Here is a 60,948-nt window from a genome sequence, read left to right as displayed (position 1 = left end):
TTTATTTGGTATATGTAACATTAAGAATTCCCATCAGAATTATTTGATTTACTGTTCTTGATGTTTCAATATAAGACACATTTTCCAAAACTGACTATCACAATTATTACATAATTCTTACCACATATGGTCAAAGTGATAAATTTGTTCCTACCAAATATGTTTCAGTTAATCAATCAAATATTTAATTCTCCAAATTGTAATTTAGAACATTATGTATATTAGCATTAATGTCTTAAAAACATTCTACCTCTTCCAATAAAGTCTTTGAGAACTTCTTTTACTTCTCTGTTTCTTAGTGAATATATGATTGGATTAATAACTGGGGTTACGACTGAATAAAGGAGGGAAATGTATTTGACTCTGTTTAAAGAATAGACTGAAGTGGGCCTGATATATGTGTAGATGACTCCTGAAAAGTAAAAACTAACTACAATAAGATGGGAGGAACAGGTGGAAAATGCTTTCTTCTTCCCTTCAGTGGAACGAATTCTGAAGATGGTCCTTATAATAAATCCATATGATGTTAGAGTCAGTCCACAACTAAAAACAGCAAAAACTACATCTGCCACAAAAGCCATTGTTTCGTTGAAGCTGGTATCTGAGCATGATAACTTCAAAACTGGAGGCACATCACAGAAGAAATGATTGATTATATTGGATTCACAGAAGGACAGCTGTAGGAGAAGCCCAGAGTTAACTGTAGTGTTTGTCAGTCCTAAAACCCATGCTCCAACCGCTATTGCAGCACACAATTCTTTCCTCATGATCAGTGTATATTGCAATGGGTAACAGATAGCAACAAAACGATCAAAAGCCATACTGGTGAGCAACATCAGTTCTGTCACCAGGAACAATATGAAAAAATAGACCTGAATGATGCAGCCATAAAATGTGATGGTATTTCTGTGTGAGAAAAGAGTGTGCAGCAATTTGGGAGTTGTGGTTGTGATGGAGAGTGCATTCACCAAGGAGAGATTGGCAAGGAGGAAATACATTGGAGTGTGAAGTTTCTTAGAAGCGCATATGATAAATATAAGCAGGAAGTTACCCATCAGAGCTGCAACATAGCTAAGTGTGAATAACCAGAATAGAATTCTTTGTATTTCAGGAGACTGTGTTAAGCCTAATAACACAAATTCCCTGATAGCTGAATGGTTCTTTCTTTCAAAGTCTCTGATGTTTATAACCTAAACAAACAAATTGTATCTTGTGAATCAGTTATCATAATACTCCACCAAGCTCTCTCCAAAACCCCACTATTGTATATAACTAAAAGAGAGATTAGCAATGAACATTGAACTTTTATTGAAAGCTATGAAACTTTATAAAATGTTCTAATAATTGGAAAGGTGAACAAAGGAAATATGGATTGTTCCACTTTCAACTACAGCATTTACAAGAAAGGAAAGGGGAAGAAGAAGAAGGGAAGGAAAGCTACGATTTGAGCAATAGAATACATATACAATGGAATACAAATATGTGTGTGTGTGTGTGTTTATGTGTGCGCACGCATGTACATGTACACACACACACACACACACACACACACACACACACACATTCTTTTTCTGCCTTCATTCTCTATCTGCCTCTTACACTATATGAAAAGCAAATTCTTCTACTCACTTATTCATTGCACAATTCTAAACAGATTTTTATAGAATTACTTTGCAAGCCTTACTGAATCTTTACAATATTTCAAAGGGGTAGTTTATTTTTCTAAACAATAAGGCAAAGCTTTGCAACAAGCTACTGCAAACATTTAAAGACAATGATAAGTGATGCATTATTTTCCCCTTTTATCGGAGTAGTCTCCTTTACAGCTTTAAGCAAATCTTCTGGTATACTTATACTGGAAGAAGAGCAGGCATCCAGCCATCTTAAAGTTATTAAAATTATTGGCTGTTTTTGCAAAGTGACATCAAGTTCCAGAAAAAGGTAAATCAGTTGTGATTGTTTCATTCAACACCCAGAGTTGTTGATTGATTCCAGATTTCAAATTACTTAAAAATTTTATAATCATGATCACAACCTCAATAATATTAGTAATATAACAAATGGGATTAAATTTATACAGTAACAACTAATCATACTGATTACAATTGTCTAACTTTAAGTAGGCTCATTATAGACCAAAAGTTAGATTCAAGTGTCATATCCATGTCCAATATTCTTATCACCATTATAGATCACAAAATCATCTCAAAACCATTTCAAGGTATTATAGGAAAAAAATGATTTATACTAAATACTTGCCTTCATGGGTATTGTTTTCTGTCCCCTTGAACGTTGAAGGGTTTTGCTTTGTTTTTGCTTTCTTTTTCTTTTTTCTTTTTGGTTAACTCTGGCAAGGATCAGTTTCTCTTCCTTTCTGCTATCATAATGGCTGTTGACAACTAGTTTGTTCTGATTATAAGCATTACCTGGGAACGAAGCCAGAACTATTAAGTGATATATTGGTATGAAGTGATACCTTTGAGACATCATTAGTTCTTCAAGCTTGCTTCCCAAATATACTTGGTAGTTAGATTTTTAGAATGTAATCTAAATAAATGACAACATGATTGAATGTTTATTTAGCTCAAACTAATTTTAAATAATATAATTCTATTTTTTTAATTTAAGATGGACTGGACTCTGAAAATTAATTAACAGGAGTGAAAAAGAATTTTTCCTCATCATTGTATACAACTATACTATTTGTTGTAGTTGTCATCGTTGTCTTCACCATATCTATGCATTGCTTCATACTTTGTCTGATGGTCTTTGAATATCAAACCTCACTCTTTCTGATGATCTCAGTCCAGGCATATCTTTCTAAATTCAATGTTTTAGGCTTATTTTAAGAACAAGATTACAGTATTATCATTTTCTGATTGATTATGTCTATGTTACATCATGACTTGATTATGATGGCATAACTTTATTTCAAAATTCAACCACAAAATCTCAATATGGTTACAAATCTAGCCATTGAGCTTTCTTGGAAAATTGAAGATTGGAGAGAGATTGGTAATATTCTCATGAAATGCAGTTATGCATTGAAGATTCCAATTATATCAATATAATATTTCAAAATTTAACCCATTTGTAAGGACATATGTGATCTTTTCATATAATAAAGTATCCCTCTGTATTTTCTTTCTCATATGTAAGACCATGCAGAATTTTTAAGTTATTCATTTTTAATTGCTGTTGTTGTTTATTGTTTTAACCATTTAGTCATATCAGATTATTGGCAACATTATAGTCAAGTCCTCTCTATGCTATCCTGTCAAGCACATCTTCTTTCCATTTTTGGATGTTCAACTTTGTATCAGATTTGATGTTAGCAAGCCATCCTGTTCTTTGCTTCTTCTTGTTCCACTTTTCCTAACATCATTACTTCTCCAATGAATTTGCATCCATGAGATGATTAATGTAAAACAGAGGTAGTCTTATGATTTTTGCTTCAAATGATTTTACATTATTTAACACCTGTTAGTTACTCTGGTTGTCTATGGTATATGCAATAATTTAAACCAGCATCACAGTTCAAAGGCATCAATTTTTCTTCGATCAGCCATTTTTAATGTCCAACTCTCACAACCCTGCATCATTATGGGGAAGACTATTGCTAATTGCCATAAAGCATTCTTATAGTAGCAGTTTATTATACAGTTACTGTGGGAATATTAATAATATTCAGGTACGTTCATATTTCTCTCTATGTGTAACAAATACTTAATAATCTTGTAATACTGGGACTATGTTCCACTTATAGCTTGAATAATAAAACATTTTATGTTATAACCTCACTGCTATAATTTGTGCAATGTGTAACTCTTTTGAAAAACTGCCTGTGTTGCCTCTATGCCTTGCTCCGGTCATCACAGTATGTATACCAATGGTGGGTTCCTACTGGTTTGGACCATTTCAGTTGTACCAGTAATAGTTTGGCGGCCTGGATCACTGGAACCAGCAGCAACCCAGAATCCTATGCCCCTGAACCAGTTCTCCTGGCAACACCATAGGCACCACCATCTTGAGAGCCGAGGTGGCGCAGTGGTTAGAGTGCAGTACTGCAGGCCACTTCAGCTGACTGCTATCTGCAGCTCAGCGGTTCACATCTCACCGGCTCAGGGTTGACTCAGCCTTCCATCCTTCCGAGGTGGGTGAAATGAGGACCCAGACTGTGGGGGCAATATGCTGACTGTGTAAACCGCTTAGAGAGGGCTGAAAGCCCTATGAAGCGGTATATAAGTCGAACTGCTATTGCTATTGCTATTGCTATTGCTATCTTGTTTTTTGCTTCTGCGCATGCAGAAACCAAATTCTTTTGACATATGCTCACCAGCATTCTTCAGTCATCTATGCCAGAAATATAAACCTCATGGTGAGGAAGGACTGCAGAATTGGGCAGGGAAGTGAAGCAAAATTTAGATATTTTTTTTCCATAGGTGAAAAGTAATTCCTTGCTTCAGCCCGTTGAGAAAGATGCTAACAAAAATTACTTGCAGATTTCATCCAAAACATTTTATGTTCATAATAAAAAATGAGCATCAGATCTAAAACTATAGTCACATTTCATTGTATACTTTATGAACTAAATCAATTTCTATTAAAATGCTAGCCGGAATAATTTTTATTCTTTTTTTTTTAGTTCTGAGAATGAACCAATTCAGGCCTGCTTCCAGTAAAGACAAGAAGGGAATGGAAAAGTGAAAAGAACAGTGAGGAAGCAGGAGAGAGACCCTTTTCAAGTAATATGTCAGCCAAGCAGGAGGGAGTGGGGAAGGTTGTTTTTTCTCTGGATGGAGAGTGTAATGGGCAAAGTGTTCCTGCCACCAAAGTCTGCAGAATGGGAGGAGGGATGAAGAACAATGCTCAGAATGGGATCTCTTCACATACAGCCTGCCTGCTGAGAATAGTGCCAGTCCACTCACCTCTTCGAACCTAATGGAGCGTGGTCTAGCCAAGGGATGGCAGAAAAAGAAGTGGGGTAGGCAATTTTATTGAGGGTGGGCCACCTGACCAACAATGACCTGTAGGGGAGCCGGTTAGTCTGCTTAGCATTGGGCATTGTGTCTAAAAGGGAGAGGAGGGATAGGTGACCTTTAAGAAGACTCATCTCCAGTGCGGGCAGAGTGTCAGGCTGCTGGATGTCAAGCATGCCTCTTTCAATATCCAAGAAAGGAAAACCTCAACTCCATTTTAATAGAGATAAAGTACTTTTACTAGATATGAATTGAAAACAGCAAAAGGAAAGCAAGATCTGAGCCAGAAAGGCGGGAACATATACATATCAAACGTTTACCCAGCACCCTCCCCCCAATTCCCCAACCCAGTGTCCAGTCTGCAATTCCCTAAGGTGTCATGTGGGGTGCATCTTCAAACAGCCTCATCAAGTTGGTATGTGGAATTGTTGGCCTTGACCAAGTCCAAACATCAGTCATCAGCATGGGCAGAAGATGGTGAGAACAAGACTCCTCCAGTACAATATAATTCCCTTCCCTAATACTATGCACCACCCCGTTCCTATGGCAGCCGATAACAAGCAAGCATAGCAAGCAAAACAGAGGCTGACACTCTCACTGCAAAGGGAATGAAAGGCCTGGAGTACAGGGTTGGGGAGTTATTTTTCTCTCTCTCTCTTAGTTTGGAGAAATATTGCTTCTGCCTCCAAGGTCCTTCTCCCAGGTGCATTACCAGCTTATAAGGCAAAAAAGTTCTAACCATGAGCCTGGAGTGTAGTGGAAAAGGCTGCCTCTCAGAGACTCATCCCTCCCCAATGTCAATTGACTTCAATGTTTTGCAACTCATAGATGCCAAACAAAAATATTGTATATTACCATTCAAAAGAAAAGAAAAGTCCAGCAGAGATAAACATGAAATAAGAATGAAGGTATATAAATGTTTGTGTATATATAAAATTACATATGAAATTTCTGCATACTTTTTACCTTTATCTCAGCTTTCTGAATTCTAATGATTTAGATGTAAATTAAACTTGGTGCAAGGCAGTCCCACTGGCTTTAATATTTGTGATATTATTTGTAATATAGACATGCAGACTTGTTAGCTACATTTTTTCCCCAATATTTGTACTTATACTTAAAAAGGCCCAGATTAATGATCTTCACTGCACCTATAACATATTTGTTAATAGAAATAGAATCATTTTACAACATTGTTTATAGTTTTAATTTCTGAAGTTCACCCATTATTGTTAACCTAAATAAATTGAGAGGTTTTTTTCTTTTTTGTTTATTACAATCCAAATCAATTTGGATTCATTAATTCACTTTCTAATTTGATTTCATAGATACTGAGTTATAAAAGTTATAAAATAGTGCTTTCAAAGTTGTAATCAAGTTTTCTGTTTTGCACATGAATTAAATGAAATGCCATTCAAATATGTTTGGTACTTTAAAGGAAAAGCTGAAAAATGTTTTGTGATAGAAACAGGTAGATTCAGATTTCAAAGCAGTAACAGTTTTTATGCTTCAATAGCAAAGTCTTATACATTCAAAAGACCTTTTGACAGTTTGCTTCATCTCTTTGATGAAATACCCAATATATAAAAGTGAATAAAATATATTATTTTATGGCCATGGGACTCATAGATTGCACATTCAACTATCCATTGTTTGATTTTATTTCTCAATTAGACTTTCAAAGGATTACCAGGAAATTAACTGCAATGTATATATTCTCCAGTGGTGTGTTCCAGATCCCGTTGCAACTGATACGCTGCAATGGGGCCTGGTGTCCACCACGTGCATGCGCATAGCATGTGCACAGTGCGTGCATGCATATTTACTGCCCACAATGCTCCAGCTGCTCAGCGAGCATCATGCAGGCATCGTATGCTCTGTGCGTGTGCACAAAAGCCCCGATCGGCTCAAATACAGTTAAGGAGTGCAGGCAGGTGGGTGGGCCCTCCGGAGCACTGTACTGGAATGATATTTGATGCTCCCAGCAGGCACCGGTACGCCTGTACTGGGTCATACTGGTCATGTCCCACTGCTGATATTCTCCCTCCCCTCTCTCTTATACCCAATAATAACCTTTAATATTAAAAGTGATGGGCTGATTAATCCAATAAGAGACTCAGTAATGTAATTTATCTTTCTAGGTCATTGGAATCAGAGTTGCAGAAATAAACAATTCTGCCATTACAGAGTTTGTCCTTCTGGGTTTCACCAATTCCACTGAACTGCAGATAGTTCTCTTCTGGGTATTTGCATTCATCTATGCTGCAGCCCTAACTGCCAACTTCATCCTCATGTTTACTATATCTACTTACAAGAAACTTCACACACCTATGTATTTTCTCATATTCAATTTGTCCATAGTGAATATATTGTCTATCTCAGTTACAACTCCTCGGTTACTCCAGAGTTTTTTGAGCCATAGCAAAACAATTTCATTTTATGGTTGCATCACACAAGTATTTTTTATTATATGGGCCTTGGGATCAGAGCTGCTCCTTCTCTCATTTATGGCTTTTGATCGCTATGCCGCCATTTGCCATCCTTTGCATTATACTGTTATCATGAGGAAAGAAGTATGTGTTGGTATAGCACTCTTTGTATGGATTGTTGGAATGATAAACTCGGCTGTACAAGCTGGACTTATGCTGCAGCTTTCTTTTTGTGATTCTAATGTCATCAATCATTTCTTCTGTGATATCCCTGCAGTATTAGATCTGGCATGTTCAGACACAAGTAGAAATCATTTTACAACAATGGTTGCAGATGTGGTGTATGGTATTGGTAGTTGTGTGTTGACTCTAGCATCCTATTTTTTTATACTGAGGACCATTGTCAGAATTCGTTCCATAGAAAAGAAAAGGAAGGCATTCTCCACATGTTCCTCGCATCTCTTTGTAGTCAGTTTTTATTTTTCTGCAATCATCTACACATACATCAGGCCTTCTTCAGTCTATTCCCTAGACAAGGATAAACTTGTTTCTCTCATTTATCTGGTAGTAACTCCGGTTGTTAACCCACTCATATATTCTTTGAGAAACAAAGATTTTAAAGAAGCAGTCAAAATGTTTACCGGTAAACTCAAGTTGCTTCCAACGTGAGATTAATTTACAAAATACTCCTACAATTCTGATATTAAAAAAAATTATTGACTCTGTAAACCACTTAGAGAGGAGTGTAAAGCGCTGTGAAGCAGTATATAAATCTAAGTGCTATTGCTATTGCATGATTTTTGTGAATATTGTTACAATTATTGTTACAACAATTGTTAAAATATCTGTACTGTCACTACTATTTAATAAAAATACAAAATAGACTTCTGTATGAATTACATTTATTTAAAATTTACGTAATTTAGGATGGAAGAGCTGTATATTAAAAATAAATAGAATATTAATTTAGTGTCTATTCTACAATCATTAGGTTCGGGGGAACCTTTGAAGTCTTCTAGTCTAATACTTTGTACAAGCCAGAAGCTGACATAGGCATATTTGTCTAATTTTTTCTTGTAAAACCTCCAGTGTTGGGGCATCAATAACTCTGAGAAGCAAATTATTCCACTGCTTAATAGTTTTCACTGTCAGGAAATTCCTGACACTGTCAGGAAATTATTTCCAGGTAGGATCTGCTTCAACTCATTGTTCTAACCTCAAATATTATGGATACCTCTTTCCCCGTGGCAAGCCTTCAAGTATTGGAAAACTGTGATCATGTCTCCCCTCATTCTTTTTTTCCTTGTTAAGCTAAACATACTTAGAACTTTTAGCTGTTATTCATATATATATGAATTTTTGGATATATATATATATATATATATATATATATATATATATATATATATATATATATATATATATATATATATATATATATATATATATATATATATATATATATATATATATATATATATATATATATATATATATATATATATATATATATATATATATATATTTGCTAATGTATTTCTCAACTCCTCCAAGATTTCTTCAATCTTAAATGCATAATTCTATTTGTGTATTTGTTTTTAAAAATACACACCAAGGATGTAAAGACTCCAATTTATACAGAGAATAGGGAGTACCCTTTTTTAAGCCAGGTGCTGATATAAATTTCTAAGACTAAGGACACAGAGTGAAATAGGCAAGGAGGATCATTATCAGATTCCTTTGCATTGAGTCATCTCCTATAAAAGGGAGTATATTCATAATTCTATTCATCTCCTGAGGCAAACAAGATGCTATCTACCAAAGTTCTGATATGTGAAATTCAATCAAATTCAATCAATTTGTAGGATACCTGTGACCATTTAAAATAATAAAATATCTCTCTGTGTTTTTCTTTTCCTATCTAAGGCCATGTGGAATTTTTAAATTATGCATTTTTATAGTAGCTGTTTATTCTACAATCATTGCGGAAATATTGATAGTATTTGGGGGCTTTCATATTTTCTCTTTAGATAATGCTAAATATTGAATAATTGTTTAATGCTAGGATTATGTTCTTCTTACAGCTTGAATAATCAGATATTATTATATCATGAGTTTAGTACTACCATTTGTGGAATGTGTGACTATTTTTAAGTTTTGAAAACCTACAGTTGGAGTAGTTTGTAGCAGCTATACTACCTATTGCATACTGGTCACAATACCAAAATCATCTTATGGACTTTTTGAAAATTTGAATATCTGAGGGGACAAATGGGTGCGCTTTTGGTCTCCTCCATTAAATGCTGTAATCTTGTGAGACTGAGGAAGCACACTTTCTATGTTGTAGCCCCATCCCCTGGATTATTAACCCCCACTCCCCAAGATAAGAACCATGCCATTTCTTCTAGGGCTCAAGAAAACTGTTAAAATCTGCCTTTGGTCCCAAGGCTAAGGTTAATGTATCAAAGTATTACTGTATTTCTGGGACTCCCTTTTTTATAGCACACAGTGTATGCTATTTGAATGATTTGATGTTTAATCTATGTAATAGTTATGTCGGAATGACCTTGAGAGAAAGGAGAAAGAGTGGCAGTTTAGACAACAATCTTGTCTGATAAATGAAATCTAAGTTTGAATGGTCAGGGGAAGAGTGTTTTATGAGGGACCCTCTCTAGATTTGGACAGAGAAAAATTGAAAGAAGAGAGTGGTATTTTTAAATTTACAAGATTCTGTTATTGTAACCTTGCAATATGGGTAATATTAGTACTTATTGTTGACATTTCTTCTCTGGACTAACTGAAAGGGCTAACAAACTGGTTTTAAAAAATATTTATTTATTTATTTATTCATTCATTCATTGCTTTTATATGCCACCCAGAAGTGATTGAATTTGGCCAGTTAATAAATTCAAATAAATGAATGAATCAACATTGGTTAATCTTTTTTTATTTTTTTTTAAAATAATTTTTATTCAACATTGTTTAAACTTTAAAGTTACAATTACACTTTTACAGCTTTCCATTATTGGAATTTTTTTTCTGATTTCAAATTTTCCATTCTAAGACCTATTGTTTTATACATATACCTCCTTATTTCATAGTTACTCATTTATATAACATATACAACATTTACACCTCTGTTAGTATCTAAATATATACTATTTCCTTTTCTTATATTTTCTATGTATTCATTATGCATTAATTTTGTATCTCTTTTCAAGCCAATTATACCACCTATTCCACATCTCGTAATACTCTGTTTCATCTCTATCCCTTAGTTCCATTGTTAATTTATACATTTCCATGCATTCTAGCACCTTTTTTTTCTAATCTCTGCATTTGAGGGGACTTTTTTTGTTTCCAAATTTGGGTAATTGTGGCTGCAATAATAATGTGAAGCATAATATATTGGATTTCTTTACTTTTATTTCCTTTTATTATTCCTAGAAGGAACAGCTCTGGGTTCATATCAAGTTTTGTTCCATTATTTCCTCCAATCATTTTTTAATTTTTTACCAATACTCTCTAGCTTTGGGACATGTCCACTACATGTAGTAGAAGGTCCCTTGTTGATAGTTGCATTTCCAGAAATTTGGAGGTCTATTGGGGCTAATCTCGCTGGAGATAAATGCCACCTATGAAACATTTTGTAGATACTCTCCTTATACGCAGCCAACATTATCAATTTATATTTTTTCCCACAATTTCTCCCAATGCTCCAATTCAATGTTGTACCCAAAATTTTTAGCCCAGACAACCATTGTTTCCTTCACAATTTCCTCCTCCATTTTGAATTTTTAAAGGCAATTATACATTTTAGTAATCATTTTTTCTTCTGTCCCTGTTACTATTTTTTTCAATTGTTGTTGATCATTTTGAAACCTGTATCGTTCCAAATCTTTTTTTATATCTTGTTTGAATCTGTATGTATGGCCATCAGTCTATTTCAATTCTCTGCAATTTTAATTCTTCATTTGATTTTAGTTTCCCTTGCCCATCCAATAACTCTCTGTAGGTCACTAGCCTGTTCAGATCTATTACATTGGGGTAAATCATTGTTTCCATGGTTGATAACCACCTAGGAATTTTTGCATTCTTTTAATTTTCATCCAAATCTCTAATAGGGCATTTCTCACTTGGTGTCCTGAAAATATTTATGGGCTTTGTTCTTACACTCCCAGATAAAGGTGTACCAACCCAGGTATAAATCATGACCCTCTATCATCAATATTTTTATTATTTTGAGCCATGTTACAGCTGCTGCCTGGTAGTAAATTTCCCAATCTGGGAGACAAAACCATCTTTGCATTTTAGAGTCCTGTGGAAGTTTATCCTAGCTTCCCCCACCAACCAAATGAATTTTAAAATTATTTTATTTAATTCTACAAAAAAAATTCCCTAATTTTATTGGTACAGTTTGGAATAAGAATAGAATTTTTGGTAAAATATTCATTTTTATGGTCTCAATTCTTCCAATCAAAGATATTTGTAATTTTGCCCAATTTTCTAAATCTTTTTGTATTTGTTGTAATAGTTTTGAGTAGTTGAACAGATACAGCTACTGGGAGTTTCTTTACTTTTCTTTTTAGGGTTTGAACAAATATTGCTTTATAATTGGAAGCATTCAATTATGGATTAATTTGAAGTCCCCAAGGTGTTTCTCCTAGGTGCAACATCCTTTTATGAGAATAAAGATTTCTAACCTGAAACCTGGTTTATTGTAGAAATAAGAATGCCTACCACAGAACCAGCCTTTTTCATCAGACTTGATGAAATGTGATTGATTTCAATGTTTTGAAGCACATAGATGCCAAACCATAATATCCAAACCTTCCAGCCAACAGAAGATCCAAGTCCAGTAAGAACAAAGAAAAAATAAGAATGCAGGTAAATATCTTCAGTATTATGTGAATTATTAACTGAATTTTACATTGGTGTTCTTAAGTTTTACCTCCACTTTTTACTAGAACTTTGTGGCTCACACAAAGTGTCATATTTTCTATTAGAAATATAACACAGATACATTCTATTAAATGAAAATAAATCAGCAACCTAAATAACTGTGGCTTCTGAACATTCTTAGATTTCACTAAATTTTGAGTTATGTATATAGTTAAAACCACAGAAAATTCCTGGGTTTCATATTAATAATATCTTTTGTCAATATAAAGGAACAAGTAAAGTCAGAAACAGTTTCTCAATCTAAGCAGAATTTACTTAGGTTTTTTTTTAAAAAAAAATCATAATGAGAAGAATATGAAAAAGTAAATTTGATTCTTTCTCTAATCTTATGAGAATTATATCAAATAGAAGGAGGATAATAATTTTGTGAGGAACAAGTTGCAGTTTAAAAAACAGTATTCCATCCAGATTTCATTATACTTTGAATAATCACATTAAAAACACTGGGACTGTATTTAAAGGTAATTAAATATTCTATTGAAAAAGTAGCTCAATCAAAATGAAAAAGGTGCAAATGACAATATGCTGCAAGGATAGTTTTTCCTTGGGTACATAATTCTCCCCAAAACTGGGCATTTTGTGAGGACAAAAAGATAATTTATTAAGGAAGCTAAAGTGTATCAGTTCAATCTTACAATGGTCTCATATCACTGTATCAATTTAATTAACAGAAAAGAAAACATCTGTCTGATTTGCAATGGAAACTATCGTCATAAATATCAATGGCAAATATACAATTAGGTTGTGTGTTGTTTGATTTAGGAACAAACTATATCTCTTGGATGATTGGTCTTTTGCAAAAAATTAATAACATTTATTCAGAAGCATAAAAATACTGCACATAATTTTGGATCTTTGTAGGTCACTGGAATCAGAATTGTTGAAAGAAAAAACCATTCTGCTATTACAGACTTTATCCTACTGGGTCTCACCGATTCCCCAAAAGTACAGATGCTTCTCTTCTGGTTGTTCACATTCATCTATGTTGCAGCTCTAAGTTCCAACTTTCTCCTTATCTTTACCATATCCACTTTCAAAAAATTCCACACACCCATGTATCTCCTCATACTCAATTTATCCTTATTGAATGTATTTTCTATTTCAGTTACAATTCCTAGGTTACTCCAAAGTCTTTTGACCAATAGAAAAATGATTTCATTTTATGGTTGCATCACACAGGTATTTTTCATTATATGGGCCTTGGGGTCAGAAATGCTACTTCTTTCATTTATGGCTTTTGATCGCTACGCTGCCATCTGTCACCCTTTGCATTATACCATTATCATGAGGAAAGAGGTGTGTATTTTCATAGCAACCATTGTATGGATTGCTGGAATGATAAACTCGGCCGTACATGCTGGACTTATGCTGCACGTTTCATTTTGTGATTCCAATGTCATCAATCATTTCTTTTGTGATATCCCTCCAATGTTGAATCTTGCATGCTCAGACACCAGTATAAATCAATTTATGACCATGCTTGCAAATATAGTATTTGGGATTTGTAGCTGTGGGTTGACTCTAACTTCTTATTGTTTTATACTGAGGAGCATCTTCAAGATCCATTCTGCTGAAGGGAAGAAGAAAGCATTCTCCACATGTTCCTCACATCTCATTGTAATCAGTCTTTACTTTACTGCACTAATCTACACATACATCAGGCCCTCTTCAGTGTATTCCCTGGACAAAGACAAGCTTGTGTCTCTCATTTATTTGGTGATAACTCCAGTTATTAACCCAATCATATACTCACTGAGAAATAAAGATTTTAAAGAAAGAATGAAAATTCTCACAGATTATCTAAGGTTGCTTCCAAAACCTTAAAATTCATAGACAAAGTGCTGCTTCACTTTTGATGTGCAGAAAACAATTGCTCTTTATAAATTACATATTGTACTTTGAAACCTCTTATGTAATATAAAATGCATGTAGCAATAGCTATACAATACTGGATTTATTAGTACATTTTTGAAGAAAGAAATCATAAAATTTAATGTAAATAGGATACATTCTTTAGTGTTAGTACTTTAGTATTTAGTGCTTTAAATATGAATGTCTACAATATTTATTTAATTATCATATTCTATATTCAAGATATTCATCATCCATCTGTTAAATATACCATCATATATATTAGGAAAAGATATGTAAAAATAAATTTCCTGTATGTGTCTTGAATTAGTTCAGCATAATATAAATCCAATAAGAGGTTCCTGTTATCTGCTAACTGGTTTTGGAAACTATATTGAAGTTTTCAGCTAAAATTAGACTGAAATGGATATTTTGGTTATTGTTCATTGAAAAATTGATTATTCAGGCATGTACCTAATAATGGAAAATATGTGAAAGAAATGAATAAACACTAAGAAATAAAGAAAGAAATATTTTCTTTCACAATATATGAATTACAATTAAAACATTCAAACTTTGAAATAAACCATGAAAGCTGTTTTTTTGTAAAATTGTGTAATAAACTGTATCCTTCTTGCATTAACCAAATGAGGAAAAATCTGGAGAATTCACAAATTTCTCTTCAAAAGAGAGACAAGGAGCAGGAACTGGGAACAACATTCTTTTCCAGAGGGGTGGCATAGCATGAAAACTACATGGGTAGCATTATCACGAAAGAATAAGGAAAATAGGGAGAAAACATGGAAGAGTTCACAGTGGGATAACCTTCTGTGGGTTTTGTCTCCTATTTGTCAATATAACCATATCTCTGGACCAAATGTGGACCTGCCTATTTCAGAATGTGAGAGAAGCAGAGGGATCAGGAAAAATATCTAAGGAGTATAACAATGGGTAGTGGAAAATACCTCCAGAAATCTATCTCTTCTGGGGAATAATGGCAAACTAAGATGGCTTTACTTTTAGTGGAGCTGGTGAATATGATGATAAATGGAGTAAGCAAAGTTCCATTAATTCCTCTTGAGAAAAGAAGAGCATTTGGGATGACCCAAAGGGCTCCTTATAGCATTCCCTACTATGGGACTGTAAAGTAGTGTCATCAGTGGATTTCAGAGTTCTGGGGATTGGGAGAAACAGCTTGACCCAAGTGATAATTGGAATCTTTCATGAGAATGAGAGATTTGTCAACTTCCTCTCTCAGTCAGTTATACTGGAAATGGATTATAAAATGCCTTTTGGACATTAATAAATTCCAGAAGGACAATTTTATCATACTAGATTAATTTTTCTAACCTACAACAGCACAGCAACCTTTCTATAGATTACTGGGATGCTGATAATACCAGTTGTACTGATGGAAACATAAAAATGACAATCTTACAAACTACAGTATGTTTACTGTTCACAAAAACACTAATTATTGTTGAGAATACATATGATATGGATTTCAAAATCTGGCTAACATGACTTTGAGGGTAAATATTAAACCGAACCTTTCTCTGAGCACAGTTTAATAATTTGATTCTTAAAGAGAACTGTTGTTTCATAATGGGAAACATCCAATTATCAACTCTCTTGAAGTCCCCAAGATCTTTTTTCCAGGTGCAACACTAGTTTATAAGAAGAAAGACTTCTAACCTTGTACCTGGGTACCATGTGAGGTAAAGATGTCTATGACAGTCTTCCCTATTAAACTGATGAAAATTGATCGGCTCCTCTGTTTTGCAACTGATAGATGCCAACCATAATTTTTTGTTTCATCCAACAGAAACATAATTCAGTAAGAACAAAGAGGAAATTAGAATGAAGGTAAATATATTCAACATTATATGTAATATTAACTGAAATTCACATTGATGTCCTTATTAACCTCATTTTTCTCCCATATCTTTACTTGCAATTTTACTAAAATGCTCTGCTTCTAATATTTTGGAAATACTTGAATTAATTATCTTCAGAGTATTATATTCTTTCCACAAATGCCATATTTCTTTGTAGAAACATAATTATATTTCTAAATATTATTCACTCAGCTTCAGATGCCCATATTTTCATCGCATTGACTTTTTTTCCCAAAGGGGCTCACCATGATATATTTCTCATATGTGGGATTTGCAAAGACTATATCAGGAATAGAAAGAGGTTTTGTATGAATGCATGCTCATAGTATAGAACTCCCATCATTGTCTTTCCCTCTTTTCTTATTGTTCAACTACAAAAACATGTTAATGTTCTTTTTTTAATTTCAGGACTTCATCAATCAAAAAGGTCAAACATGCAACACAATTAACTGTGACCAGAACTGTGAATAGCTAAACACATTAACCAGGATGCTACTTCTTTTTCTTACTAATAGCATTTTATTAGTAAGAATAACTAAGAAAAGTCAGTAATATATTTTTTAAGTTCATTATAATCTAAATAAGTTATTGAGGCTTAAAAATGAACAGAATATTAATAGAGATAATAAGTCATTGTATAATCTTTCAAATATTAAATCAATAGAAAACATATATCAATGTTGTAAGCATCAAATTGCAGCATAAATGTATATAATCTAGATTTGATTACATTTAGTACAATTACAAAAAAGTGACTGAATCCAAGAATTAAACATAAATACTACTGATACTAAATAGCATTCCAAATGTATCTAATGCACTATTTCCTGCATACATTGTCCTACCCTTCAGTTAATCAATTTTCCCTAAAGAGCAAGTTAACAGAGGAAATAGGAACAGCTGATGAAAAAATGAATCTAAATTAGGACTCATTAAAGGTCCTGTAATTCAAGTATATTTGACATCTGCACCAGATGTCAAATATACTTGTAATATATACAAAAATGTAATATATACATTTGTATATATTACAATTTGTAATTTGTAATAATTACAAAACTTGTAATATATACAAAAATGCGTAATGTGAAACTGGATAAACCATATTTTTCGGTCTACAAAATGCACCAGAGTATAAAATGAACCAAGGTTTTGAAGAGGTAAATTTTTTAAAAAACATTTTTGCTCTCCCCGGCCCCTAAGAGCATTCTGCAGACTTCCCAAACCCTCTGCACATCCCATTTTTTTGTGAAAAAGGAGCACACAGAAAGTTTGAGAGGCCTGCAAAATGCTCCTAGGGGTTGGGAAGGGCAAATATGTGATGCATGGGGGGATTGGGAGGTAAAAAATGGGCCCATTTGTTGCAAAATGAGGGGTGCAAAGGGTGTAGTGGCTTTAGAGTGCTCCTGGCAGCTGGAAAGGCCAAAAACGAGCAAAAAACAACCCAGTTTTTGCAAAAAAGGGGGGCATCCAGAGTGTCTGGAAGGCCAGTAGAGTGTTCCTAGGGGCTAGAGAGGGCAAAAAATGAGTAGAAAAAGGCTCATTTTTTTTGCAAAAAAAAGTGCCATCTGTGTATCCTTTTTTTGCAAAAAACAGGATGCGCGAGGCAGGGTTTCAGGAGGCCAAAAATACTGTATTCAGTGTATAAGATGCACCCAGATTTTCAACATCTTTTTGGGGGGGAAATAGTGCGTCTTATACTCCAAAAAATACAATAATTACCTAAAGTTCTTCACTATCTGTGTTTGCATGTGTATGAATTTCTGTATATATTTGTTCATACATACATGTTTGATTCCATTAATTTTTAGTTTTTATTTATTTTTATGTTTAATTGTTTTTTTTCTTTCTTTCATTTTTGAAATCTTTCTTACCACTTTTACCTTAAGGATGAAAATGAGAAATTCATGCAGCTGGCTTTGTGTCTATTGCAAGACTAGAATTCACAAACTCCCTATTTCCAGCCCAGTGACTTTCCCCACAACATTATTCTGGATCTTCATTCTCCATTATTTAAATATTAATATCCTTTAAAATTAAAAGTGAAAAGCGGGTTAATTCAAGAAATAATTAATAATATAATATATCTTCCTAGGTCTTTGGACACAGAATGTTTGAAATAAAAAACCATTCTGCCATTACAGAATTTATTTTACTGGGTCTCACTGATTCCCCTCAACTGCAGATGTTTCTCTTCTGTGTGTCCGCCTTCATCTATGCCACAGCTCTAGCTGCTAATATTCTGCTCATGTTTATTATATGCATTGTCAAGAAACTCCACACACCCATGTACTTCCTCGTATTCAATTTGTCCTTAGTGAATATATTGTCTATCTCGGTTATAACTCCTAGATTACTCCACAGCCTTTTGACTAACAGAAAAGCAATTTCAATTCATGGCTGCATCACACAAATATATTTCTTTATATGGATTTTGGGAACAGAATTGTTCATTCTCTCTTTTATGGCTTTTGACCACTATGCTGACATCTGCCACCCTTTGCAATATACCATTATCATGAGGAAAGAAGTATGTGTTGGCATAGCAATCTTTGTATGGATTACTGGAATGCTAAACACTTCAATACAAGCTGTCCTTATGCTGCAGCTTTCTTTTTGTGATTCCAACATCATCAATCATTTCTTCTGTGACATACGTCCAATATTAGATCTTACATGTTCAGACACCACTATCATTCATGTTAGTGCAATCATCTCAGATGTGTTGTTTGGGATTGTTACTTGTGGCTTGACTCTAACATCCTATTTTTTTATACTGAGAACTATCTTCATGATACGTTCAACTGAAGGGAAGAAGAAAGCTTTCTCCACATGTTCCTCACATCTCTTAGTTTTTACTTTTCCTCAGTCATCTACACATATATCAGCCCCCCTTCATCTTCTCTAAACAAGGACAAGTTTATTGCTCTTCTTTATACAGTGGTAACTCCAGTTGTTAATCCACTCATCTATTCTTTGAGGAACAAAGATGTTAAAGATGCACTGGAAATGCTTACTGTAAATCTTAAAATGTTTCCTAGGACTTAAGATTCAGTTACAACATTTTCCTAAAGTTCTAATTTGCAAAGTTTCCTAATATGTTATGGTGTGTGTGTGTGTGTGTGTGTGTGTGTGTGTGTGTGTGTGTTCAGATTGGCCCATTTGAAAAATGCCACATCTCTTATTTGCCATCCTATTTTTTTTTCAACTTTTATTTTCAGAATCTGTTCAGCTGAAGGGAAGAAGAAAGCATTTTCCATGTGTTCTTCACAACTCCTTGTAATCAATTTCTACTTTTTCTCAGTTATCTACACATATATCAGACCTCCCTTCATCTTTTCTAGATAAGGGAATTTATTACTTTCCTTTATTCAGTTGTAACTCCAGTTGCTAATTCAGATAAATTTAAATTTATTTATTTAAATAAATTTATTTTAAATTTAAATTTATTTATTTATTCAGACAGATAAATAAATACATTTGAATCAGTTATGTTTAGAAGAGAATTTAAAAACAATTGGAGCAAGAGAGTGCCATGTTATGACCACTTAGGATGCTTCTTTTCTATCTTTCACTTGTTTAGCTTTGCATTAAGCCTATAACTCATTTTCATGAGTGTCCAGCTCAAAGGTTAGCTATTATATGCAATACATGAGTGAATGAATAAAGCAATCAATCAATAACTCTTTCATGAATTGTCTCAACGTGGATAGTCTATTAAAGGTTACAATGAGTAAGATTATTTTTAAATGGCAGTACAGTAAATAGGCAGTCCTAATAATTTTCCATATTTAATTGCATCTACTACTTAATGAAACAGTTCAAAGAGCTATTTACTGTGTTGTTTATTTGAATATTATTTTTTATTTAAAATATATAACATGAATGAATCTGATCATCTTGATTGATCATGAATTTTCAAAGTAAAATGTTTTAACCCTTTGTATTCATCCATTAATTACCTTTAATATTACAAATGATGGACTGGTTACATCAGTAATAAATTAATAATATATTCACTAGAGTCAAAGTTGTTGAACATTCTGCCATTACAGAGTTTATCCCCTGAGCTGCAGATACTTTTTCTGGATATTTGCATTTATCTATATTGTAGCTGTAACTGCCAACCCCTCTACTTACCATTTAAGTATGATATAAGGTCCACAGAAGTTCATTTGTGACTGAAACTGTAAAAAGTTGTAGCTGAAACAACTGAATTAGGTAGAGCATTCAAGACTTTGACAACTGTATTACAGAAATCATAATTTTTACAGTCAAGTTTAGAACAACTTATATAAGTTTAAATTGGTTGTTAGCATGTATATTATTGTGATTAAAACAAAAAAAGGTCATTTACAGGTAAAACATTATTATGTATAATTTTATATAATCTTTGCCATATCTACTTTCAAGAAACTTCACACACCAATGTATTTCCTCATATTCAATTTGTTCTTAGTAAATATATTATCCATCTCAGTTAAAATTTCTAGATTACTTGAAAGTCTTTGGATGCATAGAAATACAATTGCATTTGATAGCTGCATCACAAAAGGTTTCCCCCCCCCCATTATATGGGCTTTGAGGTTGGAGTTAGTTCTTCTCTCATTTATGGCTTTTGACCACTATGCTGTCATCTGCTACCCTTTGCATTACTTTACACCAGGAGGGGGTTCCTGCCAGTTCTAACCTCTTCTATAGAAGAGGTTTGGTTTGGTTGGTTTGGTTGCATTTATTTATAGGCCGCCCTTTTCCCTGAGGGGACTCAGGGCGGCTAACAACTTATGGGAGGGGAAGACATACAATAACATAAAAATACAATATATAACTAAGATCAAACAACATTCATTCAATATTCGGGCGGGGGCAAACTATGGTCTTTACCCCCAGGCCTGGCGGGATAGCCAGATCTTGAGGGCTGTGCGGAAGGTCTGAAGGGTGGTGAGGGTACGAATCTCCACGGGGAGATCGTTCCAGAGGGTCGGAGCTGCTACAGAAAAGGCTCTCCTCCGCGTAGTTGCCAGCCGACACTGGCTGGCAGATGGCACTCGGAGGAGGCCTAATCTGTGGGATCTTATGGGTCGAGAGGAGGTAATTGGCAGAAGGCGGTCTCCCAAGTACGCAGATCCACTACCATGAAGGGCTTTATAGGTAGTAAGAAGCACCTTGAAGTGCACACGGAGGCCAACAGGTAGCCAGTGCAGCTCGCGGAGGATAGGTGTTATGTGGGCGAACCGAGGTGCACCCACGATCACTCGCGCGGCCGCATTCTGGACTAGCTGAAGCCGCCGAATGCTCCTCAAGGGCAGCCCCATGTAGAGCACATTGCAGTATTCCAGCCTAGAGGTCACGAGGGCGCGAGTGACTGTTGTGAGAGCCTCCACAAATCTACGGTGCCGTTTAGAACTGGTTCCAGTTTCTAATGTTATCAATCATTTCTTCTGTGATATACCTCCAGAATTAGAACTTGCATGTTCAGACAAAAGTAGAAATCATTTTGCAACATGGATAGTTCTGGTTTGACTCTTCCTTCCTATTTTTTATATTGAAGATGATCTTCAAGATCCATTCTATTGGGATCAATTGAAGGGAAGACAAAAGCTTTCTCCACATGTTCCTCTTTGTTATCAGTTTTTACTTTTCTGCAATCATCTACATATACATAAGACTCTCTTCAATCTATTCCCTAGATAAAGACAAGCTTGTGTCACTCATTTATTCAGTAGTAACTCCAGTACTCACTGGAAATTTCAGAATGTTTCCAAGATCTTAGGTTTCATCAATAAAATGCTTCTTTAGTTCTGATGCACAGAGAAACATATATTATTATGAGCTATATTTTATGTCTGGAAGCCTTTTGTACGGTATGAAAATACATGCATCCATAGCAGGGGTGAAATGCTACCAGTTCAGGCAGGTAGTAAAAAGTGCTACTGGTAGTAAAAAAATGTTACCGGATTGGACAAACCCATAGTTTCAACAATTAGCTGTGCAACAATCAGCTGTGCCTCAGAATTTATATTTGCTAGAAAGCAGGAAATCCCTCCCCTCGCTGTTCTATTTACCTTTGCAGACTCAGAAAAGGCTTCTTAATCCTCATTTTTTTTAGCACTGTATGGTAGTACCTGTGATGCGTGTGCATGCAAAGCATGCATGCACACATGAAAGAAACCAGTAGCAGACTGAATAAAGTGACCTGAATAAAGTATGATACTGATTCTGTATTATATGGGTTTAAATAATTTGCACCTACTTGGGACATAAACCACTAGGATGGAGGAAGGATTCAAATGGTTCCATATGGCTGTGATTTCAAAATCATCAGGAACCACTTCTGGGTCTACTGGCTGGGAACTGACCTACACTTGTTTCACTGTCACCGCGGATAACCCATTGATCTATTTTCCTTGCAGCATACAGTTACTGCCTTATTCACAGACCAGGCTTCACATTGGGGCATTCTGGCAGCTTCAGCCAGTGTCCCCTACCAGAACTGCTTGCTGATTTGACTCCCGAGATACTAGTTCTACTCATAGACTGCCTGGAGGCTGGTCCTGTCTCCTCCAGCGAAGTCGCCCACCACTCAGCTAAAGACCAGACTCTGAAACAAGTTTTGAACTGGATGTGGAGTGGGTGGCCCAAGGGACCGGTTGGGCAGAGTTTAAAATGTTTTTTGTTAAAAGGGATGAACAATCCATTGTTAATGGTTGTTTACTGTATGGGGACTGGGTTTTTATTCCAGCCAAGCTGCGAGTTGCAGTATTAGAGGCATTGCACTTAGGGCATTCGGGAATTGTCCAGATGATATCTTTGGCCAGGAGTTGGCCTAACATAGACAAGGAGATTGAGGAATGGATGGCTACCTGCACACCATGCCAGGAACCCAGACCAGCCCCTCCCCCCAGAGGTGCCTGCTAAGGAGTGGGAGTGACCTCAAGTACCATGGTCTATGGTGCACATTGACTTTGCCGGCCCAGTTCAAAGTCATTCATGGTAGTTGTGGATGCATACTTGAAATGGATAGAGGTAGTCCTTATAGACTCCACCATGGCAGAAGCGGTTATCAAGGCCTTTTCTCTACTCCCGGCCTACTCAATGTCTTTGTCTCTGACAATGGGCCCCAATTTATGGCCTTGCAATTTGAGACCTTCCTAGCAGCACAGGGAATCAGGCATACACTGGTCACTCCATTCCATCAAGCCAGTAAAGGGCAGGCAGAGAGAATGGTGTGATCTGCTAAAGAAGCCCTATCCAGGATGTGGCTGGGGGATTGGCAAACATGGGTTGATCAATTTCTATTAATTCAACACATCACACTGAATGCTACCATTGGGAGAAGCCCTTCTGAGCTTCTAATGGGTCATCGGCTAAGGTTGCATTTAGACCAGTTACACCCAAACTACTCTGCCATAATGCCACCTGATTCAAACAGCAAGGTTAGATATTTTAGTGTAGGGGATCGAGTTTACATCCACAACTATGCTGGGGGATTGCACTGAGCCACCAAAAAACCCACCTACCTGCATGACTACGTCATAAGCTGGACAAACCCAACTAAGAGGTCAGGGGTGTTAAGTAGTATGTTAAGCACCTTGAATGCATGTAGTTTCCACCAAGGTCCGTTGCTACCAATGGGAACTCATTTAAATCTGATTGGCCAAAGGCCTTGCCGGAGTCCTATAAAAAGGGTGCTGCCGGACAGGACCTTCACTGGATTGTAGTCACTGAATAAAGAGCTGTTGTTACTGAGCCTGAGTCTGCCTCCTCCGTTCACCCAGTCTAACACTGTCTATTCACTTTCCAGAGCAAAATGAGTTATATTCTATCCAGATTTATTACACAAAAAGTATAGAATGGGGGATCAGTGCAAAGGATCTACCTGCCAAATATCGTGGAAACCATGCAGTGGGGATGAGTAATGGAGAAACCTATCTTCAGTAGTGAGGTGTGCCAGGATGTTAGTCGGAGGGGTGGCACCATTCTAGAAAGTAAGAGCAATGGAAAGGAGAAAGATGCTGGGCACAGGGGGCAATCCTAAGGGAACAGAGAATCTGGAAACATTTTTTTTCTTCCTTCTGGTTTTAGACAAGTATTGCTTAATATCTGGAAGAATTATGGATTCTCTTTAAGTCCCAAAGTGCTCTTCCCAGGTGTAACATTGCTTGATAAGAACATAGATTTTTAAACCAGAACATGCCTATCATAGACTGAACTTTCCCCAGCAGACTGATGAAAGTAATTGGCTCCAATGTTTTGCAGCTGATAGATGCCAAACCTTAATTTTTTATTCCATACAACAGAAAAGCAAAGTCCAGTAAGAGCAAAGAAGAAATAAGAATGGTGGTAAATATCTACAGCATTAAATATAATCTTGATTGAATTTCACATTGATACTCTTATTAACCTCATTTTTCTCTCAGATCTTTACCTACATTTTTTACTAAAATCCTCTGATTCTAATACTTTGAGAATTCATTGCACTGTATTCTCTCACAAATTGTCATATTTTCTAATAGACTATAGAATAGAGTTAGATACATTCTATTAAAAGAGAATAATTCTGCAACTTTCTTTCTAAATTTGATTTATAACATTCAACCACTAAACAGGAAGCAAGAGGTATTCCTCCACCCACAAGTTCTGGGGAAAGAGAAAATGGCACAATTTTCAGGTATCACGGAAAATCTAGATGAAAAGATTCCAAATGCAACTAAAGTTTTCTTGCTTTCACATAAATAGTGAACTAGCTTTTTGCCTAAAGCAAGACTAGAACTTAAGTGCCCCCAATTTTCAGCCCAATGTATTGCTACACAACATCAAATTGAGCCTTTCATCACACATCAATTACCTTTAATATTAAAAGTGTGAGATGTTTACATCAGTAAAAAATAATAATATTATGTATCTTTTTAGGTTACTGGAATCAGAGTAGCTGAAATAAAAAACCATTCTGCTATCACAGAGATTATCCTACTGGGTCTTACTGATTCCCCTAAACTGCAGGTATTTCTCTTCTGGGTGTTTGCCTTCATCTATGCTGCAGCTCTAACAGCCAACATCCTCCTTATCTTTTTCATATCTACTTTCAAGAAACTCCACACACCCATGTACTTCCTCATATTCAATTTGTCCTTACTGAATATATTTTCTGTCTCAGTTACAATTCCTAGGTTACTCCAAAGTCTCTGGACCCATAGAAAAATAATTTCATTTCATGGCTGCATCACACAGATATTTTTCATTATATGGGCATTGGGGTCAGAACTGGTGCTTCTTTCATTTATGGCTTTTGATCGCTATGCTGCCATTTGTCATCCTTTGCATTACACAGTTATTATGAGGAAAGAAGTATGTGTTGGCATTGCAATCTTTGTATGGGTTACTGGAATGATAAATACTGCTGTAAATACTGGCGTTCTCCTGCAACTTTCTTTTTGTGATTCCAATGTTATAAATCATTTCTATTGTGATATCCCTACAGTATTACATCTTTCATGTTCAGACACTAGCATAAATGAATTTATGACAAAGGTTGCAGATGTGGTTTATGGCATATGTACCTGTGGGTTGACTCTAACGTCTTATTTTTTTATAATGAGGACTATTTTCAGGATCCGTTCTACTGAAGGGAAGAAGAAAGCTTTCTCCACATGTTCCTCACATCTCTTTGTAATTAGTTTTTATTTTTCTGCAATCATTTACACATACATGAGACCCTCTTCTGTCTATTTCTTAGATAAGGACAAGCTTGTGTCTCTTATTTATTCAGTGGTAACTCCAGTTATCAATCCACTCATATATTCTTTGAGAAACAAAGATGTTAAAGAAGCAATGAAAATTTTCACTGGCAATCTCAGGGTTCTACCAAGATCTTAAATTTCATCAGTAAAATATTCCTGCTATTATGGTGAGCATTAAGCAATGTTTCTTCATATATTACATATTGTACATAAGAGTCTCTTTGTTGGTATAAAATACAAAATATCATATATTGTAACAAAATTGGATATCAAACATTTTGTTTACGTGATTATTACATTGATATTATTATTTCTTATTTTCAAAAGTACTTCTTAAAACTTTTCTTCCAGGCAACCTAGAAATACAATGAAAACCTGATCATCATAAATTACATGAAAATGTATCTTAAATAAGAATTATTTGATGAAGCATTACTTTAAAACATTCTAGAAATATCTGAAGCTACATTCAGAGTACATATTGAATATTTCTAATTTTGCAATTAGTACTTTTAAAAAAGGGGGGGTTATATAGTAAAATTGGGAGAGGAATTAAAAGCATAAATAAAGGAGAATATTTGTAACTCAGATTGAAAGGAGAAGTTCTTAGTGCTTTCTCAGCATGATTACCCAAACTAGGTAACATCATTAGTGATAGCACTACTAGAATTAGCTAGGTAATATAATCTATGCTAGTGCTGGTGATGTTATCTAAATTGGATAATGAAACATCTGGAAAAAAGCAACCAAGCTCAGAGAATGCCCTGAAATTAAAAGTACTTGATTTGTGGGAAAATCATCAAGTTTGGTTGATTTGGCTCCTCAACTGTTGTTTGTATTTTACATCATGTTGCTTGTGCTGTTTTTAGATATATGGCATCCAATATTTTGCTACATACACTGAATTAAATATCATACTTTCATGTTGTAAAGTTCTGTATTGAAAGCCTTCTTTGTCTAAAAGAGCAATCAGCTTTCTTGTTATAGCAGATCATATTTTTTTTAATTCTTTTGTACTTTGGATTGTTTAGGATTATCCTGAAGTGACACCACAGTGAACGGACAGGGTTAGAAATTTGCATGATTTCTGTAATTGTTGTAACAATTCTTAATATATTTTTGTTGTCATTCTTTAATAAAAAATAACAGTTATAAGACTTTTGATATAATTAATTTTATTTGTAGTTTACAGAACTGGGAGGGTTGATTGTATCTTGAAAATATTTACATAGAAGGAGGGGCCAATGTCATGACAACACAACATGTGGCCTTGACTGTCTGAGACCGCCATTGACACTTTTGCCAGCAGGACCTAAACCGTCCTGGAGAGACAGTGACCAGGAAGACAAAGCCTTGCTGGTCTCAGGGACATCCCAAAGTCCCTGCTTGACCCAAAGGAAGTGCTTCAAGCCGGTGGCAAACAGGTAGCCCCCAGGCTGATGAAGTCAGAGAAGGCTCCGGAAGAAAGGAAGTGAAAGTGAGTCCATCAGGTGAGGGGTTTTTTTACTCTGAGAAAGATCACCCAAAGAAAAAAAAAATTAAAGAAAAAATAGTCCTCTAAGTAAAGAATAAAGTGGCGAATTTAATCCTTATTGGACTGCCTTGGAAAGTTTTTGTTCTTTCTTGTAACGATGTTTTGTGGATTGAAGTGATTGTAACATTTCCTGTTTCTCTGCTTGAAGTGAATGAATTGATTTTTTTCCTTTATTCTTTACTTTCTTTACTTTTTTATCCTATTTTTTGGCTTAAATTAAAACTCTCTTTTTTATTTTAACAAATTTTCCCTTCTATTTGTTATAAAAGTCCACCAAAGACAATTAAAGATTTTTGTTTTCCATAAAATTGAGAAAAGTATAAAAAAGTGGAATCTGCCATTTGGAAGCCAGAGTCTGAATTTTTTTTCTTTGAATCAATGTATCCTTTGTTCATTCCTATTTGATTTTATTGACTTTGTAACTGAAGGGTTTGCAACTTGCTTACAAAACCTGATAAAGACTCAAGGGCATGAATTGCTTCTTGCAGATGCTCTTGGAAAATATTTTGGCAAGGGAAGGAAAGGGAAAGAAAAAGATAAGAACCCTTCTCCTTTGAAGAATACAAAAGAACTTGTGCTTAAGACTTAAAATAAATATAGATATATTTACAAAAGAAGTTTGGAAGGTTAGAGTGGCAGTGGCTATTAGATTCCTTTTTTTTCCTTTTTTCTACTTCATTTTTTTTTAAATGGATCAACATTCAGATGAGTAAACCTTAAAATTTTGAAACATCCTGGCTGGAATTCAAAATATTTTAGAAGGATTTGGGAGATTTCAGAAGAAGTTGGATAGACTATTGTTTATCACAGTAAAAGATGGTGGGGTTGTAGCCCCAAAAATTAAAGAAGAGAATGAAAATATAGAAGATAAAGACAAGACAATAGATGAACTTATTAATGGAGCAAATATGGGTGAAAGTGGAAAGAAGGGAAGATGGAAAAGTGAACTTGACAATTTGGAGTTTTATCCCAGATTTCAAGATGCAGGAGAAAAAAAGGTGTGATAATGATGGAGTTAAGAAGAGAAACCTATTCAGAAATAAGTTTGACAACCAAAGACAAGCTAAAGTTAATAACAATTCAAGGACAAAGAGACTATCTGAGAAATCTTTTAAGCAATAAAGTGCAGAGAGAAGTTCATAAAAACTTTATAAAGAAGCTGAAAAGAGAATTGACACAGCAACTGGCAAGAGAGATAAGACTGTTTCACTACTGGAAAGATATAGGTTGATAATGAAAGTTGATGATAAAAAGTTAGCTAATTTTTGTTGATTAATAAGTAGGGATTTCAGTATTTTGTAGACTGTTTTAGATTATCATTGAATGTTTATTCGTTAACATATAATTAATGATGACAATCATAATGAAATGATAACCTTAATTAGTATAAGTAATCTGGCTGAATTGGGACTTAGTGAAAAGATTTATAAATAGTAAATATTTTTTTTGTTAATCACAATAATAATAAGGAAATGTTAATGGATACTTTTGGTGATAAATAAATAGGAATGTTAGCATTTTGTAGATTGTTTTAGATTCGTATTAAATGTTCATCTTGTTAACATATAATTAACTACGATAATAATGATGAAATGATAACCTTAATTAGTAAAAATAACTTGGATATAAATTGTAATTTGGGACTTAGGGAAAAGACCTATAAATTTTATTAATAAATTCTTGTTTAGAGCTTGCTATAAAGGTATAATCTCTTTTGGGCCTGATGAGAGGAGAGGTATATAAACAGTAAGTAATTTTTAGTTAACTACAATAATAACAAGGAAATGTTTATGGATAATGATAAATACATGTGTGTTGTACTAGTAAAAACAAATTGGATATAAGCTTTAAATTGTGAGTTGGGGGGAAGGGGAGGGAATGCTTAGATATCCTACTAGCTGACTTTGTTTTAGAATATGTTATAAAGGTATAACGTTATTGATGGTTTATTGAGATTGCGAATGTATGCCAGTAGGTGGTTGTGTCTTTAAATACAAATGATTTTAGAGAAAAGCACATTAAATAATTGTAATTAAATGAGAATTGTGGTACAGTGATAGTAAAATACATATTTTTTTTTATTTAAAATGTACAATTCAATTTGAATGAAGTATATGTAATGATTATGGAAGAAACGCATGAAATGCATTTGTAACCAATCGACACGCTTTCTACAAGATGCAATGAAAGATGATTCTTTTTGTGTTTTTGTTTAATTAAAACAATAAAACTTTTCAAAAAAAGAAAATATTGGATATTTACTATATCACTATTGATAAGAATGTTCATATAGTTTATTTCTGAATTCATCAGTTTTCTCATATACTTTATTCCTTCAAGTTTCCTTCTACCACCATCCCTCCAAAATTATTAATTTAATTTAAAAACAATTGAATTCTTATAGTCAAGATTGTGAAGTTAAATTATGTTATTGATCTTATATTTTGGGATGCAATTTACCCTAATATTCATTTATTTTCTACAATACACATTTTTATTATAGTTCATTACCAGAATGCTGACACTGAATTTTGTATTTTTGTCCAAGTATCCTTCACAAGTACCTGTGATAGGTAAATATTGTTTCTTATATATTAAATACATTTTCACATGTCTTTAAGCTGTTCGGAGTAACACTTCCTTTTGCAAATGGTGGTTTTGTCAGTGCTGCTCCAATAGTTTTAGGATTGTGTTCATCGTAGTTCTTTTATTTGTGCTATATGTGCTTTCTTTTACCACAGTCATTTTATTTCTATCTTTATATGTTGTGATTTTCTCCCCTTTTGCTCTTCTACTGTTTCCCAGTCCTACAATGTCCATTATCCCGACTTCTTCTTTGTTGGCTTTATTATCAAAATTATTAAGTCTGACGTTATATGGCAGGTGGTGCTCTGTTTGAATTTTAAGTCTCAGAGCACTTTAGCTTCTTTATTTTTTAATTACTTTGCCTATTTTGTAGTTTTACCAGTTCTTGCCTGCAGGAAAGTTGTATTTCTTGCAAGTATTTCAATGCATTATTGTTGTTGTTGTTGTTGTTGTTGTTGTTGTTGTTGTTGTTACCTGGTCCATGATTAGTTTGTGTGATATTCTTACAGATATCTACTATTTCTTCAGTTGCACAAACAACATTTGTTATCTATTGCTATCTTCTCAATGTTGGATTTTATGTATTTACTCTTAATGCTTTGTCTGGTGCAGTCACAATTAGTCCCTCTGTCTCTTTCTTCATCTTTCCTGCTCTTAGCCATTGCTAGGTCTTGTTATTTTCTTTGCCTATTTTTTTATGAACTGGCTATGCAATACTTTGACATTTTCTTTTCTATTCTTTATTTTTCCTTCTTGTAAGTCAGTTTGGTCACTCAGATACTCTGTAAGCCTTCGTGGAATTCTAACTTCAATGCATCTTCTTCACTGTCCTTCAGACATTCTTCCAAAGCTCTTTTTTCTTCCTCAGCTGATTGATGTACAAACTTAGCAGCATATCATCTATCGAGATTCTCAATCATCCAGGTCATGAGTGTCTCCCAGGTGCTTTTTCCAAAAGGAACAGGTTTTCTTGGTTTTTGTCTCAGAAACATTTTGCATCTCATCCAAGAAGTTTCTTCAATTCTGAAGAATTGAAGAAGCTTCTTGGATGAGAAGTAAAATGTTTTCAAAGGAAAAAAAATGTTCAGTTGCCTTTATGAAAAAGCACAATTGGAATAAAATACAACGCTATAAGAAATATAAACAAAAAATGAACAGGAACAGGAAAATAGTACCAAGAAAGAAACACTAGGAGATAGCTAGGAACCATGTTTATTTTTACAAATTTGACAGTTTTACACACACACACACACACACACACACACACACACACACACACTTTAGAGAATGTTACTATATCTACCATTAGTTATTAATTGGACAGTTTGGACCATAGTAAAAGTCTTCTATTTAAAATATAAAAAAATAGTTGCCAGGTATTTGTAAATGGGCAAAGGAGAAGTGAGTTGTGAATTATCATGCATATGTGAAACTTTAATTCTATCTGTGTGAAGATCTTTTGTATTCAAATTGATGTTAAATTATATTAAAGGAATATAGTGAATGTTTTTGAAATTGGAAGAAGAAATATTATGAACTGTGCTATGTTTATATCACTATTTTGAATATTATTTTAGGCTTGAATATCAACAATAAAAACCAAAACCAGAAAGGTGAATAAATATGCTGTGAATTGCAATTTGTAAATGAGTAGTGAAAGTCTTGGATGAGATATTAAGATTCCATCTTTTATCTATACCTACATGAGTAGAAAGGAACTGCACAACCAATTGTTTTTCCCATGATACTTTGTAAACATGAAAGCTGGGCTTGGAAGCAGCAGAGAGGAAGAATGTTTACCAATAATGTTGTCTTCTGCATCATTAGACTCTGTACTCAGTCACTTGTGCCTTAGTCATATCCTGATTGAATTACTACAGTCCTATACATGGGGTTATCTTTGGAGAATATTTGCAAGCTAAAACTGGGATATTTTTGGAGGCTCCTAAGATGGCACATGTAACACACTGTTACATGAGCTGCATTGGTTACCAGTTGCTTCTGGGTTCAATTCCAGGTATTGGTGATCACTTAGAGCTGTCTTCTATGTCATGGTCCCAGAATTTCTTAACACCTGAGGTATGATCTGCCTCTATCCTCCACTCTTAAAACATGGCTCTGCTGATGGTGATGTGCAATGCTGGACATGATTTACTGAATGAGAAATAAATGTCCACCCCTGTACTGTCCTTAACTTTAATTATTGAATTGATGTTATTCTTAATTTTAATTTTTCAAAACTATGTTTTTATACTATTATAAGTTGTCCAGAGTCACTCAACACAGTGTGACAGGTGGAATACTGTATAAAGTTAATCAATCAATAAAAATGCCAAATGTAGCTATAGATCTAGATGAAGATGTACCAAAATAGTAGTTAGAAGGGTGATACCTGGCCACCTAGTAAAACTAGGAGAAAGGAGAAAGTATAGGGACAAAGGGGCAAATTTAAGAGAACACAAAATCTGGAAACATTCTCCTTTCTCTGTTCTGGTTTTGGATAAATATTACTTCATAACTGAAGCTTTAATGATTCTCTTAGAAGTCTCCAATGTGCTTCTCCCAGGGGTAACAACAGTTTATAAAAAGAAAAATAAATAAATTAGAGTCTGTGTTATTAGGAGATAAGAGTGCCTACTAGACTCAGTCCTTCCCATCTGATTGATGAAAGGTTTTCCTCTAATGTTTTGCAAACTATTAATGGTCAAATCATATTTTCTTTTGTCCCATCCAACAGAAAAAATAATCCAGCAAAACCAAGGAAAAATAAGGATGAAGATAAATATCTTCAACATTAGTTGTAATCTTGAATTAGTTTCACATTCAAGTTGTTTCTATCCTCATTTTTCTGCCAGATCTTTACCTATTTTTTAAAAATGATCAATTCTAACACATTAGTTGGTATTTTGAACCAATGATCTTCACTGCACTATATTCTCTCACAAAGCTCATATTATTCCGTAGAATTATATTTTATTATTTTCTAAATATTATCTGATAAGTAAAAAGAGGAAGATTTATTTCACATTCACTAAATTCTGAGAGTGACAAATAGCTTAAATTTCAAATAAGACACTGACAGAATGATTGCATGAAAAGTTTTTAAAATGTTAGTAAGGTTTTCTGCTGACATGTAATACTGAACTAGTTTTGTGCCTGAAGCAAGGCTAGAACCTCTGGCCTCTCAATTTTCAGCTCAGTGCTTTTCTTCATAATATCTAATTCAATCTTTCTACACACAATAGTAACAGTTAATATTATTAATATGATGAGCTGGTTAAGACATTAAATAATTCATAATATAATGTATCTTCCCAGGTCACTGGAGACAGAATTGTTGAAATAAAAAACCATTCCACTATTACAGAGTTTATCTTTCTGGGTTTCACTGATTCTCCTGAACTGCAGATTCTTCTCTTCTGGGTGTTTACCTTTATCATATTTAATTTCAAGAAACTCCACACACCCATGTAATTCCTCAGATTCAATTTGTCCTTAATAAATATCTTGGCTATCTCAGTTACCATTCCTAGGTTACTCCAAAGCGTCTAGAGCCATAAAAATACAATTTCATATTATGGCTGCATCTCACAGGTATTTTTCATTCTATGCACCTTAGGGTCAGAGACGGTCCTCCTCTCATTTATAGCTTTTGATCGCTATGCTGCCATTTGTCATCCTTTGCATTACACAGTTATTATGAGGAAAAAAGTATGTGTTGGCATTGCAATTTTTGTATGGCTTACTGGAATGATCGATGCTGTTGTAAATTCTGGAGTTCTGCTGCACCTTTCTTTTTGTGATTCCAATGTCATTAATCATTTTTTCCACTATTAAATCTTACATGTTCAGACATCAGCATAAATGATATTTTGGCAAAGATTGCAAATGTGTTATATTGCATGGGTACCTTTGGGTTGACTCTAACTTCCTATTTTTTTTATATTGAGGACTATCTATTCTACTGAAGGGAAGAAGAAAGTATTCTCCACATGCTCATCACACCTCTTTGTAGTCAGTTTTTACTTTTCTGCAATCATCTCCGTCCCCCTTCCATCTATTCTCAGGATAAGGACAAGCTTGTGTGTCTCATTTATTCAGTGGTAACCCCAATTGTTAATCCACTCATATATGCTTTGAGAAACAAAGATGTTAAAGACGCAATAAAATTGTTCACTAGAAATCTCAGATTGTTTCCAAGAGCTTAAGGTTCAAGAATCAAATATTCCAACAATTCTGATTAATAGAAAACAATGTTTCTTCATTGTTAAATATTGTACTTAAATGTCTCATTCTGATTATAAAAATATATGCATCCATAGCCATATCCTGTAACAAACCTTGATTACGCATATTCTGCTATAATTTTGCACCAGTGAGACTAAAAACAATTTCGTTGTATTTATTTGTACAATGACAATAAAGACTATACTATACTATATTGTGTTTTCATTACTATTATATTGGTACATTATGCTATTTCTTATTTTTAAAAGGTCATCTTAAGTCTTTTTTTTCTGGAAACTTTAAAATGCAATGAAAACCTGATTTGTAGCTTCATTGGCTATATGTAAATATCAGTGACGTGTGGTGAAGACGAGGAGGAGTGAGGCAGTGGCAGTGGCTCTTCAGGGACAGTGACAGAAGGGGCTCTGGACGCCTGCACCATCTCCTGCCCGTCTTCTGGGACTCGCCCAGTCTGGCGCGCAGCACTTTAAAGTTCATGCCACTGCCCCGGCCATATAGCAGGACCTGCTTTATGGCTGGAAGGCATGCTGGCACTTTAGATTTAGATTTTTTTTAGATTTTATTTGTGATTTATAGGCTGCCCTTTTCCCTGAGGGGACTCAGGGCGGCTTACAATTCATGGGAGGGGGAGTGCAAGACAAAACATAAGACAATACGTGAATAAGAAAAAATAAAGCAATAAAACACAACTTTCATTCAACATTCGGGTGGGGGCGAATTAGAATCTTATCCCCAGGCCTGACGGAATAGCCAGATCTTAAGGGCTGTGCGGAAGGTCTGGGCGGTGGTGAGGGTGTGAATCTCCACGGGGAGATCGTTCCAAAGGGTCGGAGCTGCTACTGAGAAGGCTCTCCTCCGCGTAGTCGCCAGTCGGCACTGACTGGCGGATGGAACTCGGAGGAGGCCTAATCTGTGCGATCTAATAGGTCGAAGGGAGGTAATCGGCAGGAGGCGGTCTCTCAAGTGCATGCCACTGCCCCGACCATACAGCGGGCTGTATGACCGGGCTCTGGGTGGTGGCATGCACTTTAAAGTACCAGTGGGCTGTATGGCCAGGCCCAGGGTGGTGGCATGCATTTTAAAGTGCCAGCACGCCTCCCGGCCATAAAGTAGGACATGTTTCACTCTATGGCGAATGGCCAGAAGGCACGCCGGCACTTTAAAGTGCATGCCACCTCGCCTCTGAGCAAGGGTTAAAAGGCAAAAAATTCCTTATGCAAAGGAGGCACATAGTTCTCTCGCCTCCCCCTGCAGTTAGCACTAAGAATAAACTTTAAGGACCAAAATAAATCTCTGTAGATATGCAAGTGTATGCAAAACTAAAAATCCTACAGGCTTTTAAAAGTTATTTTCTCTTATTAAAACATCCAATCTCCAAAGGACATAATTAGGAGACAGTATAAAAGTAGTCTGACATGGGGATTACATATTCAGAGACAATAAAATAAACTTGCTGCATTACAGTTTTTAAATTTTATAAGATTCCATTTATGTGTCCGTAATGCTCTAATTTGGACATCTACAAGCCCGCTAAAAATCTATTTAAGGCTAAGCAAGTGTAGAGATAATTTCAACACTACGGCTTGTTTACTACATCTTTGTCTTCTCCCCAGCAATTTAACCACCTTGACTGATAAGGAGCATTTGAAAGCCTGGTTTTCAAACAAAAAAGGTTTTCAATTATTTTGTAAGATTTTATTGCATTGGAAAGCTTCTGTCTCTGTATGGATTTCTTCCATTATCCCCATATTTTTGAATATATACATATATAATAGGGATGCTTATTAATAGAATGAAAAACAGTCTACATGGCAAGGAAGATCTCTACACAAAGTGATGTGCTGCTTCATTTCCTTGCATCACAAATCTGAACATGAAGAACTCTTCCACTATTACAAAATTCATCTTGATAGGTTTTTCGAGTTCTCTTGAAAATCAAATGCTCATCTTTTGGACTTTCTTTCTCATCTATGCTGTGGCTCTGGTAGGAAACTTCCTAATCATCCTTGCCATCACTACCTGCAGGAAACTTCACACGCCCATGTATTTTTTGTTAATCAATTTGTCTATTATAAATGTATGTTCAATTTCTATAATAGTTCCCAAATTACTCCAAATTCTTCTGACCCAGAGAAAGACAATTGGGTTTCCTGGCTGCATTGCACAGGTATTTCTCTTTACTTTGACTTTAGGAACAGAGCTCCTGCTTCTTGCATTTATGGCTTTTGATCGCTATGCTGCTATTTGCCAACCTCTGCAATATACAGTAATCATGAGGAAGGAGGTTTGCTTTGGGACAATGGCTGGGCTATGGCTGATAGGCATAATGAATTCCTCAGTTCAGACAGGACTTGTACTACAGCTTTCCTTCTGTGATTCAAACATCATCAATCACTTCTTCTGCTATCTACCACCAATGTTCAAGATCTCCTGTTCAGACACAAGTCTGAATGAAATCATGGTTTTTGCAGCTTCCATTGTCATTGCCATAGGCAGCTGTACCCTGACCTTCTTATCTTATTGGTTTATTTTGAGGAGCATCTTCAGAATCCGTTCCACGGAAGGAAAGAAAAAGGCCTTCTCCACATGCTCTTCCCATCTCTTGGTTGTCAGCTTTTACTACTCCACCATTATCTATACATTCCTCCGTCCTGCTTCAATGTACTCTTTAGAGGAAGACAAAGTGATTGCTATTATTTATTCTGTGGTCACTCCAGTTCTCAATCCGCTTATATACTCTCTGAGAAACACTGATGTTAAGCAAGCTCTCAGAAAACTTATTGACAGAAAATTCTTCCAGCAAAAGTTGTTTTAATGAATTATTTTAAAATCTTCATGTGAGTGGAAAAATATATAAAAATATGAAGATAATTTGGTAACGTGAATATTCATCAAATATATTCTGAGGAAGGTTTTTTTCTTTTCTTTTCTCTGTGTTTACAATTTCTTATTGATATTTCATTTTCTTTTAGAAAATAAGCACTAGGGATTATTTTTAGGCAGTGTCTTAATTTTTTAAATTTACAGGAGGTGGTGAGCACGAATTTAACAGAATTTAAAAAGTCTATATTGAATTGCAATAATAGTCTAAATGAAGCAGGGCCATCCAGTTTATATGCTTAAATAAATGCAAGATGTGAAAAGAATAAAGGAGGATGTATAATTGCATGTTAGAAAATGTAGTTTAAAAGAGTGAAACAACTTTCCAATTACTTGGAAAGTATTAATGTTGATACTTGAAATACATTAATTTTCAGATCATTATCATCTGTTTCCCCCCCCCTTTTTTTTCTATCAGCAGTTTGCAACAGAATTGAACAAACATACCTTTTCTCTGATTTTCCTATAGAGTTACAATAACTAAAGAGGTTTTGAAACATTGCTGTGTGTTACTGTTAATATATTCAATCTCCTGCCTTGAAATGTTGTTGCATTGAATATAGAGGAAATACATGGTGACATGCAATATGTTATGTATGCATATGTAAGAAAGAGAAGACAATATTTTTATTAGTAAACTTTTATTAACGTTTCAAAATATTTTGAATCTAACTTTCTTTGTATTCATGATCTGTATAATTGATGGGTTCTTTCCTTTTATTATTTGGCTACAAACTAATATAAGATCCATCCATAAATTCATTTATTCATATAGGTCCATAAAGTTAATAAATGAATACAGCTGATTGAAACATTATACAAAATAAGACTTGATAACTTCAGTTACCTGATGCATTTTGCTACTTACATTCCAAACCTACAAATAAGTAATATAAATTTAATATTAATAAGGAGGCAGTACATGAAGATCAATGTTGGTTAGATGATGCAGTGAAGCATTTGCTTTCTATGCATTTATGACCATAAGAGTTCAAAATTAAAATTTTTGGAGGAAGATCACTACTTCCATTCTCTGTCCTTCGGCTCGTCACAATAGACCATCCAGGCAGAAACCCAATATTTTTACTGTTGCCTTTTTGTTATATTTTGTTGTATTTGTGCTGATAAATAAAGGGATCTTCCTCCCATATTTGGGCATACCGGGGGTTGTAAAAATCTAATAGATAACTTTCACCCTGGCTTCGCTGATAACGGATAAGAGCCTAATGGCTAAGATGTCTGCCTAGTATGTAATTAGCCCAGGTTCAAATCCCAGTAAGGGTATGGCTAGCTTATGAGAGCTAAATAGCTTGAAATAGATCTATACTAGTCTCCCTTTATTTATTTATCAGCACAAATACAACAAAATATAACAAAAAGGCAACAGTAAAAATATTGGGTTTCTGCCTGGATGGTCTCTTGTGACGAGCCGAAGGACAGAGAATATATATATATATTTATATACCCAGAAAACTTCCTTTCTCATTTCATGACTGTTATTTCATATATAATGTATTATTATTTTTCACATCAATATTTGACCAAAGCATTGAAGAGAAGCTTTTCACCAAAGCTATCATTTTGATGTTCTCTATAAACTAAAGAAACATGGAATTTTTAGTTTCCTTCTCAACAAATTGTGGTACAGTGTGAAAGTAACTCATTGTGAAAGTCTTAGTTTTTAAAAAGCTTTGAGCTACAATCCACTGCTTAGTACTTACTTTAAAAAGGAGATAGATGAAGTTGAATCCATATTCTAGTGACAAATGCTTTCATAAAGTTTTTTTTTACAACAATAAAGAAACCTTTGCCATTTCTTCTTTAGATGTATTTGTTTGCTTGCTTGTTTTCACCTTCCTAATCAACCCTAATGCTTGGAATGTCGTATGGTCTCTCAGCCAAATACAAAAAAGGCCTGGCCCAGCTGAGTTTGTTTTTCAGTTCAACCAAGATTTATTTACAAATTATATTTTGTCTTTGACACTTAAGGAGATGTTCAAACAGATTCTGTAGCTTGGCAAAACTGCCCAGAAAATTTTGGAAAATACTTTCATAATTCCTCAAGCATTTTTGCTAGAGTACTTTGGAGATCAAGCTATATCTTCATGTTTCATATCTAAAGAAATAAATCAATATTATATAGTTAGGAAGCTTTAAAGGAAGAATTTTAAAAGGAACTGAAGAAAACTTGTTTAAAATAGAATAGAATAGAACAGAACAGAACTGGAAATAGAATAGAGTTACAGAATTGGATAGGAACTTTGAGTTCTTCTAGTCTAATTCCCTGCTTAGGCAGGAAGCTCTATACCATTTCAGACAAATGGTTATACAATATCTTCTTAAAAAGTTCCAATGTTGGAGCACCCGAAACTTCTGGAGTTGTTCAACTGATTAATTGTTCTAACTGTTAGGAAATTCCTCCTTAGTTCTAGGTTGCTTCTCTCCTTGATTAGGATTAGTTATTCAGAGAAAGTAAAACCAAATGTGATTGACTTCTATCTAAACCACTTGGGTAGCTCTCAGATGATTTATTACAATCTTTAGTTAAACTGACTTCTATTCAATGAGAATTATGATTCAACTTCATTATTTTATTACAACTATCAAGCTGACCAGTGACATGTGGTGAGATTTATGGCTGGTGAAGCAGTCCTCTCCCCTGACACCACACTGACTTAAGCACTTTCTTTCGCCCGTCTGAGCCTAAAGCACTTTCTTTTGCCCGTGGCAGAGCTCAGACAGGCGAAAGAAAGCGCTTTAGTCAGTGGTATGTCGGGGAGAGGAGAGAATGCTCCGGAATTTCTCCTCTCTCCTGACAACCCACTGACTAAAGCACTTTCTTTCGCCCACCTGAGCTCATGGCAGCCCACCTGAGCTCTGTCGTGAGCTCAGGCGGGCAAAAGAAAGCGCTTTAGTCAGTGAAGCACTTTCTTTTGCCCGCCTGAGCCAAAGCACTTTCTTTCGCCCACCTGAGCTCTGCCGCGAGCACAGGCAGGCGAAAGAAATCACTTTAGTCAGTGGGGTGTTGGAGGAGAGAAGAGAATGCCTGAGCATTACATTTATTAAAGAAAAAAGAAAAAAGGAAATTTGAAGGAAAAAAGGGAGCATGGAGTGGGGGTGGGGGGCATCAAAAATGGAAAAAGAGAGGAGGAAGAGTGAGTGCGACGCTGCAGCTTTAAACAGAATGACAGAGTTGAAGCCTCTAAAAAATATGCCCTCTACTATGAGGCAGGAGAACTGCGTGCCTCAACTACCTTGGGATTTTTTAGGCTTTTAACCCTCACTTAACTCTGCTCGAGTGCCTAAAAAGTCAGACTAGATGAGGCATGCAGTTCTCCTGCCTCACAGTAGAGGACACTTTTTTAGAGGCTTTTTTAAACAGTCAGTCATTCACGGTGTGGCAGCAGCTAGCTAGCCTCACCTCAGAACTCGTCTTTTCCCATTTACATTTTTTCCCTTTTCATGATTGACAGTGGTGAGGCTGTGCCTCCCCTGCCTCCCCTGACTGCACATCACTGAAGCTGACATGTAAAAGCCAGGATGGAAAAGATTGGACTTTATTTCCAAAAATGGGGAGCAATCACTGTTGCCATTATTATTGTTGTTGTTCTTATTCCCTATTAAGAAGAGTATTTTGAAAAATTACCATTAACATAATTTGTTTATCTGTTCATCTCCAGTTTGGGTGACCCCCAAGTCATCCACCACCTCTACTTAAGATTAACCAATTGTAGACATCATTGAAATATTAACTACAATGTTTACATCAGTTTTTCCTCCATATCAGAGGTTTAACCATTACCTCCGGGAAATCTAGCAGTTTTTAAGTGTTTTATTGATGGAGATGTCTATTAATGGATTGAAAAATGCTAAGAAACAGGATTGAAAAATGCCAAGAAAGTGATGTGCTGTTTCATTCGTCTGCACACCAATATTAAAAATGAAGAACTCTTCTATAGTTAAAGAATTCATTTTGATAGGTTTTTCAAATTCCCTTGAAAATCAAATGCTCATCTTTTGGACTTTTTTCCTCATCTATGGAGTAGCTCTGGTAGGAAACTGCCTAATTGTCCTTGCAATCAGTGTCTGCAGGAAGCTTCACACACCCATGTACTTTTTGCTAATCAATTTGTCTATCATAAATGTATGTTCAATTTCTGTGATAGTTCCCAAACTACTGCAAATACTGTTATCTGAGAGAAAGACTATTATATTTCCTGGCTGCATTGCACAAGTATTTCTTTTCACCTTGGCTTTAGGAACAGAGCTCCTGCTTCTTGCATTTATGGCTTTTGATCGCTATGCTGCTATTTGCCAACCTCTGCAATATACAGTCATCATGAGGAAGGAGATTTGCTTTGGGACAATGGCTGGGCTATGGCTGATAGGTATAATAAATTCTTCAGTTCATACAGGACTTGTACAAAGGCTTTCTTTCTGTGATTCAAACATCATCAATCACTTCTTCTGTGAGCTGCCACCAATGTTCAAGATCTCCTGTTCAGACACAAGTCTGAATGAAATCATGGTTTTTGCAGCTTCCATTGTCATTGCCATAGGCAGCTGTACCCTGACCTTCTTATCTTATTGGTTTATTCTGAGGAGCATCTTCAGAATCCGTTCCACAGAAGGAAAGAAAAAGGCCTTCTCCACATGCTCTTCCCATCTCTTGGTTGTCAGCTTTTACTACTCCACCATTATCTATACATTCCTCCGTCCTGCTTCAATGTACTCTTTAGAGGAAGACAAAGTGATTGCTATTATTTATTCTGTGGTCACTCCAGTTCTCAATCCACTTATATACTCTCTGAGAAATACTGATGTTAAGCAAGCTCTCAGAAAACTTATTGACAGAAAATTTTTCCAGCAAAAGTTGTTTTAATGAATTATTTTAAAATCTTCATGTGAGTGGAAAAATATAGGGTAAATATGAAAGGAAATTGACAATGTGCATGTCTTTGTAACCTCTCCAGATATGATTATCCCAACTTGAAAAAAATTAAACAAAACAAATCTAAATTGCATAGTAATAAAACAGTGAATATTTTATTTTAAGTTTATGTTTAGGAGAAATGTAAATTGTGTCTGTAGATGCTTTTTATTACTTGATATTAAATTATCCTCACAGTGATAATCAGATGTTTAGTTACAAGAACAATTTTGCCTACATTAATATGCATTCATGCAGTTTGAATCTTCCATAATTTTCAAAAACAGGCTGAAATAGAAGTGATTAAGAATTAGCATCATTTGAAGAGAATGTATATTATTTCTCTTGATTAATGTTGTATTCCTATTTATAATATATAATTTATAAAATGAAATACTGTTATAATAGAAATGTATGAAATATACAATAGCAGTCAATATTCTATTACACTAGTGATTTGATGAACATATATGACAGAAAGAAATACTATTTTTAAAAATTGATTGAATTTAAGGAATAATTTTACAGTATCTCATTTTGTTTTCAATTATTTTTGTATATGCTCTATGTATGATTAGTGTTCTTTTATAAGATACATAATAGACTTTATTTAGGTTATAGCCTGTTAAACTCATACAGGCAAATTTTTCAATTTGGATGCAAGGCAAATACGATTTGCATTATTTTAGAAAGCATCTGAATTTTCATATTGCAATCTTAGAGCTAAAAGGAAGTAATGTATGTTTCATATTGAGAAGGCAGAAGTGCAACATTTGAAAATAAATGATTTACTTATAAAAAGTTCTTATGTGATATTGGGTACTATATTTTATTTTATTTGTTTAGTGTACAGCAAATATATGGAATTATAGTGGTTCAAATGTTAATGTCCAGTCCACCCAGCCATTCAAGGACAGGATGGTCTATGTTGAAAAAAATCAGACATTGGGCCAGGGTAAGCTTTCAGACATAATGTGATGGATATTTTGTTGAGGAGCACCACAGTCACATTGAGGCATAGAGACAATATGCCACTTAAACAATAGCAGACACCATGTTGATTAAGAATCCTGTTCAGAATTGACCAGTGCTGGTGACGAAGGTCAAAACCTGGCACCTTTTGTGTATGGTCATCTATGTAACTGCCTATATCTGGGTGTTCAGCAGCCCAGTGGGTACTATATGGTATGAAATTATGAATTGTAAGCCATTTCATGATTTTTATATATTTAAATTATTTTTAAATATCACTAATGATTTGTGTTTTTCAACCCCAAAATGGACAGAGGTTTGGCATACAATGTTGCACACTGACTTATTTTCTTATTTTTAAATTCCAGTTGGAAATATTTCCAGTTGCTCAGAAAGCAAAGATATAGCGTGTGGCAGGATTAATTTCCTTGAGGTGCTGTAATTAGTCTCAAGGTTTGGTTTTCTGACTATTTGTTCACTTTGTACCCAAATAGATAGACATCTAAAAGCTTCTTGTCCAATTAAAATCTTGTGAGACAGCTGTCTGTCTTTCCCTGAAAATATGTAAGAGAAAGGTTGTGGGTGCAGTGTTGCACTGTGTGGATTCCAGATGCTTGGTTATCGAGGAGCATAGGCATCCATTGGAGGAAAGAAGACACCTTTGGAGAAAGAAACACTAGAGCAATATTTTTCAACCTTGTGAATATTTAGATCTGTAGACTTTAGCATAAAATAAAGCTCATGAGAAGGAAAAACATTGCTCTACAAAAAATAGAAGACAGCAAGATCAAAATCAGGAATTATGAAATGGAGGCAAAGATGGCAATAATTTGAAATGTCAACTACAATTTTGCAAAAAAGAGCCTCAAATTTATAGATTTTGCTCAAGCTCAGAAGAGAGTCATTTTCCATTTCTATCTCCCTCTTTAAGGTGAAAGCAAGTCCAAGAGTGTATTTAAAAGTAAATACCCTAAACTAGGAATGTATACTCTGAAATGCCTATTGAATCAGGGAAGGATACAGGGAGGCTGTTAAGACACTGCAAAAAATTAATATATTTATTAATTATTATTACACTAAGTGTATATGTCTCACAAACAGGAATTCTGGGTGGCATGCAACTCAGCTAAAACAGTAAAATGTACACATGTATAGAAAGTGAAGAGTGAGAGATATTGAAATAGAGGAAGAGGAGGGGAGGGAAGGAGGAGAAGGTGGGGGAGGAGGAAGGGGGAAGTGTATGAGAAGGGAAAGGGAAGGAAGAAGAGGAGGGGAAAGGAGAAAGGCCACATCTGCAATACTGTGTCCATTACTAGTCATCATGATACAAAAAAATGTTGAGTCTCTGGAAATTGTGCAGAGAAGAGCATTTTCCCATCTACTGACTAGTCTTGGTCATCAAATGCTCTTCTCCTCAGCCGCCTCCCCAATTCCTGCACATGTTTTTAAGGAATATGTGCTGAAGCCTTTAATGACAAAGGTATTAAAGAAGGCTGAGCTGGCTAAAGATCTGTTACTTTGGTCATCTAGATGGTGAAAAGCTTAATGGCTTTGTTCTTTTGGCCTGCTGGGTGGACTCTGATTAAAAAAAAATTGGAGCAGGACATGCTGCTTGCAGTCCCTTTGCAGACCTTTTCAATACCTAAGAAGCTACTTCTGAATCTTTTTTTGCAATGCACAATACTAGTAGACAATATATTTGATTTATCAGCAGTGTTGGACAATGCTTTAAGGGGAACCAAAGTGTTCCTCTTAATCTTCTGAAGGTCTGGAAGATGTCCTTGATACAGTAGCAACATGGAACAAATCCTTTTTAAGGGTTAAGAGTTAGGGTCTTTCTCCTTTTCCAATACTTAAATATTCAAAAATGCCAAATATAACAAAGAAAGGCTCTCAAATGCTAACTGTCCTGCAAAGAGAGAAGTTATTAAAACTCAGAGAAGGAGAAAGAGAATAATTGTGTTGTGCATAGGTTTCAACAAATATGGCAATTATATTAGGGAAGGCACTATGGGACCTTATTATGTTTCCCAATAAGTATTAGTATTCCCCAGTGAGTTAAAAGTAGTCCTTAAAGGGACACTTTATATCATTCACGACACATTTCTTAAGATGCTTCGGACTGCCCTTGCTGTACTATGATCAAGAAGTACTTTAGCCGTTTTACTTTTACGCAGAATAACTATGCAATATTTTTTTTCTTTTACTTAATCATATTTTAGGCATTAAAAAGAAACGAGGTGAGAATTTACTCCCCTTCGCTATAGAATTTCACCTATATATCATGGAAGGCACTTTGCAATAAATCCTACATAATTAACCTTGAAATTAATTCAGTAATTGATAGCATACTTTCATATTCCAATTGAGAGAAAATTAATTCACCTATAATTTATTGCAAGCAGTAATATAGCAATGTTTACTCAAACAATGTTACTTTGTCAAGACATGAGTCTATAGCTGTTGGATTTCCAAAAGTATAATTAAAGGATTGTGGATTTAATACTGTTCTCTGGGATACAATTTCAACCCACACATTTGCTGGTCTTCTCTCCTTCAGGTTCTAACCAAATCCAATCCTGCTCACCATTTGAACTAGAGAAAGTAGGCCATCTGCTAAATTTGTATGTACTGTATAGCTTCACAAGTTAGTCGCAAAAAATACAACCTCTATTCTAAGTTGCAACGGAAACAAGATTTTCAAAAGGAAATAAGTCATGATACACAATGGGATATTTTTGATATTGTGATTGCCCTGTGGAATTGATAACATTTACTGGGGAGAAAAAATCCAATAAAATTATTTTAAAAAACTTTCTTTCCTTTTGAAGAATTAATAGTAAATCAATTTCCCAGTCCATTTACATTCTTGCTGCTACAATGTCTTCATAATATGATTGTCTTATTAATATATGTTTAGGATACTTACTATTAAGAATCATCCTATTTTAAAATTAATGTCAAAAAAAAAGATATAAGCAACAAAAAGGGCAATAAGAATTACAACAAAATGTCTTAGAGATGATTCTGTGCTTTTGAGATCTGAGTTGTATAGAAAAGAAGACTCATAAATAGAACTATTTAGATATTTCATATCTAAAAATGATAGTAAGTGATTTTAAAATTCTCTGCCAGCTTTTAAGTAATGTTTTCAATGATGTATTTTATATAAACTGACATAAAGAGATGTGGTCCTTCAAATGTTATTCAATTGCAACTCCCAGTAATCTCATCAACATGCCCAGAAATGCAGTTTTGCTGCCTAATAATATATATTCATCAAGAAATACAATTCATTTTCTCTTTAGTGTTATACAATAGTTTCTGTGTATTATGTTCCATAAACAAATTCAACATATTTCATGATAAAAATATTCTTGAGTGACAATATGACAAAATTAAAAATTAAGTTTTCTTATTTGATTTAGGTAAACAGCAGTGAAGTCATGGAAATTAATCAAAGTGCTATTTACAAAACTAAGTTCAGATTGTTGGGTTTATCCAGTACACCTGGACATCAGATGCTCATCTTTTGGATATTTACTCTCATGTATGCATCAGCTTTGGCTGGCAACATCACATTCACATTGTATATGGAAATATTATTCAGTTGCATTATTGGACTTTACTTCTGCTATACATAAATAAATATCCAATTAAATAGTTTAAGTTTGTAAAGGTAGTTAATTTTAATTGACATGTACCTACTATGTAAAATGCTAGTGTAAAATAAAACCTTACATAACATATACAAATGAAGTTTAGTTCTAAAACTGTGCAAGATTAACTACCAAGATTATGAAATAAATGTTACCTTTTATCTAATGCTAGTACTTGAATGACTTCCTGGGAGGCTTTGGCGAACTAAGGATGACCACACAAAAGTATGGAAAGATGCTCAAGATAGCTTTAGAACAATGCCCAAAAAGGTTACTGCATTCTTGAGAAAGACAAATACCCAAAATTTGGGTATATGTGTTTCAGACATAAATATTTGTAAATGTATGTCAACCAATGCAATGTTCTTAGGAAAATAGAAATCCTAGAACATTAGATTAACTTTTTAAGAAATTTATACACAAGGTAGGAGCCAAGTCTGGAAAGAATATGGTGAATCAAACAGATTACTGATTGGCAAAATAAGGAGGACTGTACAATTTAGGGGTCATTAGGAGCAAGCAAGATCAGAAAGAGGAATCAGTGGAATTGAGGAAAAATGGTAATTTGATTATAACTTAGCAAAATGAAAAAAGAGCTTGACCAAATAATGGATTTCTATGAAACTCAGAAGAGTTATTTTTGCTTATTTCCATCCTCCTTTAGCTAAAAGGAAGTCCAGAAGTGAAAGTACCGCCGTACAGAATAAACATCCCCCAAAAGTAGTCTGTAATGCTTTCAAAAAAAGTCTGGACAACATTTGTCTGAAATGGTGCAGTCTCCTGCCTGAGCAAGGAGCTGGACTAGAAATCCTCCAAAGTCTCTTCCAATGCTATTATTCTATATTCTGTGTGAATACGGTTGTGAGTAGGTGAAGTACTTAAGACTCTGTAAAAATATGTTTATTAATGATATTATTATTTATTTATCTCACAATCAGCAACTCTTTGTCGCATACAAAAGAGCTAAACTAATAATGTGAATGTGTGTATAAAAATAGACATAATGCAACTGTGTCAACTGGGGTTGTGTACATCTCAAATCAGAATCCTTATTGAGGTCATTGATTCCCATAAAGCAATGCTGCACATCTTGGAGAGTGAGAGGGTATTAATATGAAGAGGAGAATTGTGCGAAAGGACAAAGCAATTACCTTAGGAAAAGGCACCATGGGAGCTTATTATATCTCCCACTGAGTACTCACTGGTGAATTACAAATAGCCTTTAAGGGAACACTATACAATTCATTATATACTTCTTAAGATGCTTCTAGACTGTCTTGGAAATACAAGGAGTACTTTAATCTTTTCATTTTTATGCAGGATAACTGTGAAATCATTTTTCTTTAAACAAGGATAATTGAAGTGGCATCTTGCTTCCTCAATCATATTTTAGGCATCAAAGAGCATAAATGAGGTGAGAATTAACTCTCCCCTATTTACTTATTAATTGTGGGATGTATTTTCAGTAAATCATATATAGGAAACCTTGAACTAAATTCAGGAATTGAAGGAATGCTTTCAAATTCCAGTTGAGAGAAAATTCCTTTAAGCAATTGTTTGTTTATTGCAAGCATTAATATGGCCACCTAATTCAAACAATGTTACTCTGGGTTGTGCGCAACAAAATAAGTTGCCAGTAGACTGTAACTATATAATTCAAAATATCTTGTTTCCCCAAAAATAAAAACTATCATGTTTTATGTGTGCACCTAATATAAGCCCTACCCATCAATAAGCTCCACTAAAGCATTAGCATCCATGTGCAGCAAAGGAGCAGGAGGCTGACTGGTGTGTTAGTGCTGCAGGTTTCAGAGCATTGATGGCCTGAATCTGGAACCCCTGAGGTAAGCTGGTGCTGGGTGCATAGGGCAGCTTTAGTTTCCTGCCTCATGGCAGTAGAACTGCACAATCTTCTGCCCCACTGTGAACAAGCAGGAGAAGTGGGCTTCCTCTACATGGGAAAAAAATAAGACACCCCCCCCAAAAAAAAAAATCAGAATGTTGTGATTGCCTTGTGCAATTGTTATTATATTGGGGTGGGAGAATCCAATAAAATGGTTAAAAGAACCTCATTCCTCATCTTTTAAAGAATTGATAGAAGAAGTCATTAATAATTGGCTTCATTTTCCAATCCATTTAATCATTCTTGCTTCTGGTAGTAAGATTATATGCTAATATATTATTTAGGATATCTACTGCCTTAGAGTTTTGTGGTTTTTGTAAGTATGAAAAGATGTGCTTCATATGTTCTAAAATTATCTTTAAAAATGATAGCAAATGATTAAAAAGTTCTGTACCAACTTTCAAGTAATATAATCAGACATTATTTTATATGAACTGGGATAAAAAGTGATACTTCAAACACTTGAAATACTTGCCTTCAGTTGTGGTTGCAATGATAGAGAAAAGATGTTGAAACCCTGGAAAGTGTGCTGAAAAGAGCAATCATATGATTAATGGTTGATGGAAATAGGTATGTCAAGAGTATCAAAAAGATTGATTGCAAGGGACAGATAGTTAACTTCCAATATTGAGAACTATCACACTGAAGAGAGGATTGACTTATTATCCCAAGTGGCAGATAGCAGAACAAAAAGTATTATATGAAAGCTTGTTAAAGAGGGATTCAACCTAGAAAGAAGGAGAAATTTTCTGACAATGGAATAATCATTAGAATAGTTTGCCTCAGTTGTGGATGCTCCATCACTGGGAGTTCAAAAATAGATTGGACAATAATTGGACTGGGATAGGATGAGACTCCTTGCCATGAGCAGGAAGTTGGATTAGAAGATCTCATGTTATAAATGTTGTTCAATTATACCTCCTAGCTTGCCCAGAAATACAGCTTTGTTGTTCATTAATATATACTTAATAAGATGCATTTTCTCTTTAGTTGTAACATAGACTTTTTACTATTGTTTCACTGAATGATGAACTATAACTTCAACAGATTCCATTACAAGAATATCCTTGACTGAAAGCTATCCCAAATTAATTTTTTAAAATCTAATTTAGGTAAACAGTAGCAGAGCCATGGAAATTAATAACCAAAGTGCTATTTATAAAACTAAATTCATTTTATTGGGTTTTTCCACTACACCTGGACATCAGATGTTCATTTTTTGCATATTTGCTCTCATGTATGCATCAGCTTTGGCTAGCAACTTTCTCCTGATTCTTGCCATTGGCATTTGTAGCAAACTCCACACACCTATGTACTTCCTTTTGGTCAACCTTTCCGTGGTCAACGTTTGCACTATCTCTGTGTCAGTTCCCAAAATGCTTCAGAACATTTTGAGCCAAAAAAGGATCATCTCATTTTCAGGATGTCTTAGTCAAGTGTTTTTTTCACTTTGGTCACTGGGGACAGAAATTCTCTTACTTTCCATTATGGCTTTTGATCGGTATGCTGCTATTTGCCAGCCATTACATTACATGGTCATTATGAAGAAAGAAGTATGCATCGGATTAGCCACTGGAGCCTGGGTTGTAGGAATGGCTAGTTCTGCAGTTAATGCTGGTCTTTTGCTAAAGTTGTCTTTCTGTGACTCTAAAGCTATCAACCACTTTTTCTGTGAACTGCACCCATTGTGGAAACTGTCTTGCTCTGACATCACCCTGAATGAAATGATGTCATTGGCAGCTGATGTGACCTTTACAATCAGTGGCTGTATTCCTACACTAACATCTTATCTACTTATTTTGAGAACTGTCATGAAGATCCAATCAGTCAAAGGAAAGAAGAAAGCATTCTCTACTTGTTCCTCCCATCTACTAGTAGTAAGTATTTATTTTTGTACACTTATGTATATATATGGTAAACCATCCTCTCCCAATGATGAAGAAGAATACAAGAATATTGCTATAATTTATTCTGTGGTAACCCCAGTATTTAATCCACTTATATATTCCCTTAGAAATAAAGATGTTAAAGAAGCTCTAACAAAATTGTTATGGAGAAAGATAAGCTTCCAGCAAAAATGACTTGAAATTGTCCATTTCCTTAACACATATATTGACTGCCTAAAAAGAGACTGAATATGGAATTGACTCCAAAATTGATAAGCAAATATTATATTTCTGTGAATTTGTTGAGAAACAGTTTATGATCTTTATGATCTTTTATTGAACACTCTATATATACCTTAATTTTATGCTGTTGCAATTTCTTGAAGCAACATCAAAGTTGTACTTCATAGTGTTATATATAAATAAATACCATTGGCTGTTTATAAATCCAATACTGGTAGTCCTCAACTTATGACCAGAATTGGGACCAGAATTCCCATTGTTAAGCAAAGCAGTCTTTAAGTGAGATATTACTTTTTTGTTATGGGTTTTAAGCAAATCACTGTAGTTGTTAAATGAATCATAGGGTTATAAAGCAATTATGGTTTACCATATTTACTTTGCTTTTTGGAAGCCAGCTGGTAAAGTCACAAATAATGAACATGTAAGCCCAGAATTCTGCAACTATCATAAACACATTTCAAGCACCCACTTTTGATCACATGAATCTGAGTATGAACCATGTCTGAGCTTTTTGAATATAAATCACCTGGACCTAATGGATTACATCTCAGAGTTCTAAAGGAGCTGGCAGATGTCATCTTAGAAACACTGTACCACATCTTTCAAAAATCCTGGAGCACTGGGAAACTGGAAATGAGATGATGTGGTTCCTATCTTCAAAAAAGGAAAGGAAAAAAGAAAGAAACAGATCTAGAAAACTGCAGGCATAACATTAATACCGGGAAAGATACTGAAAAAGATAATAAAAAAAATGTCAATAACTAGAAGTCAGCATGGGTTTGTTAAAAAGGTATCATGCCAAACTAATCTTATTTCATTCTTCAACATAGTGATTAAATTAGTGGACCAAGGAAATACTGTAGTAGACTATAGCAATGCATTCATCAAAGTATACCACAACCTACTTTTGGTAAGCTAAAAAAAATGGGATAGCATCACCATCAGAGCATTTTGTAACTGGCTGACAAACCATGCTCAATGAGTAGTCCTTAATGGTATTACATTGAGGGAGGGAAGTAAGCAATCTTAGGCCCAGTACCCTTCAATATTTTCATAAGCAACTTAAATGAGGGAATAAATGACTTAAATGAAGATGAACTTACCACTTACTATAACTTATATATCCATAGCAGGAGCACACTTAGAATATTGCATCCAGTTTGGGTCACCATATTATAAAAAAGAAGTTGAGACTTTGGTAAGAATGCAGAAAAGAGCATCAAACATGTTTAGGAGTCTGGAGCTTACTCCATACTGTATGAAGAATGATTACAGGAACTGGGCATGGCTATAGTGAAGAGAAGCACCAGGGGAGACATGATAGCAATATTCCAATATTTGAGGAGCTGTCACAGAGAGTCAAGCTATTTTCCAAGTAACCTAAAAGCCAAACAAGAAATAATGGATCAAGAGGAGATTCAACCTAGAAATAAGGAAGAATTTTCTGACAGTGAGAACAATCAACCAATGGGACAGTTTGCCTTCAGAAGTTGTGGGAGCTTTATTACTGGAGGCTTTCAATAATAAAAGACTGGACTGCCATCTGTCAGAAATGGTGTAGGTTATCCTGTTTGGATGGGAGGGAATTGGATAAAGCTGTTGTAACTTTGAATGGTCACTAAACAAATGATTATAAGTCAAAGCTACATTTAGAAGTTTTTGCATTATCAATAAACTGATAAAACCCAGGAAAAGTCATATTTATTTAAATATACCATAAGTAGTTCACTCTTTAGAACTACATGCTCTGTGAAGCAAGGAAAGACCAAAAGGAAGCAGAAATGGGAAAATGAGAAATATCCCCAATTTGCAAGATTCATTGTCTTTCTTGCTTATATTAAATGTACTCAGATATCTCTTAAATGAATAGAACTATTATGGTGTATAAGTTTTAGGATATTTATTAAAGAATACCTCTCTCTCTCTCTCCCCGTCTCTCTCTCTCTCTCTCTCTCTCTCTCTCTCTCTCTCTCTCTCTCTCTCTCTCTCTCTCTCTCTCTCTCTCTCTCTTATCTATCTATATGCCATATATTGTAGTTTTTAATGTGATTCAGCTTTGCACACAAATTACATATTGTTTTCAGTTTAAATGTTCAGTACATATATAAACTACTTATTTAAATGAACTAACCCTGAACAAAATTGTATGTTGTTTTATTTGGAAATGTCACCCAGTTGCACTGGTAGACTATACTTCTGCCTATACATATATTTATCAGCAGATAAATAGTTTAACTATTTAAATTGTAAAGACAGATTACTTTTAACTGTTGTGTATTTACTATAATTTTTTTGGCATAAAATGTGGGCTTATATAAAATAACCAAATATTGTCTTTGTACAGCCTTTATTGTCATTGTTTATAACAAAATTGGTTATGAGGTTTAGTTCCAAAATTTGTGCAAGATAAATTGCCTGCTAAGACCTTGAATAAAATGTTCCCTTCTAGATTAAAAAAATAAATAAAATTGTCTTATCTAATACTAGTTGTTGAATGACTTCCTGGAAAAAAAGGTGGCAAACTGAAGATGGCTACACAAAAGCATGAAAAAGATTTTCAAGATAATAGCTTTAGAACAGGCCAATGTCTAAGAGTGATTACTGGTGATATATTCTTCATTCTTGAGAAAGTAAAATACCACAAAGAAGTCAATATGTAATGTTTGTTTGTAATGTTTGTAATGTTTATTAACATTTGTAGGCCGCCCTTTTCCCTGAGGGGACTCAGGGCGGCTCACATAAAATCAGGGAGGGGAAATACAAACAATGACATAGACACATATAATAAAAGTAATAAGCAACATACATTCATCATTCAGGAGGGGCAACTATCCTTGTCCCCAGGCCTGATGGGCTAGCCAGTTCTTAAGGGCTGTGCGGAAGGCCTGGACGGTGGTGAGGGTACGAATCTCCATGGGGAGTTCGTTCCAAAGGGTCGGGGCTACTACTGAGAAGGCCCTCCTCCTTGTAGTTGCCAGCCGGCACTGGCTGGCCGATGGAATACGGAGGAGGCCCAATCTGTGAGATCTAATTGGTCGCAGGGAGGTAATTGGCAGGAGGCGGTCTCTCAAGTATCCAGATCCACTACCATGCAGGGCTTTATGGGTGACTAATAGCACCTTGAAGCGCATCCGGAGATCGACAGGTAGCCAGCGCAGCTCGCGGAGGATAGGTGTTATGTGGGTGAACCGAGGTGCACCCACAATCACTCGCGCGGCCACGTTCTGTACTAGCTGAAGTCGCCGGATGCTCTTCAAGGGCAGCCCCATGTAGAGCACATTGCAGTATTCCAGCCTAGAGGTCACAAGGGCCCGAGTGACTGTTGTGAGTGCCTCCCGATTCAGGTAGGGTCGCAACTGGCGCACCAGGCGAACCTGGGCGAATGCCCCCCTGGTCACAGCCGTCAGGTGGTGGTCAAATGATAGCTGTGGATCCAGGAGGACTCCCAAGTTGCGAACCCTCTCTGAGGGGTATAAAATTTGACCCCCCAGCCTGAGTGATGGAATATTGGTCGAATCTTTGGGAGGGAAACACAACAGCCACTCGGTCTTTTCTGGGTTGAGCACAAGCTTGTTAACCCTCATCCAGTCCATAACGGCCTCAAGGCCTCGGTTCATCACGTCTGCCGCTTCATTGAGTTGGCACGGGGCGGACAGATACAACTGGGTATCGTCTGCATATTGATGGTATCTGATCCCGTGCCTACGGATGATCTCTCCCAGCGGTTTCATGTAGATGTTGAATAGTAGGGGGGATAAGACCGAGCCCTGAGGCACCCCATATGTTAGGGGCCTAGGGGACAATCTCTGCTCCCCCACTAACACCGACTGCGACCTGTCCGAGAGGTAGGAGGAGAACCACTGCAACACGGTGCCTCCCACTCCCACCTCCCGCAGTCGTCGCAGAAGGATACCATGGTCGATGGTATCGTAAGCCGCTGAGAGGTCAAGGAGGACCAGGATGGAGGAATATCCTCCATCTCTGGCTCTCCAGAGATCATCGGTCAATGCGACCAAAGCGGTTTCTGTGCTGTAACCGGGTCTGAAGCCTGACTGGAAGGGGTCGAGATAGTTTGCTTCCTCCAAGGACCGTTGGAGCTGAAAGGCCACCACCTTCTCAACAACCTTCCCAAGGAAGGGAAGGTTGGAGACTGGGCGATAGTTATTAAGAACAGCTGGATCCAAAGATGGCTTCTTTAGGAGGGGTCTCACCACCGCCGCTTTCAGTGCGGCGGGGAAGTTCCCCTCCCGAAGAGAGGCGGTCACAACCGCCTGGATGTGCTCTAATCATTATAGAAATCAATTGGTATCCACTATATCAACTTGTGTAATGTTATTAAGAACATTTATTTGTTCTTATTAGAAACTTATGTACATAATAGGAAGCCACAATCTGGTGAGAAAATGGTGAATCATGAAACAGATTCCAGATTGGCAAATAAACAAGATGTATAGTACACGGTGAACTTATATTGAATGAGGCTGTATTAAAAGAATATGAGAAAAAAATGTGGAAGAAACATCAATAATCCATGTTACACTGCTCTGATAGTAATGAAAGAAGGCACAGTGAAAAAAAATGTGTCAATTATTAAATATAAAGAAAACCAAATAAATGACAACTGAGGTTAGAATTAACAATGATGACAATGAAATTGCAAATAGCTCATATTTAGGCGTAACCAACAGTAAAAGAAAATTGTAAATGCTCATACAATATAAACCCTTTCTAGTTAATCCATATTTTATACTTCTAAATTTGATTCCTAAATAAAGGCCTTGCTCTTTCTTGTTTTAAATTATATTGTTATTTTTTTCAGTTGTAGCATAGAGATAGTTCTCAAATTATGGCCATTTGTTCAGAACAATTTGACATACAACATTGCTGAATGAAGGGATTTATGACTAGTATTCAAAAGTTGAACAACTGCAGTGTCCCTTTGTTCACATAAACAAAATTCAGGTGCGTGGCGGCCATGTCTCTTTATAATCAATTGAAGTGTGTTGCAATGATAATGAGCTCACTATTTTCAACTGTCCCTTTGTCCCCCAAGCAAAGTCAATGGAAAGACATCAAAGAAAATCACAAGTTGCTGGGGAAAATCTCCCCCTCTCCCCAAGACTTTTTTCTCATGCACTGTGCCCGTCCTTTCCCTTTATTTGCACACATCTTGTGCCATCTTTCACTGGCCTACCTGTGTTTGCACATATGTATACATCCCTTGCCTCATTTCCATAGCACCCTGTGATCACACACACACACACAAACACACAGAGATACAGACAGACAGACAGACCCCCCCCCACACACAAACAAATACAAACAATATACCAACTTTCCACAGGTTCCTTATGTTTAAGAGCCAAGGTGGCGCAGTGGTTAAATGCAGCACTGCAGGCTACTGCTAGATCAGCAGGTCAGCGGTTCAAATCTCACCGGCTCAGGGTTGACTCAGCCTTCCATCCTTCCGAGGTGGGTAAAATGAGGACCCAGATTGTTGGGGGCAATATGCTGACTCTCTGTAAACCGCTTAGAGAGGCCTGAAAGGCCTATGAAGCGGTATATAAGTCTACTGCTATTGCTATTGCTATTGTTGTTGTTTTTTTAGTTTCTCAAGATTGATATCAATCCCAAGTCCAGAGATGACACAGAAAAATCCAACTAAATTCAATCCTTTACTTTCTTACATCTATTGGGCAGAATCTTACCAAACTAAAGCACTATAATTTTAATTTATTTGATATATCCGGAGAGATTCTACTTTATAGCTACCCTGAACCTTTCCCCCTCCCTAAACCCATGATTGCAAACCTATGGCACGCGTGCCAGATGTGGCACGCAGAGCTGTCTCTGTGGGCATGCACACAGTCACTCCAGTCCACTTCAATCATGTTTCTCCATCACGTTTCACTCAATCAATTCCAACTTCTAGCAAAAGAAAATCTAACATCTCACAAAGTTGGAATTGATTGAATGAACTTTTAAACTTGCATGCTTCGCAATGGGGGAGGAGTGGTCCCATCCCTCTTCTGAATCCCATCATGACATGGAGCCACAATGTGACCCATGTGGCTCTTTCACCCTTCTGCTGTGGCTTCCTATGGCCCTGTCGCAGCAGAGGGATGAAAAAGCTTTCACCCTGTTGTGGTGGTGGTGATCGGCGGAGCCTTAATGCGGAAGCGGAGCACCTCTGTCTTTGCACAGCAACAGGATTCTGCCTTCATCATGGTACATTTGCTGTTGCTACCAGCAAAGAGGTCTGGAAGAGAATGGCAGGGGTGGATCTTGCAGGGTGGGGGCCATCCCTCAAGTCTGGCCTTCCTCCTCCCTCATCAGTGGGGGCAGCATGGGGACATACTCCCTACCTTGGCCAAGTTCTGAGCACAAAAGCCAGTGGTGTATGCATGTGGCTAGCCCCACAAAAGTGCCCCCATTGGTGATCAGACGGTGGAGAGGCCTGGCCCAGCTCTAGCAAATGAACACTGTTTGGCACCTCCAGATGCAAGCTGCCACCTTTGAAATGTGCTGCACCTTTGAGGATACTGGACAGCAATGGCTGGAGCCTTGTAAGGGGGAAGTGGAACTTTCAGGTACTCCCTTTCTCCTCAACAAGGTGGGCCTGGAGGAACTCAAAGAGTTGAGGTTCGAGCACCAGAGGGTCAGAAGGCACACTCCAATGTCACCCCAACACTTTTTTACAGCACATGCTCCTCTGTCCTGAAGTGGGATTGAGTTGGGGGGGGGGTGGTAGGAGGAAGGGAGCAAGAAGCAGGAAGCAGGGGGAATGGTATGTGGCTTCTAGGAGGAGAAGCCAGGCTGGCTTTCCTTTTGGCATGGAGAGGGTGAAGACCCAATAAAAATCCAATTTTGACCAATAAATTGTGAAAACAAAGGCCTGGCGGTCCAGAGTCCAAAAAGTGGAATGGTGAACCATAATATATAGGATTAAAGGAAGAACATTGAAATTAGAGGAGGGGGAAAGGAAGGGAGGGAAGAAGGGAGGGAGGGAGGGCAGAAGCAAGGAAGGAAGGAAAAAAGGAAGGAAGGAATAAGAATGTGATGGCCCTCCAGAGACTACTGCCCTACACTCCCATCATTCCTGAATTGTGCTATTAACGAAATCCAGTGCCACCAGGGAGAGGTCAAGCTGTAAAAGAGTGATTGAAATTCGTCACAAAACCTCATTATTCAGGTTAAATTGACATGTTGTCACTTTCGGATAAATAAGTGGGTTTTGGATTGCGGTTTGGACACTTGGTCCCTAAAAGTTTCTCCGTCACTGCCCTAAACCATCCATTTTGGGCCTGTGCAATTTTTTTAATCCAGGTTTCTCAGAAACACAGTGCCCTGTGTTGCCAAAAACCATGGCCTCTGCTGTTGTAGATACACATTCCATCACAGCTGGCCAACTAATTCTATGCCTGTATTGGTCCAGTGCCTGGAGGCTATAAGGATTTGTATGGAACTAGATATAATAATTGAGAGAACTGGCATCGATGCAACCATGGCAAAATAGAATGGCTCCACATTTTCAGTTCCATGGATCTAGTGAAGTATATTTGAATCTTGCTGAAATAGCACTCCTATGACCAGAATTGTTTCATAACTTGTGGGGGGAGGAGGACTCTTGGACGTCTGTATTGAGGAAAAAGTGGTAGCTTTTGGAGGTAAAGGGCGACCTTTACACAGTTCCATCTTGTGAACCAATTGCATTCATTCCTGGACTGGAAGACTTGTTCACAGTCACTCACGCCTTGGTCATCTTACTACAATTTTGTCAATAGGCCAGGGGTGGGTTCCTACCAGTCCTTGCCGGTTCTTGAGGACCGGTTGGTCGGTGAACCCGGAAGTAATTAACTTCCAAGAACGCCCCCTCTAAGGTGCAGAAAGAACTGGCCACCCACAAAGGACCTCCCCAGACTTGTTTTGTTGAGCACTGGGTGACTGACGGTAGTTTGCGCTGGCTGTGGCTGCTCAAACTAGTGCCAGTCACCCCGTTTTCAGCAAAGCAAGCCTGAAAAGGTCCTTTTTGGGCAGCCAGTCCTAGCCGCTTGTGCCCGGCGCTGCAGCTGAAGTGAACCCCCAAAGCCCTCACCGCCACTGGAATATCTGCTGTCGCCTCCTCCTCCTCCAACAGCACTGCCGGATTTGCCGCCCGACGCTGTGGCTGAGGTGAAGCCGCCAAAGCTCCTGCTGGCACCCCCGCCCGTGGCAGCGAAATGTCCCCCTCCACTCGGAGCACCTGAGCTGGGCCCCACGTTATCCCTCCCCCCTCCTCTGCCATGCTTTTGAGGAGCCATGAGGCCATGGGAGCCAGTAGGAAAGCAGTGAAGGGGGCAGGAACAGGAAAAAAAGACCTCATGGCTTCTCAAATGCATGGCTGAGGAGGAGGAGGCGGCAGCAGGGGTAATGTGGGGCCTGGCTCAGGTGCTCTGAGCAGAGGGGGAGATGTCGCTGCCACGGGTGGGGTTGCCAGCAGGAGCTTTGGTGGCTTCACCTCAGCTGCAGTGTTGGGCAGCAAATCCGGCAGTGCTGTTGGAGGAGGAGGAGGCAGCAACAGATATTCCGGTGGTGGCGGAGGCTTTGGTGCTTCACTTCAGCCGCAGCGTCGGGTGGCAAATCCAGCAGTGCTGTTGGAGGAGGAGGAGGAGGCAGCAGATATTTCGGTGGCTGCAGGGGCTTTGGGGTTCACTTCAGCCGCAGCACTGGGCGCAAGCGGTGAAGATTGGCCACCCACAAAGGGGGCTTACCAAGTTTACCCATCTTCTCCAAGAAGCAACTACATTTCTCTCTTTCTTTATTCCCTACGTTACTTCTTTTTCCGTTTCTACATGTTCCTGGGTGGTATCTTTTTGCCCACTTCTATTTAAGGATGGAAGTCCTCCCTAGGAAAATGATTGCACCTGACATACTATCTCTTCTTAGTTGGTAGTAATATTTAGAAAAGCCCTTTCTCTACTTTTGTCTCGTTATTTTCATTCCCCTTGTTAGGCCCCGTTTTTCCACTCTGTTTTTCATTTGACTCATGGCAGCTGTTGGCTTCTTTAAATACAATGGGGCTTAATAATGAAAAATGTGTCTTTCTTAAAAGGAAAAAGGAAAAAAAATCAGTATTTCATGACTGGGGATAAGAGAAAGGGTCCTTGGCTATTATTATTCTGCACTATCATGCTCATATTTATAAAACTCAGTGCCTCTGTGAAAGGTAAGGATGACTACAAACATTGCTTGTGTTGAAGTTGTTTTAACGCAAACCAAAGATGCCTTTTTAAAAAACAAGTTTACATCATATTCTTATGCATGCCAGTGCTGTGTGTGAGGTAATTTAAGGTGGTTCTGACAAGTGTCATCAGCATCTTCAGTGGCAGCCCTGCCCTCTGTGAAAAAACTGAAGATGGAGCAGATCCACGCAGATGACGTCGCCGCAACATGACTGGAGGAGGAATTCTGGAGTTGAAGTCCACAAGTCTTAAAGCTGTCAGGTTTGAAGACCCCTGGGTTTTTCCCCTAAAGGGTTAAGGGTGCAAGGATCTTGTAACTTGACAGCTTTAAGACTTGCATGCTTCAATGCCAGAGTTTCTGAATAGCTACTTGGACCGACCTAAGTATTAATTCATAATTTCATATCTGTTCACATGGGTGGCAAGCCACTCCCATCCGGTCACATGGGTGGCAAGCCACTCCCACAAAGGAGGCACACCCACAGAGTAGGTTCCAACAATTTTTGAAACCTACCACTGCAATAGGCCTACCCAAAGACTATCCAAAAATTACAACTAGTTCAGAAAATATTCTGGATAGTTCATGGTTTGCCCTATATTATATCATTGTTGAATAAGGTGCACTGGCTTCCAGATTTTTTTTCAATGTGTAATTCAAGGTGCTAGTTATCACCCAAATAGCCTAGGATAAGATTATTTCCAAGTGCACCTCTCTCTGGGTATATCTACCTGTCTCACCAGGTATGATAGTGATAGACTGTGGACATTGCAAGTCATTTCCATTAAATGTTGCAATTCAGTGTGATCTAGAAATCATGTCTTTTCTGTAGTTGCCCCTGTCCTGTCAAACACCCTTTCCCCAGAGATCCAGCAGGGTCCTTCCCTTTTCACCTTCTAAAGGCCTCAAAAAGCTAACTGCTTCCACATGTGTTGGGATATAATGAAATTGGAGTCCAGTAAATAGTATGTTAATGTGCGGGATAATATTGCCCCAAAGAATCAAATTGATTGATTGATCCATCAATTC

At 36.3% G+C, this 60,948-nt stretch overlaps 7 protein-coding genes and 1 pseudogene across 7 annotated transcripts; 7 read left to right on the top strand and 1 right to left on the bottom strand.

Moving 5' to 3' along the window:
- Positions 1-227: 227 nt before the first annotated feature.
- LOC106537685 (olfactory receptor 13G1-like) lies at positions 228-2,487 on the bottom strand. Its single transcript, XM_014051877.2, has 2 exons — positions 2,260-2,487; positions 228-1,190 (listed from the first exon to the last, which is right to left on the bottom strand). The coding sequence occupies exons 1-2, from the start codon at positions 2,485-2,487 to the stop codon at positions 228-230; spliced, it is 1,191 nt and encodes a 396-aa protein (XP_013907352.2).
- Positions 2,488-5,719: 3,232 nt separating this feature from the next.
- LOC106537684 (olfactory receptor 13G1-like) lies at positions 5,720-13,508 on the top strand. The gene is made up of 4 exons (XM_087714521.1): positions 5,720-5,887; positions 7,121-8,051; positions 11,533-11,609; positions 13,476-13,508. Exons 1-4 carry the CDS (start codon positions 5,720-5,722, stop codon positions 13,506-13,508), a joined length of 1,209 nt encoding a protein of 402 aa, XP_087570647.1.
- An 11-nt stretch (positions 13,509-13,519) lies between these two features.
- LOC106537683 (olfactory receptor 13A1-like) lies at positions 13,520-14,194 on the top strand. The gene has a single exon (XM_014051874.2). It carries the CDS (start codon positions 13,520-13,522, stop codon positions 14,192-14,194), a length of 675 nt encoding a protein of 224 aa, XP_013907349.2.
- A 1,034-nt stretch (positions 14,195-15,228) lies between these two features.
- Positions 15,229-19,167, top strand: LOC106537682 (olfactory receptor 5F1-like; annotated as a pseudogene).
- Positions 19,168-24,037: 4,870 nt separating this feature from the next.
- LOC106537680 (olfactory receptor 13G1-like) lies at positions 24,038-25,995 on the top strand. The gene is made up of 2 exons (XM_014051872.2): positions 24,038-24,076; positions 25,033-25,995. Exons 1-2 carry the CDS (start codon positions 24,038-24,040, stop codon positions 25,993-25,995), a joined length of 1,002 nt encoding a protein of 333 aa, XP_013907347.1.
- Positions 25,996-36,100: 10,105 nt separating this feature from the next.
- On the top strand, positions 36,101-37,042 carry LOC148046106 (olfactory receptor 13G1-like). Its single transcript, XM_087714520.1, has one exon. It carries the CDS (start codon positions 36,101-36,103, stop codon positions 37,040-37,042), a length of 942 nt encoding a protein of 313 aa, XP_087570646.1.
- Positions 37,043-41,047: 4,005 nt separating this feature from the next.
- On the top strand, positions 41,048-41,989 carry LOC106537679 (olfactory receptor 13G1-like). The gene has a single exon (XM_014051871.2). The coding sequence runs from the start codon at positions 41,048-41,050 to the stop codon at positions 41,987-41,989; it is 942 nt and encodes a 313-aa protein (XP_013907346.2).
- A 7,712-nt stretch (positions 41,990-49,701) lies between these two features.
- On the top strand, positions 49,702-50,652 carry LOC148046105 (olfactory receptor 13A1-like). The gene has a single exon (XM_087714518.1). It carries the CDS (start codon positions 49,702-49,704, stop codon positions 50,650-50,652), a length of 951 nt encoding a protein of 316 aa, XP_087570644.1.
- Positions 50,653-60,948: the final 10,296 nt, after the last annotated feature.

The sequence above is a fragment of the Thamnophis sirtalis genome, unplaced genomic scaffold (assembly GCF_051295495.1).
Source record: "Thamnophis sirtalis isolate CommonGarterSnake01/CBP01778 unplaced genomic scaffold, rThaSir2_p1.2 scaffold_4, whole genome shotgun sequence".
Taxonomy (NCBI): domain Eukaryota; kingdom Metazoa; phylum Chordata; class Lepidosauria; order Squamata; family Natricidae; genus Thamnophis; species Thamnophis sirtalis.
Note: the sequence above shows the minus strand (reverse complement) of the source record. Positions and strands in the feature narration are given on the sequence as shown.

Excerpts from the sequence above, each read along its gene's own strand:
- LOC106537685 (XM_014051877.2), bottom strand. The coding sequence starts at position 2,487 with ATGTCTCAAAGGTATCACTTCATACCAATATATCACTTAATAGTTCTG. Across the intron at positions 1,191-2,259 it reads AGAAAACAATACCCATGAAG|GTTATAAACATCAGAGACTT; the intron begins GCAAGTATTTAG and ends TTGTTTGTTTAG.
- LOC148046106 (XM_087714520.1), top strand. The coding sequence starts at position 36,101 with ATGAAGAACTCTTCCACTATTACAAAATTCATCTTGATAGGTTTTTCG.
- LOC106537680 (XM_014051872.2), top strand. The coding sequence starts at position 24,038 with ATGGAGAAACCTATCTTCAGTAGTGAGGTGTGCCAGGAT. Across the intron at positions 24,077-25,032 it reads GTAGTGAGGTGTGCCAGGAT|GTTACTGGAATCAGAGTAGC; the intron begins GTTAGTCGGAGG and ends GTATCTTTTTAG.
- LOC148046105 (XM_087714518.1), top strand. The coding sequence starts at position 49,702 with ATGGAAATTAATAACCAAAGTGCTATTTATAAAACTAAATTCATTTTA.
- LOC106537679 (XM_014051871.2), top strand. The coding sequence starts at position 41,048 with ATGAAGAACTCTTCTATAGTTAAAGAATTCATTTTGATAGGTTTTTCA.
- LOC106537683 (XM_014051874.2), top strand. The coding sequence starts at position 13,520 with ATGATTTCATTTTATGGTTGCATCACACAGGTATTTTTCATTATATGG.
- LOC106537684 (XM_087714521.1), top strand. The coding sequence starts at position 5,720 with ATGAGCCTGGAGTGTAGTGGAAAAGGCTGCCTCTCAGAGACTCATCCC. Across the intron at positions 5,888-7,120 it reads AACATGAAATAAGAATGAAG|GTCATTGGAATCAGAGTTGC; the intron begins GTATATAAATGT and ends TTATCTTTCTAG. Across the intron at positions 8,052-11,532 it reads AGCAGTCAAAATGTTTACCG|GGCATTTCTCACTTGGTGTC; the intron begins GTAAACTCAAGT and ends AATCTCTAATAG.